The sequence below is a fragment of the Chenopodium album genome, chromosome 6 (genome assembly GCF_948465745.1).
Source record: "Chenopodium album chromosome 6, dcCheAlbu1.1, whole genome shotgun sequence".
Lineage (NCBI taxonomy): Eukaryota > Viridiplantae > Streptophyta > Magnoliopsida > Caryophyllales > Amaranthaceae > Chenopodium > Chenopodium album.
This window is the reverse complement of record NC_137839.1, coordinates 27,160,051-27,232,139: the sequence shown is the minus strand read 5'-3', so window position 1 is coordinate 27,232,139 and position 72,089 is coordinate 27,160,051. Positions and strand designations below refer to the sequence as shown.

Below are 72,089 nucleotides of genomic sequence, written 5' to 3'. Positions count from 1 at the left end.
ATTTACTAGTTTTTGAATAAAAATTACTAGAACTATAGTATTATACTTACATTGATACATTTTCCATGGTTGATTTCTCAATTATGTTCTTAAAATACAATTGCAATAAAAAAAAATTAGTAAAACCTAGGATTTATACTCTTTTCCGTTCCAACCTTGATTAAATTAACTTACTCTTTTCGAATTTCGTCTTTATTTTGATGAATTTTGAAGTGATTGAACAAATTCTTGAAATAATTTGTGATAATTTTGTAACAATTTTGCCATTAAAGCTTTTGATGAAAGAGAAAATGGCTGGAAAATGGGTGAGGAGGGAGAAAATGGCTAAGAAATAGTTGAGGAGAAAGTAAATCGCTTAGAAATGGGTGAGGAGAGAGAAAATGTAAATGGAGCTTTTGAGTTTTTTTATTTTATTATTTATTTGTTAAGTTAGTATGTAATGGTCAGTGAATATGAAGGTAGGGGATGGGGGTGTAGGTAGAGCTCCCTACTCTAGGGTGTAGGGATAGATAACTTGTTTTCAAATTCAAAACATTAGTTTTTACATATTCATTGCCCACACTAGTTCCAACTTTGTCTCATCAGCCCAAAATCTTAGACCCGATACAAACTAGTTCCTCCAATAGTTAATACCTCAGCCAGCACTAGTTGAGGTCGACGCCAGAATTAAACATATAGTCTAATAAAAATGAATATTTTCATACTGAACATATTTTACAATAATTTTGTATTTCTCAATAATCAAATGTTCATTTTCATGCAATATGATATTCATTCTTATAAAATAAATGTTCATTTTCATATTTTATGATGTTCATTCTTATAAAAATTAATGTTCATTTTATTTTTTAATTAATACAATTTTTTGTGTTTGTTCAATTATATAAAATGTTCATTATTATAATAAAGGATGGTCAATGAACATTAGCATTTAAAAACCTTTACGTTAGTCTCGCAACAACAATATCATAATATAATTAAATCAATTACACATCATAAACTTATGGAAGCTAGCATGATTCGTTCTTCACTCATGCCCATCATGAATATGTTTCATCATCTGAAAAGCTCCTCTCTACATGTTTCTACTACTCTCCATTAAAAACAGGTCATCATAGGGCCAAGGTAAAGAAAATGCCAACAAACACACAATCAGCAAAGCTGAGTACATAAGCGTAGTTAAACACTAACATGCTTTCACCTATCAACACGCAACTTACCTCGTTGCACTTGTTTACAAGCACAAAACATACAACAAAACTTCTCAACTAAGTAACTAAATAATTTATTTAGTATTGATTACGCACTATTCAAAAAAAAAAAAAGTATTGGTTAAGCATCGAATGGGTTCCCCCCCCCCCCCCAACCTACCTCAATAAAGGGGTACTAACACGGAAGCTAACCATGCCAGTATAAAATAACCACTCGTAAGTGGCGAAATCTCTACGCATAATAATAAATGGAAAATACAACGTCCTGTACTCCTAGTAGAAATTATGGTTAAATATAAAACCCCATAAGTACCCCCATATGTTCATACTCAAGGTATATACGTTCCAAGAGTTTTGGTGCGTAATCTCTTTCCCTTTACGTTATTTACTTATAATTAGATTGGTGATGACTCTCAAACCAAAATTATTCAATCATAATAATTATTCAAACAATTAAACATTCCAATTTAATTATTGAATAATTAGTGACCACATAACATTTAAATGTTGAACCCTTTTTAAAACTACCTCAGTGTCAAAGATACCTTAAACACGTAATGCACCACAATTCCTATCCCTCGGTGTTAAAAAAACCTTAAGTGCACTAAGGCATCAAAATATAATATATTCGTCGTGTACACTTATATAGCTCCTTTCTCATGCTTATAGCATCAATATAATAAAAATTATATGAACCATAATAAAATTCCCTTTTAATAATCCAAACCAAATTAAACATGTAGTTTAATTAAACATGTTTTCTATCATGCCAAAATAAAAATGTGGTTCATATACAACATGCCCAACGATTATTTTCCAATTATTAATCCATCACAATAAATCATGCTTCATAATTCAATCACCAATACCAACTAATTCACAATTTCCAATCATAATCTAGCATGATACTACTTGGGATTAACTAATCAAGCCTAGCATGTTACTATATCATCAATAATATGCTAAGTACGCGAATGCACCTTTAATACGATCTTTAAAACACCACGACTAATAGAAATCACTCACTTCAAAGTCTCCTACAATCCAAAATCATAACATAGAATTAGAATCTACTCCAAACAAATTTCCGGTAATATATACCCTTATTAAACCACTCATAATTTAATTAAAACAAGCTGAAAATTAATTTAAAACCTCATACTTTAATATCCCAATTAATGGTAGTCGAAATTCTTTCAAGAAACTTAATTTTTAGCATACTAACAAAAATTCTAGCAATATTAATTCATGAAAACTTGCTGTAAATATACTTAAAAACCCTTAAATTTAAGGTTTAAACCACCCTAAATCATATTCCTTCAATAATCAATTATTTATAAATCTAGGGTTTTAAAATTGGAGCTTTTTAATTAAAATTAAAATTTGAAAAATTAATTTGCACCATACTGTAGACACCTAAAAATGTCTCCCCAAAACCAAACCCGATGATAAACAACCTTTCACTGCCATTATTGGTCAGGTTGAGTATTTAATCTTGGAGTGCTTATATCCATATTTCCATTTCATAAACCAAACCTACTCCTAGCCCATTTCCCCAAACCATAACTTATTTTCCTCTTTTCGTGCCTTTAAACCCAAAATCATTCATTTCGTGTCCTTTAAAACCATTCATTTCATGTCCTTTTTATAAAAACGTATAATCCAGTTTATTTTAGTCCATAATCTGGGTCCAATGATTTAATAATTGGATGGAGTTTGAAAAGATCTTCCAACGATATATTATAAGCCCAAATCCGAGTTATAACGAATAAGTTATGACCAAAATATTAAACTGAGTCCAAACCGAACCTAAGCCCACCTTACCTACGACCCAATGATCATGTGGAGGGTCCAAATCATTTAATCCCATTCCTAAACCAATTAGGATTAATTGAAATATTCTATAAGTTTCTAGAAGATATTAATTATCCTTTTTGAAAAGATAAGATTAAAGAGTTTGAAATTGAATAAAATTTTTTTTTTAAAAGTCCTAATTCTATCCGAATTGAAAGATGTTCAAAGATAGAAAGATATTATTTTCGCGCCTCATAGTTTTTATCCAAATCTTAAATGGTTGTATAGATCTTGAAATTATCTTTCCAATGATATATTTATAATATCAATTCCGAGCTATAACGGAAAAGATATGAATAAAATATCAAACTCTATCCAAAACTGACACAGTCTCACTATTTCGGCCATATCTTTTATTCTACAAATGATTTTAATCTGATTTTAATTGATTTAGAAAGTAAACGTCAACATATTTCTAACGACATATTATTTATCTTATTCCAATTTCTGGATCAAAAGATATGATAAAAACAAAAACCGCAAAAAACTGTTGTCTATCGCAAGAGTTTTATCCGATTCGAATTCTTATCTTATTTTGATTCTTCAACCCTTCTTTTTCCTTATAAATAGAGGTCATATCTCCCCTTTTTCAATCATCAACAAGCTTGATCCTCAAATCCTTCTCTCTTTCTCTCTTTTACACCAAAAATCGTTCTCTTCTCTTTCTCTCATATTCTAAGCCTCAAACCTATATTCCTAATTACATCATTTTTCCCCAAAGCACTCCAAGGAGTCTATACTTAACCCGAGGTTCTGTCCTTAAACCAAGGCGTGAAAGGTACAAATAACTGAGGGTTTGGACCAAATCAAATCTACATTTATTTAATTTAATTTTTATTTGATTTATATTTTTTATTGAAGTTACTAACAGTTTAATCATGATTTAGCAATTTAAAGGAACGCGCGGAATGTGAGTAATTAATTAATTTAATTACTCTTATTTTATTTTAATATTGCTAGCCTCATGATTAGGTTATTTTATTATTTGATTTGACTAACAATTTATTGTTAAATTGCTTCCAATATTAATGTTTATTCTATTATTTTTTATGATCACCATATTGCATGTTAAAGGGAATATGTAATTGAAAATCACGCCTAATAAGATAATTTGGACAACCGGTTTAGGTTCCTTTTTAATCTTGTTGTTAATTAAAGTGATAACAATATTTTAGAATTATATGTTGCATTAATATTTAACCAATTTAGCAGAATAATAGTTTGGAGCAAATTGAATCTTTGTTTGCATGTCTTTGAGATCGCAGGAATCACTTTTCACTATAAGAATCGAGTAGAGGCCAATACGGGCGAATGTGACTCCATGACTCACTTCGTACCATCATCCCCGATCCTCCTTTCGTGGTTCCGAACCATATGGAGCTAGTAATCTCATGGATTATGAACGGGGTGTAACCTTCACGGGTCAATTGTTGTTGCCTATCGTTGTCCCTTTATTGTGGTTGTCTTTTTATGATCCGTGAACGGTTTACAAGTTCCTTAAAAACTTGTTGGCGGCTCCCTACTTTCCTTGTCCCTAATCGTATATGTCAATTCCCACTTTCTATGAGTGCCAAGCATATTCACACATGCTTAATGTAGGCGCACTTCAAATGACGCCTACAATTTGGCGACTCCACTGTGGAGGATTCTTGGTTACTTATCGATTTGAGTGATCGGTATTTAATTAAGATGAATGGATGAGACTTGAAAGATTCTTGAATTGTATTCCTGCGATTTAATTGGCATTGTCACATATGCATATGCTTTTTAGGTTACCTTTTTTTGCCACAATAGTACGTGTTTTACTATGTGGCTAGCCCGGGGGATTTAAGCTCTATCAACCCAAAAACGCTCATGGCAATAAGGGTTCATCCGAGTTTTTAAATCCACCCAAACCATGGAGTCGAGTTCGATTTCATCACGAAATCGAGGAGCCGCTCGTTGGCATACACCCTCAAGGGAGGTTGCCTTGCTAACGCGTCCAAACTCTTAACCATAGTACCCTTTGACACCCTTTTAAGCTTGACCATAGTCGAACATAGAACTTGACTTTAGGTTGCGAACTTCATTGCAACATTCGTGACAATGTGCTTATATGTGCATTTTTTGACTTTTTATTTATTTATTCTTTTTTTCTCTTATCAACCCTTTTTTTATTATTAGAGTCGTGTATATATATATATATATATATATATATATATATATATATATATATATATATATATATATATATATATATATATATATATATATATATATATATTTTTAATTTTTGAGTCACCCGGATTTTTTATTCCCGTATACTGCACAAGAGTCAACTTGTTTTGGTCATATCCGGAGTTCTAGAAAGAGTTACGTGTCATAAAACCTATGGATCTGTAGCCCTGAGTTTTATCTTTCATTTGGAATTGATTTCGTCCCAATAAGAGTCATAGATCAAAAGTTATAACCGATATACTACAGCCTGTCCAGTTTAGGTGTCTTTTTAGCGTCAACTTTCTTTCTTTTTATTTTTATTTTTTATATCTTTTCGTGTCAAGCTAGTCTTAGCCAAGTCCTTCAATCTGTGTCAGCTCATATAATATAGGATTATAGATCTAGAATTCTAGTCCTTTTCCTAGTTTCTTGTGATATTTTGAGCTAACCTTAACATGTGTTCTTTGTCTTTGATTGTGGTTGATCTTATTTATGACTAATGATTGCCAATGGACCGTTTTCACCTAGTAAATAGCATAAACATTAAAATTGGACAAAATTAATCAAGTTAGTTTGTCGTTTAGTCTTCCGTGATATTTGGTTATTGGGTCCTTTGTTTTTCACAATGTCCTCATGTCTAGCCATGAGATCATACCACAAGTCTTAATAAACTCACCTAATCACACATTTTTAGTGATTGAACACACTTTGTCTTCGAGTCATGCACTATATTGTTTATAATCATATACTAGGACCATGCATGCATCGTTTTTTGTCGTAGTAAAAATGAGTGGAGTTTTTTCTCACCTGTTTTCAAATGTCTATTTTTTCCCTTCCTTTCCTATCTTGAGCAATGAGTCAAACAATTAAGTGAATTATTTTATTTCACGGTACTTGGTCAAGGAGCAGGGATAGATTAATACGGTCAAGTCATTATCGCAACAATCTCTCAGACCTAATAGGCGTTCAAAGAGAACTTTGCCATCTCCACATTACTTATCACCTTTCAATGGCCACTAAAGAAGATATTGAGAACATCAACAAATCCATCAAGGCACTATCTGCCATGATGCAAACCCTTACCACTAGGGTCACTACCATGGAACAAAACAAGGTCACTGTTTCCACCCTTGACAAATTGAAGGAACAAATGAGTAAGATTTCTGAGTATTGATGTGTCTATTTTATATAGTATTTTACCCCCGTCCCTTGGTCATAATTAGTAGTGTTTTTGGCTCTTTAGAGCCACTTTTATTACTAATTGGTGTTTTCTAGTGTTTTCGTAGATTGGGTTGACTTTTGCAGGGATTTATACTTTTGGAGTATTTTCCCGAGATATTTTGGAGCAATCACGAGCATTGGAGAAGCACGACCAGATTCTATAGCCCAAGGCCGGTTAGAGCCATCGAACCGGTGATTAAGGGCTCGGTATAGGTGATACCGGGGCATTTGGACCGAGTATTCAAGACCGGAAGAGGAAATCCAGATTGGCCCGAAGAATTGGAGCCCAATCGTAGTCCAAATAGTGGCCCAAATGAGCCGCCCGACCAAAGAGGCTGGTGCCCGGAGGCGCGCCCGGCCGGGCGGGAGAAGCTTAGGCTGGCGCCCGGTGACGCGCCTGGCCGGGCGCGAGATTAGTATTAGGGAGCAAAAAGGCGCGCCCGATCGGGCGGTGCCTCGCCCGATCGGGCACGTGTATTTATTAGTGGATGTTTAACGTCGATTTAATTTGTTTTAGTTTAGGTTTTTGTACGGAGTATAAATACTCTTCCGTAATACGATTTTAGGATCTCTTCTTCTCCTTTATACTCTTTCTTTTACTCTCTTAATTATTCTCTTAGAATCCTTTCTCTCAACTTTTGTTCTTAATTCTTCCATTAATTCCAGATTACTTTTTGGTAACAATTTCTTCCCCTTTAATTTCAGTTATTTTATTTGCTTCCTTGATTATGCTTTTATTTATTTATTTGATTAGTTTAGTCATGATGATTTGTGAGTAGTTTAATTTCTAGGGTTTACGGGGATCTAATAAATAATATGAAGGGGTAATTTATTGTTGTTAATTATCAATGCTAGATTAATTTCCTATTGATTGATTTAATGTTATGTAATTAGATTAGGCCTGTCTTTTATGCATGAGTTTGACAACATTGATTCGAGATTCGACAGATGAGAATTAATGTTTAGGTCTAGTTTCAATAGTCTGATTGATTTATAAATGGTTAGGTCGAGATTCGAGAGATGGGATTTAATACCGGTAAATTAATTGTGTGATTGTAATACGTAGCGAAAGCCCTTTACAATATGGTTAATTGATGCATTGATGATTGACTATTATTGATTATTGGTATTGCATGATAATTTCTTATTGAATTGTTTTAACGCTTTACAATTGCAGCTTGTAAAAGTATAGCAATATTAAATTGATGAATCGAGCAGATGTTAATTTGATATTAAAGGCTATTTTCAATAAGAACTTAGATCTAGTAAATTGCGAAAGCCTGTTAGATCTATGATGATTAATAAATTGCGAAAGCCTGTTAATTGTGTTATTTATGCAATGTCAATGATTGATTACTATGTTTTACCCTGGAGTATTATTTATTGGTGAACCTATACCCTAGATCCTTTCATATATTATTTTCTCTCTATTCTCAATCTGAGTAGTTTAGTTACTTATTCGAATATAAATATTGGTTACTTAGATAACTTAGATTATAATAATTAATTAGGAGTAAAAAGACTTGTTTCCCTGTGGAGATCGACCCTACTTCCCTATCTACTTTAGTTAGAGGATTTAGGAATTATTATTGATTAGGGGATACGACTTTACCCTGTCAAAATTTGGCGCCGTTGCCGGGGAACGGTTTTATTTTTATTTCTGATTGTTTTTGTAGTTTAGATTATTTCCCCTTTTGTCTCAGAGAGCGTTAGTTCTCTGAGACAAATCTCATATTTGCTTCTAGTTTTTGTTTATGCCCAGGTGTTCCAGATCAGGTTACATCCCATTCGATCCTGAGATCGAACGTTCCTTCCATAGACAGAAAAATTTCTACAAGCAAATCCTGGCGGATTCTGGTGATAATAACAATAATCATCGCGATCCTCCAATTGATTCCAGCGCTTTAGAGTCATCATCAGACGCGGAATCAGAGATGACGGCTCCTAAGAAGCTTAGTGATTATTCACAACCAAAGCTTACGGATTTTCCACATCTCACCCCTACTCCGGCTCTTGATGGGGTTCAATTTGAAATTAAACCTCAATTTATAACGATGATAGATAGGAAGAAATTCAGTGGAGCCAAGGGTGAAGACCCGAATCTTCACATTGCCGACTATTGTCAATATTGCAACACCATCAGGCAAGCCGGGGTCACTCAAGACCAAATCAGGGAGATTCTCTTTCCCTTATCTTTAACTGGAAAAGCTAAATTGTGGTTTAATGGCTTAAATAGAACTACACTTGGTATAACTGACTGGGAGACTCTTGTTTTGAATTTCTATAACAAGTATTACCCTGCAGAGAGAACGGCCGTACTACGGAGTGCAATCCAGAACTTTGCCCAAGAATCCGATGAATCTTTGTATGAGGCTTGGGAGAGGTTCAAGGATTTACAAAGAGATTGCCCCAACCATAATTTAACGCAATGGCAGTTAATCCAAGCCTTTTATAATGGCCTTGGAAATTCTTCTCGAATAATTTTAGACTCTGCAGCTAGTGGGAGATTTATGAATCTTGATGTTGATGATGCAGGTCAGGTTATTGAAGACATGGCGATACACAATTCCCAATATGGGAACCCTAGAGGATTTGCTAACAAGGGGAAGCATAGTGTCGACTCTGTATCCTTTTTGCAAGCCCAACTAACCTCTATTTGCCAAAAATTAGATAATCTGAGCACTACTAATGTAGCTAATGTTTCTGCGATTAATAATAATTCTAATGAGGTTTTCTGTGAAAATTGTGGTATTGTAGGTCATTGGGAGCAGGATTGCAGGAGGTTTGTGGAGCAAGTTAATACCTTCCAAGCTTATAGGCAGAATAACCCATACTCCAACACTTACAATCCTGGTTATCGGAATCATCCATACCTTTCCTACCGGAGCACCAATGTTCAAAATCCACCACCACAAGAACCACCGGTGCCGCAGCAACAGCAGCAGAAATATTATCATCCCAATGCTAGCCAGAAGAACCAACCACAACAACCCTCCTCATCTGCTGACCCTTCTCTGGTGGAAATTAGAGCAATGTTGGCTAATATGCAAAAGCACATGGAGAGCAGAGATGCGACAATTGATCAAATTCTAGCGCATAATAAAATTGTAGATAATCAAATTGTGCAACTCTCCGCTACCCTACAAGCCCGCCAACAGGGAGCTCTGCCAGCACAGCCGACTAGGCCTACGGATCAAGCATTTGCAATTACTCTAAGGAGCGGTTCAAACTATGAAGGGCCCTCTATGCCCATAGTTGATGAACCTGATTTATTAAATAATGCTAATCTTAATTCCGTTAAACCAAACAATGTAGTTGATAGCCCTGCAGAGCTAAAGGATAATACTAACATATCTAATCTACATTGCAGGGTACAACTCCAGAGAGGGTGGCTACTCCAGACAAGAATAATAATGCTCCAAAGCCAATTATCAAACTTCCTTTCCCCAATCGTCAATTGAAGACAAACTTGGATAAGTAGTTTGGTAAGTTCCTGGAGGTGGTAAAAGATTTGAAGGTAACAGTTCCCTTTACTGAATTGATCACACAAATCCCCTCGTATGCAAAATTTATGAAAGAAATATTGACGAGAAAAAGGTCTATTAGTGAGGTAGAGACAGTAGCTTTCACTGCAGAGTGTAGTGTCGTACTTCAAAATAAGTCTCCACCTAAATTAAAAGATCCGGGTAGTTTTTCTATCCCTTGTCATATTGGCAATCTCTTGATTGATAATGCATTATGTGATTTGGGTGCTAGTGTTAGCGTCATGCCATTATCTGTGTGTTCTAAGTTGAATATGGGTAAATTAAAAGCTACCAATATAACTCTACAAATGGCCGACCGTTCTTTCAAATACCCCTTAGGTGTTTTAGAGGATTTCCCCGTTAGAGTAGGTAAATTTTATATACCTGTAGATTTTGTTGTTCTTGATATGGCTGAGGATATGAAAACCCTAATTATTTTGGGTAGACCATTCCTTAACACTGCAGGAGCAGTCATAGATGTAAGAAGTGGTAAGTTAACATTATCAGTAGGGGATGATAAAGTTGTTTTTAATCTGAATAATGCCCTTAAAAGCTCCATGACTGAGGAGAAATGTTTCAGTGTTAATGTGGTTGTAACTTATTCTAACAAGCCCCAAGCTCTTGAAAAAGATCCCTTGGAGGCGGTATCTTGTGTTGCATCCTTTTCAGATGAGATAGACAAATGGTAGAAGGAAGTCAATGCAATAGAAAGAGCACTCTACAATGTTGGTCTTGGTTTCGAGGATGAACAAGTGGAACCGATCGAGCAAGTTGTGCGAATCGAGCCTACGGTAAGTGTTCCGCCAGATCGAGTTGCAAGTGTTGAACGCAATGACAATTTGAAGCAACCTTCGATCGAAGGAGGATTTTTAGTGCGTAGCATTGAAGATCCCCCAGTCCAAGTCAAGGAGGATCCGCCAGATAAGGAGATTTGGCGTCCCACAGGGTATGTCAGGAAGCCGTATCGCAGCCTAAACATCGCTAGACCGGGTTAGAAACCACCCGATCAAGCGTTAGGCCAAGGGTACTAGACATTGTACTTGGTAAGAAGGTCGTGCGGGACCTAGATAAACCAGCGCTTTGCGGGAGGCAACCCGTATTTTTAATGCTTTTTAGTCTAGTTTTTCTTTTCTTTTTCTTATGAGAGGGGAGATGAGGGAATTTAATGAGTTTTATGAGTGTTTGTACAGGTTTGAAGGAAAAGAGTTAGCCAAATTTTGGAGAAAAGAGGAAAAACAATATTTCGCCGATTTAGTCTCGGGCCCGACCGGGCGAAGCCCGCCCGATCGGGTGCGAGAGCAAGGGTCAACTTGTCGTTTATGGACTTAATTGTCCGCCCGATCGGGCAAGCCTCGCCCGATCGGGCGTGAGAAGGGCGTAATTTTAGAGTTACAGATCGCCCGATCGGGCGAAGGGCGCCCGATCGGGCGCGAGAGTTGGAAGAAATCGAATCATTAGATCGCCCGACCGGGCGCGAAAGTATACGATTTTTGGGTAAATTAGATCGCCCGACCGGGCGAAATCCGCCCGACCGGGCGCGAGAATCAGCATGCAACATACCCCAGATCGCCCGACCGGGCGCGAGTGGCGTTTGCGTCATTTTCTTCCTCTCTTCCTTCTTTCTTCCTTCATTTCTTCATACTTCCATAACTTTCTCTCTCTAAAACTCAAATTCTCTCTACCTTCTCTATAAGATTTCTCCTCCATTTCTTACCCAAATTCAAAACTCTTTACATATTTGTGATCCTCTCTTCATCCTCTTCACTTTCATATAAAAATTTTTTAGTTTTAATTCAATAATTTTCAAACCCATTTCTTGAACATGGCTTCAAAGAGGGCTAGGTCCATTTTTGGTAGGAGCTCTAGTTCGAGGGAGGAATACGACCCGGACTTGCAACTCCCGTACTGGCCGACGATCCGAATTGTGAGCCGGGAACAAAAGGAACGGCTAGAGCATTTGGTCGGTCGTGAGGTAATTCCTTCTCGGTGGTTACACCGCCCTACCCTAGAATCATTTGGTTTGTATGATTTTGTTAAACGATTTTTGAATGACATTGGCATGAGAAAATTTGTTGACATGCACTATCCTACATACCGAGAACTTACTTGTGAATTCATGTCCACTTTTCATGTTGTTAGTAGTAGAAATGGGCCAAATTTATTTTTCAAGTTAAATAATAGAAATATTAGTTTAACTTTCGTAGAATTTTGTAAAATTTTGAATTAAATTCTGAATTATCTCACCAGTGGCATGCGGACTATAAAATGGGTGACTTATATTATTCTTTGACTGGTTTACCTACCCCCGACCCCCAACATGCTAGTACCAAACCTATTCACCACCCTGTCCCAAAAATCTGGCAAAGATTTGCGGGTTTGTGTTTTTTAGGTAGGGTCGAGCCTCATAACGCTCAATCTAACGAACTAGCTGTCATAGGACACTATGTGTACGGGTACGGGAAATTGAACATAGGTAGGTTTATAGTTCACCATTTGAATAGGCATGCCACGGCCAGTACCACTTCCAAGTCCCCTATCCGTTTAGGTGGCCTTATCACTCGAATAGCGGTGAAAAAGGTCGGTTTTGTAGTAGACGGACCCCACCAGCTGACCAACTGTGGACCAAATACCTACATGACTTCTAGGTATTTTGAGGATGTGGGGTGGGTTAGACCGGATAGCGAGAAGACACCATTTTGGTGTATTCGGACTGGGAACGAGCAACCTTTGCCCATTTTTCCCCTACCCAGTCCAGACTTGACTGCCTTTCCCCCAGGGCAACCTTCTTACACTTATGATGTTTTAGTTGCCAACGCTAGGGGGCAGGCACCACCACCACCAGTTCCACCGCCCCAGCCTCAGCCCGAGGTGGCTTTCTCTCCACCTCGTATGTCCCACTCCATCCCTCATGTTGACTCTGACCCAGTTTGGGATCTTCAGAGTATAGGTCAGGCCCTAGGACGTATCGAGCATTCACATACTGACCTTATGAGGATGGTAGGCTCCATAGACCAGAGGTTAGGGTACCTAGAGAGGAACCAGGGTAGAGCTCTCTACCCTATGTACGATGATTATGCTCGTCAGGGCAACATTCCCGACGACGCTATTCACCCTGACTGGTTTCAGCCTCCACCCCAGGGATACGATAGGGATCCCACAGCCCGTGGTATTTACACTGACTATTCTTCTTTTTTCGGGTACGGGCAGGACATTCCTTTCGGGGGACCGGCGGGGGGGGGAGTTTTCACGCTGATTATTTTGGTGGTAGCTCTTCTGGTGCAGGTGGTGCCGGTGGCAGTGGAGGTGCGGGTTTCGGCTCGATGGATGAGGATGATGAGGACTAGCTATGTTAGGCTAGTTTCCGAGCCAATGAGGACATTGTCTGATTTTGGCTTGGGGGAGATTTTGGTTTGGTATTTTTCTTTTTCTCTTTTCTTTTATTTTTGGTGTGTTTTCTTAGGTTAGATTTCTCGCTTTCTAGGTTAGTTTTAATGCTTTCTTATATATATAAAAATACAAAAAAATTGAAAAATAAAAAATCCAAAAATACGTTCCAATGAAATGTAAATTATGCTTCCCTGTGCCCCTTACTTGAGAAAATTGTTTTGATTCTTGGTTATTGATGATAGGCATTGTGGATTAGTTGATCATGATTTGATGTTTGATTGCCTTGAAACCTTAACATGCGTCAATTTTGTCCAACTGCTTGTGAATATAGTGCTTGACTAGTTGATTTGGTAAGGAATGTGTGATAGTTCCATAGTTCCTGGTATGTCAATGAATTTGAGTATTGGTTTGCAACTATTAGTAATATTTATATGATTCATTAGTATGCACATTGAGGAGGACGAAGGCATTTGTTCTTTTAGGTAGCCTCTAGATATTGTAGATACATTTGTTCCCTTCTTGCTACCCATGTTGTTGCCTTGACCTTTTGTTGTTTATTAGCCGCATTACAAGCCTATTTTTCCCCATTGGTTACTAGTCCCAAGCTTGGCTTGGGGGAGCTATTAGTGAGTGAGGTGAGGGAGTTTGTGGTGTGCTTATTATTAGCACAATTTGGGTGGGATTTGAGAAGTTATTTTGTTGTTATTCATGTTTATTTTTGATGAGTTTAAGAGTTATATTTTTTTGAAAAATAAAGCATGATATTATCAAAAAAAAAATAAAGAGAAGTTCAAAGAAAAAAAAAAGTGAAAAAAATAAGTGAACTTCAATAGAAAAAAAAATGTTCAAATGTTCTAGTTGGAGGTTGATCAAAAGAAAAAAATAAGAGCCTCAATGAAAAAAATTCAAGTTTGGAAAATAAATTTTGTTTATTCACTCTACTTCTTCATTATTATATCTTATGAGTGAAATTGTAAGAGTTGGGTTTATTTACTATGATTGGAGTTTATTTGGTTGATGTTAGAGTTGGTTATGTAGGAGATGTATGATCACTATTTATTTTGATCATGGGTTTTATTAGGATATGGCTCCTTTAAGCATAGCTTTTCTCTCACTTATTCCCAAATTTATCCTACCCTTTACCCTAGCCTTACATTACAAGCTTTAAAGACCTTTTGACCTTTGTGCATAGAATTGTATGAATGTGAAAGTGTTGTTTATCAATGCAAGTTATGATTTGGCATATTTCGAGTCGACTAGTAGGATTGAGCGTTCATTGTTTTACACACACGATAGTGTGAGTTGGGAGGGCATTGTTCACATAAAGGGGTTGGATGGAGAGCGATCGAGTACATATTTTACTCGCCACATAAATGAGAGTTGAGTGTGTAAGCACTAGTTTTGAATTCTATATGCTCTTGTGGTTTGCTCTATTTGACAATTGTTAGGGAATAAAGGTAATTGGATGGACTTGATTGGTTGACTCTGAAGCATGTTTATTTTATTTACCCTGGATCGTTTGTGCTTGATTTTTACTTTTTGGGGTGAAGCATATTTATTGATTCATTGATGAGATCTTTGCTTAGGGACAAGCAAAGGTTTGGCTTGGGGGAGTTTGATGTGTCTATTTTATATAGTATTTTACCCCCGTCCCTTGGTCATAATTAGTAGTGTTTTTGGCTCTTTAGAGCCACTTTTATTACTAATTGGTGTTTTCTAGTGTTTTCGTAGATTTGGTTGACTTTTGCAGGGATTTATACTTTTGGAGTATTTTCCCGAGATATTTTGGAGCAATCACGAGCATTGGAGAAGCAAGACCAGATTCTATATCCCAGGGCCGGTTAGAGCCATCGAACCGGTGATTAAGGGCTCGGTATAGGTGATACCAGGGCATTTGGACCGAGTATTCAAGACCGGAAGAGGAAATCCAGATTGGCCCGAAGAATTGGAGCCCAATCGTAGTCCAAATAGTGGCCCAAATGAGCCGCCCGGCCAAAGAGGCTGGCGCCCGGAGGCGCGCCTGGCTGGGCGGGAGAAGCTTAGGCTGGCGCCCGGTGACGCGCCCGGCCGGGCGCGAGATTAGTATTAGGGAGCAAAAAGGTGCGCCCGATCGGGCAGTGCCTCGCCCGATCGGGCGCGTGTATTTATTAGTGGACGCTTAACGTCGATTTAATTTGTTTTAGTTTAGGTTTTTGTACGGAGTATAAATACTCCTCCGTAATACGATTTTAGGATCTCTTCTTCTCCTTTTTACTCTTTCTTTTACTCTCTTAATTATTCTCTTAGAATCCTTTCTCTCAACTTTTGTTCTTAATTCTTCCATTAATTCCAGATTACTTTTTGGTAACAATTTCTTCCCCTTTAATTTCAGTTATTTTATTTGCTTCCTGGATTATGCTTTTATTTATTTATTTGATTAGTTTAGTCATGATGATTTGTGAGTAGTTTAATTTCTAGGGTTTATGGGGATCTAATAAATAATATGAAGGGGTAATTTATTGTTGTTAATTATCAATGCTAGATTAATTTCCTATTGATTGATTTAATGCTCTGTGACTAGATTAGGCCTGTCTTTTATGCATGAGTTTGACAACATTGATTCGAGATTCGACAGATGAGAATTAATGTTTAGGTCTAGTTTCAATAGGCAGATTGATTTATAAATGGTTAGGTCGAGATTCGAGAGATGAGATTTAATACCGGTAAATTAATTGTGTGATTGTAATACGTAGCGAAAGCCCTTTACAATCTGGTTAATTGATGCATTGATGATTGACTATTATTGATTATTGGTATTGCATGATAATTTCTTATTGAATTGTTTTAACGCTTTACAATTGCGGCTTGTAAAAGTATAGCAATATTAATTTGATATTAAAGGCTATTTTCAATAAGAACTTAGATCTAGTAAATTGTGAAAGCCTGTTAGATCTATGATGATTAATAAATTGCGAAAGCCTGTTAATTGTGTTATTTATGCATTGTCAATGATTGATTACTATGTTTTACCCTGGAGTATTATTTATTGGTGAACCTATACCCTAGATCCTTTCATATATTATTTTCTCTCTATTCTCAATCTTAGTAGTTTAGTTACTTATTCGAATATAAATATTGGTTACTTAGATAATTTAGATTATAATAATTAATTAGGAGTAAAAAGACTTGTTTCCCTGTGGAGATCGACCCTACTTCCCTATCTACTTTAGCTTGAGGATTTAGGAATTATTTTTTATTAGGGGATACGACTTTACCCTGTCAAATATTTCACTTATGTGGAACAGCCTCCCACTCCTTTGGATGTGAAAGACAGGCTCCCTGAAAAGTTCTCCACTGCTAATATTCCAAAGTTCAAGCCTACTGACAATCCAATATTCCATTTGAAGGCGTTCTCTGCAACCATGGCTCCTAAGGGATTGGACGTAACACTCTTCCCTACGGTGTTCCCTCTCTCCTTAGAGAATGCTTGCCAACAATGGTTTTATTCCCTAGATGTCAAGCATATTGCAACTTGGCAAGATGTCACCGATAGTTTCATGAATCGTTACAAGTGTAACATTCAAACTAAAACTTCTGAACGTGAACTCTCCATTCTCAAACAGAAAGAGAATGAAGGCTTCACCGCTTATCTGAACAGGTGGAGGTAAACGGCTTCACTCTTGGTAGATCCTCCCAAAGAAAGAGAGATGGTTCGCCTCTTTATTCAAAATCTGACTCACAAGTATAGGGGAAAACTCAAATTTCTTCCACTGAACACTTTCGAAGCTATATACGACACCGACATCAATATCGAGGATGAGCTTATAAAGACCGCTGGTAGTAACAATAATAACACTTGGAAAAACAAGAAGAACGACCATCCTTCTTCTTCATCTTCTAAGCACGAAAATACTACCAACAATATAAGCCAAGTTGATCTCAATGAAGTGTTAGCTCTTGATGCTCCATTGCCCAAGAAGAAAAGAACTTACACTCCTTTAGGAATGACTTATGATGTGGCCTTTGATCGCCTCTACAGTCAAGGCTTGATCACACCTATTAGGCCATTTTCAGAGCCAAAACCTGAAGAAAGGAGCGCCAAATGGAATCCCGATGCCCATTGCAAGTACCATCAAGGAATGGGCCACACTACCGAGCAATATTGGAATTTAAAGGACGTCATTCAAGACTTGGTGTATGCAAACAAACTTCCTATCCCCCCAGGCAACAAGAAGTAATGAACACAAGGCGCACAGTAGATCCTTCATTCATGTATTCCCATTCCCCATTCATGTCTTGCATAGGTTTTCCATTTCGAATTTCTATATGTTTCATGTGTTTCGTTCACCTTTTCCATTAATAAAATGAGCATATTTCCTTTACATCTCGATCATAGCATTTTTCATTCACTCATTCAAAAAAAAAACAAAAATCAATTACCGAACTAAACGCAAGGTACACCGATGACTTGAGGCACCTTTGCAACCCTGTCATTCCCCTTAAACCATTTTCAATCACATATCCATTTCTTCATCAACCACTTTGAGCCTCGTCTAACGGTTGGCCTCATTTATTCAACCCACATTCACCAAACCCTGGGATGGGAAGGTGTGCAAATTGTGTAATATTCAGAAAGCAAGTTCAAATAAAAAAGAAAAGAATAAGTAAAAAAAACATGTCTAAAGGCAAGTGTTCCAATGTCTTCGATATGAACATGTCTCAAATTGCGTCTCTCATCGAGTGCTTGGTACCTTGCCTGAGAAACATGAATGTTAAGTGAGTGATGGACCGCATGATCTGAGATCGCCAACATTGATTCAAAAAAAAAAAGAAAATAAATTCAAATAAAAAATATATGAAAAATAAACTTGCAGAGTTCAAATTTTCAAATACACAATTGCATATCTTGGGGGCTTAGCTCGGGTCTTGAGCCTTTTACCCCTTTCTTCCTTAAACCATCAGCTTAACCACATTACAACCCTTGAAAGACCTCTTTGAGGTGTAAATACACTTGTGCAAAGTTCGGTTAGAGCTACGTTCGGCTTGATTCCTAACGGATACGTAGGCAACCTCACATTGAGGTGCGGCCACATTCATATGTATGATCGAGTCAAAGAATATCCAATGCTTATCCCTATGACCTTATTCATCTAGACCTAGACTTGGGGGCTTGAACCCACATCATTTAGCCTACATAGCCTAAAGAGTCATCATCTTTGACTCTTCTCACATATATTTCCATCACCATAACCCTTGCAGCCAGCCTTAGAATCACATTCACACACTTCACTCACACATCCATATCATCTTTCCCTTAGGAACCCTTTTTCATGAAATCTTGTTTCAACACTGTGCATGTTTCATCATCTTTCAAGACAACATTCATTAGAAGAAACATTGTACTTGCTTAGCTTCCTGACCTGAGCAATGTACATTGTTTCACGCATCGCATAATGTGCTGAGCAACATTTATATATTTTTTAATACAACGCATATCATGCTTAGCTCCTTGACCTAAGAAACATTCTTTAATATGCAATACTCATCAATTATTTCATCTATATACGTGCTTAGCTTCCAGACCTAAGTGACATTCAAGATCGCTTCTTTACACCATACATGATGCTTAGCTCCATGACCTAAGTTCATTCATCTATCGTGTCACATGATGTAATTGTCCTTAGCCTCCTGGCCTAAGAACATTCATCATGCATACGTTATTTTCAAGACAAGAAATTCAATCCATACGATTCATTTCTTCTTGCTTAAGGAGGAAGTTCAAAACTTCTTCCATTTTTCATTATTTTCTTTTGGGCAAGTTCAAAAACTTTTTCAAAATTTTTATCAAGGGAAGTTCGAAAACAAAACTTCATTTTTCACGTCTTTTTTTCGGGAGAAAGTCAGTACCTTCTACTCGTCTCATGACAAAAATGACGGAAAATTTTTCTTTTGCATTTTCTGTTGCTTGTGTTTGCACACACACACCATATACACACACAACCACTAGTTATACACATGTCATGTCAGGCTTGGTCAATTCAGTTGTTCAAGTCAATCATAGTCTATACGAGTCCCTTAGCAAATTTTATTTTGCAGGTCTCAATTACAGCCCACGTCCGGGGACAAGCGGACCATCTACAGCCCACGTTCGGGGATAAGCGAACCATTTACAGCTCACGTTCGAGGATAAGCGGACCATTTACAGCCCACGTTCGGGGATAAGCGAACCATTTACAGCCCACGTTTGAGGATAAGCGGACCATTTACAGCCCACGTTTGGGGATAAGCGAACCATTTACAGCCCACGTTCGGGGACAAGCGAACCATCTACAGCCCACGTCCGGGGACAAGCGGACCATCTACAGCCCACGTTCGGGGACAAGTGAACCCTTTACAGCCCACGTTCGGGGACAATCGAACCACCATCGTTTCATGGCGCAAGGTTTTCGATACACAGATACTTGCAATCTCATCGTCAGACAAGTCTTTCCTCAAGCATGGAAAGCATTATCGGTGGATTTTTTTCTTCAAGTATAGAAAAACGCCAAGTCGGCATTCCTCAAGCATGGAAAGTATTATCGGTGGATTTCTTCAAGTATAGAAAAATCGCCAAATTATTCTGTCTTCTTTCCTCAAGCATGGAAAGTGTTATTCGGTGAATTTCTTCAAGCATAGAAAAGCACCAAATTCATATGTCAACTTTCCTCAAGCATGGAAAGTATTATCCGGTAGGATTCTTCAGGCTTAGAAAGCTACCAAACTCATCAGTCGACTTTCCTCAGAACGTCATTCGGTGGATTCTTTCAAGCATAGGAAGCTACCAAGATCATTTGTCACCGATACACTGGTGTCAGATAAGCATTCTATTCCTTTACTCTTTTATCTGTGGAACTAACATTTTTCTGTAGGTATCGGCGTATAAAGAGTGATTTGGGATCGCAGAACGTCTCAAATCATTCTCCGTCCCTATCGACTACTTTGACTATCGTTTTCGAAACTGACATTTCTACAAACTCAACCAAAGTGGGGGCTTCTGTAGACACCTAAAAATGTCTCCCCAAAACCAAACCCGATGATGAACAACCTTTCACTGCCATTATTGGTCAGGTTGAGTATTTAATCTTGGAGTGCTTATATCCATATTTCCATTTCATAAACCAAACCAAATCCTAGCCCATTTCCCAAAACCATAACTTATTTTCCTCTTTTCGTGCCTTTAAACCCAAAATAATTCATTTCGTGTCCTTTAAAACCATTCATTTCGTGTGCTTTTTATAAAAACGTTTAATCCAGTTTACTTTGGTCCATAATATGGGTCCAATGATTTAATAATTGGATTGGGATTCAAAAGATCTTTCCAACTATATATTATAAGCCCAAATCCGAGTTATAACAAATAAGTTATGACCAAAATATTAAACTGAGTCCAAACCAAACCTAAGCCCACCTTACCTACGACCCAATGATCATGTGGAGGGTCCAAATTATTTAATCTCATTCCTAAACCAATTAGTATTAATTAGAAGCTTCTATAAGTTTCTAAAAAAATCTTAATTATCCTATTTGAAAAGATAAGATTAAAGAGTTTGAAATTCAATAAAACTTTTCTTTTTAAAAGTCCTAATTCTATCCGAATTGAAAGATGTTCAAAGATAGACAGATATTATTTTCTTGCATCATATTTTTTATCCAAATCTTAGATGGTTGGATATATCTTGAAATTATCTTTCCAATGATATATTATAATATCAATTCCGAGCTATAACGGAAAAGATATGAATAAAATATCAAACTCTATCCAAAATTGACACCGTCTTACTATTTAGGCCATATTTTTTATTCTGAAAATTATTTTAATCTTATTTTAATTGGGTTAGAAAGTAGACTTCAATAGCTTTCTAATGACATATTATTTACCTTATTCCAATTTCTGGATCAAAAGATATGATAAAAACAAAAACCGCAAAAACTGTTGTCTATCGCAAGAGTTTTATCCGATTCGAATTCTTATCTTATTTTGATTCTTCAACCCTTCTTTTTCCTTATAAATAGAGGTCATATCTCCCCTTTTTCAATCATCAACAAGCTTGATCATCAAATCCTTCTCTCTTTCTCTCTTTTACACCAAAAATCGTTCTCTTCTCTTTCTCTCATATTCTAAGCCTCAAACCTATATTCCTAATTACATCATTCTTCCCCTAAGCACTCCAAGGAGTCTATACTTAACCCGAGGTTCCGTCCTTAAACCAAGGCGTGAAATGTACAAATAACTAAGGGTTTGGACCAAATCAAATCTACATTTATTTAATTTAATTTTCATTTGATTTATATTTTTTATTGAAGTTACTAACAGTTTATTCATGATGTAGCAATTTAAAGGAACGCGCGGAATGTGAGTAATTAATTAATTTAATTACTCTTATTTTATTTTAATATTGCTAGCATCATGATTAGGTTATTTTATTATTTGATTTGACTGACAATTTATTGTGAAATTGCTTCCAATATTAATGTTTATACTATTATATTTTATGATCACCATATTGCATGTTAAAGGGAATATGTAATTGAAAATCACGCCTAATAAGATAATTTGGACAACCGGTTTAGGTTCCTTTTTAATCTTGTTGTTAATTAAAGTGATAACAATATTTTAGAATTATATGTTGCATTAATATTAAACCAATTTAGCATAATAATAGTTTGAAGCAAATTGAATCTTTGTTTGCATGCCTTTGAGATCGCAGGAATCACTTTTCACTATAAGAATCGAGTAGAGGCCAATATAGGCGAATGTGACTCCATGACTCACTTCGTACCATCATCCCCAATCCTCCTTTAGTGGTTCCGAACCATATGGAGTTAGTAATCTCATGGATTATGAATGGATTGTAACCTTCGCGAGTCAATCGTTGTTGCCAATCGTTGTCCCTTTATCGTGGTTGCCTTTTTATGATCCGTGAACGGTTTTTAAGTTCCTTAAAAACTTATTGGCGGCTCCCTACTTTCCTTGTCCCGAATCGTATATGTCAATTCTCACTTCCTATGAGTGCCAAGCATATTCACACATGCTTAATGTAGGCGCACTTCAAACGACGCCTACAATCAATCAATCAATCAATCAAAGCCTTAATCCCAAAAGTGGGGTCGGCTAACATGAACCAAATTTGATTATTCCGTGTAGTCATCAACATAAATCTTTCTCCTCCATCCCTTACGATCCAAAACTTCATCCTCACGTAAATCCATGCACTTCATATCCTTCCTCACTCCTTCCAACCAAGTCATCTTTGGTCTCCCTCTTCCTCGTTTAATCCCTCCATGGTCCCACTCTTCCACTCTTCGCACCGGTGCACCCTCGGGTCTCCGTCTTACATGTCCAAACCAACGCAGACGATTTTCCCTTAATTTATCTACAATGCCCGCCACACCTACTTTCTTGCGAATAACCTCATTTCTGATTCTATCTCTTAAAGTGTTTCCACACATCCACCTTAACATGCGCATTTCCGTAACCTCCATCTTTTTAATATGCTCTTTCTTAGAAGCCCAACATTCTGTACCATAGAGCAACACTGGTCTTATGGCAGTCCTGTAGAATTTTCCCTTCAACTTTAAGGGAATGCTGCGGTCGCATAACACTCCCGTGGCCGCTCTCCATTTAAGCCACCCTGACTTAATCCTGTGGGTCACGTCTTGATCAATGTCACCATTCTTCTGGATGATCGACCCTAGGTACTTAAAACATTCACTCATGGTCAAATCCTTTCCATCCAAACTCACCACTTCATTGCTTGTCCCCCTCTGAGTGCCAAAACGACATACCAAATATTCAGTCTTACTCCGACTTAGCTTAAACCCTCTAGATTCCAACCTTTGCCTCCATTGCTCCAACTTGACATTAACCCCATCCTTAGTCTCATCCACCAAAACGATATCATCTGCGAACAGCATACACCATGGAACCTCATCTTGAATTGGTCTAGTTAATTCATCTAGAACCGTTGCAAAAAGAAAAGGGCTTAATGCAGACCCTTGATGCAATCCGATTGTAATAGGGAAATCTTTTGTCAACCCTCCGCATGTCCTCACATTTGTTGACACATCCCGATACATATCCTTAACTAGGTCTACATACCTTCGTGGGATACCTTTCTTCAACATTGCCCACCAAAGTATCTCTCTTGGCACCTTGTCATATGCCTTCTCTAAATCAATAAAGACCATATGAAGATCTTTCTTCTTTACCCTATAAAACTCCATCATTTGTCTTATCAAATGGATTGCCTCCATAGTAGATCTCCCAGGCATAAAACCAAATTGGTTATCTGAAATGCTTGTGCATGCCCTCAACCTTTGTTCAATCACCCTTTCCCACAACTTCATAGTATGGCTCATAAGCTTAATTCCTCGATAGTTAGAACAATCTTGAGCGTCTCCTTTGTTTTTATAAACCGGGACCAAGGTGCTCTTCCTCCAATCTTGTGGGATCCTTGTAGCCGTCCATATCTTGTTGAAAAGGTTTGTTAACCAATCAATACCAATCTTACCCAAACACCTCCACACCTCTATCGGTACCCCATCAGGGCCAACCGCCTTCTTAGGTTTCATCTTCCTCAGTGCAATCTCCACCTCTACTCTCCTAATCCTTCGCACATACTCCATGTTGATTTCTTCATCACTCATAGAGGTATCTCCTATCCCAACTCCATTACTTCCATTAAATAATTCATCGAAGTACCCCTTCCACCTGTCCTTGATGCCCTCCTCTTGCACTAGGACCATTTGGTTCTTATCTTTGACACACTTCACCATGCCAATATCCTTCCTTGCCTCTTGTCTTCTCTTTGCCATCTTATAAATGATCCTTTCTCCCTCCTTGGAATCAAGCTTTTCATAATTTATAATTAGATCTAGGATTAAACAAAAGAAAAATAAAAAAGAATATTTTTTTTTTCGAAAAGGGAGGTCGGACAGCAACCACGGCATCGCAGCTGGCTGCGGCAAGCGGCCCACCTGTGGTGGTGGTGGCCGGCGGTGGTGAGTGCCAAAAAAGGGGAATTTATACCCCTTTCTCTAGAAACCCTTCTTACCTAAACTTTCCCTTTTTAATCTTTCCTTATCCCTTTCCTAATAAAACTTTACTAAAATAAAACTTTCCTAAATTAAATCCTAACTTAATAAATAATTAATTAAATAAAGCTTTCCTTTATAAAATATTTCCAAACTTATTTAAAAAAAATAATTAAAATGCCATATAGAATTAATTTCAAATTATTTAAATACCTCACAAAAAACTTATTTAAAATTTATAAAAATACGAATTATTATATTATCCATGGCAACGCTGCTGCAAACTGATGATGATGATGCTCATTGTTATTAAAATCCCGATTAATATCTTAAAATCTTACGATTTTACGATTCATGTATATCTTACGATTCGATTTACGATTCTATTCGATTTTACATATTTTTTCAGAACTAGCGAAATCCTTACAAGTAAAAAACATATTTATATAGGTTTTTATAAATATATATTGTCAAGTATTGATTGCTTAATGGTTAAATAATTATTATCTATCAATAATTAGGTTTCAAACTCATAATTTCAATATATTTAATTAAATTTATATTTGACGTCTTGATTATTCATGTCGGTAGAATCTTACAATTCTACGATTCGATTATGATAGCCCCTTTCATTTAAAGAATCCCGATTTTAATAACTTTGATGATGCTACTCTTCATGGGTCTCACCTAGGCCCCCTCTTTAAGCACTAGTTTTATTTAACTCCAGTTGCTTTAGTTTGGTTCCTTTAGGTGGTCTTCATGTTTGCTAATTTTACTTAACTAGCGACATGGCAGACTTTTTTGGGTCACTATTTGAACTCCATAACGTAATATAATATTTCAGTTATTTTGTTAAAAAGAAATGTTTGGTTATAAATGTATAATTTGTTTTTTTTTTTTTTATAGTTTCATAGTCTTTTTATATAATGCAATTTTTTTTTTCTAGTAAATGTTCTTTTTTTTCTAGTAAATGTTCATTTATTGGGCACGACCTTAGCCATCGAGACAAAAATTTAGTTTTGAACCAAGTACCTAGTTGTGCTCACCCCTGGCCCTACAACTAACTGCAGTATGGGCGCTCAGACTCCTCAATTTTTACTATGTCGCGGAACATGTTTTTTTTTTTTTTTACTTTAGGTTTATCCATTGGATTGTTAGATTGATCCCACACCCCTTTACTACTTGCGTAAGTGGCTGTAAAAAAATGATAATTCTTATATAAATTCCTAAAATGAAAATGTCATATCACTTGACCTATACTATATTTGACAAACTTTTAGTAGACAACTTACAAAAGTGAAATTACTAGAATCATAAAGTACAAAAACAATTCATGCAGTCATACCAGAATTTTAAAGCTAGGCAACACCCAAATAGTGGTGTTTTAATAGAAAAGAGTTGCAAAAAGTTCCTGGGAGGAGGGTTGATTAAAAGGTACTTTGCAGGGACTCTGTTGCCCCTACCACAGGCAACTTGAATGCAATTGAGAGATCAAACTAGGGAAAAGTACAATTTCCAGTCAATAGAAGTTCCTCAGTTCATATCGTTTGACAGTATTGTAAGCACAAAAGCAATATCGACAGCGGAAAAACACTTTGCCAATACTTCCGCCTAATGTGCTCAAATCAACAGCTCAGTTCGTGAACTTCTGCACCAAACTCAGGGCACAATAACAAGGTACAATGCCACATGAACCACATCACACTTGAACAGAGAAATTATGATGTGTACTCAAAAGGCTGTGGGGGTTGAGGTTCCTCATCAACAGCCATGGCAGCCACAGTTCCCTGTTGCACTGGTGCAGTGGACCCAGCAGCAGCATTTGTTGCTGCAGAAGCAGGTGCATCTGTAAGAGACAATACCTCCGGCTCCTCAGGACGCAAATCTTTCAGCAGGACAAAACCAGAGGCAGCCAACTTCACAGGCATATATCTGCTTCCCTCTAAAAACTTGATGAATTTCTCTTGAGCAGGAACCACCCTAGCAGGATTAGTTAAGGTTTCAAAAGAAGGTTCAGGCTCAACCTTTTTTTCTGGTACATTATCAACCTGCCAATTGCAAAGAAACAAACCACGTCAGATGATCCAGTAACCTGGAAATATAAACAATAATGAAGTGTGGAACTTGGCATACCAGCATAGAGTCTCCCTCCTCTGTAGACGACTTTCCTTTTCCAGCGGCAGATGTAGAAGCTGAGGGCTCTGACCCCACAGCCTTCTCTTTCAACTCTGTCTCCTTTTTTGCTCTAGCTTTGGCCTTTGCTGACGTTGATAATACAGCAGTGGGGAGTTTCACTGCCGATGTAGTGGTGGGCACAGATGTTGGCTTTGGATACTCAAACAACGAGGGTTTTGCATGAGACAAAAACTCAAACTTTGGAACTTTCAAATCATAGTTCAGCCCAACAAAAGCTGTAGGGGAGAATGACAAGCTTATGAAATATATGAGAGGATACCAGTACCAAAACTGGCTAAAAACAGCCAGACCAACCACCGCAGTAATTTTATCATGTTTTGACTTAGAGAGCAGCCTAATTGTCACATTCCTTCCACCTGCATCAAGAATCCCAGACGCCAAAATAGCTCCCATTTTGCTCATGGTATCTTCATGCTTGTCAAGAATTATCTTCTCCAATTGCCGCCTAAAAAAGAATACTATATGATAATGGAAATGAAACTAAGAGAAAAGGACAATAAAAAGAGCTGAATAGCTGATGGATACAATTATTACCTAAATGTTCCAACCCGAGAATCCATAGCTTCAGTAATCTGAACCATAACCATGGCCATAGCAATCAGGGCACCTTGCCGGACAAAATCAACGACATCCGATGTCAAGGGCTCTAACAAAGATATGGCCTCGCTCAGACCAGTGCCGGCACAAGAAATGCCAACTGCCAAGGCTGCACCGTATCGAACATGTGGATTGTAGGACTCGGAGAGCAGGGACACAATACGAGGTGTCTGTAGAGATAAAACCACTCAAGTGTAAATTTTAACAGAAAACAACAGCTACCAGATAGACCAAAACACCATAAATCATCTAAGTACTTAATTCTGCATGATTATAATATACTACACTTCAATCCCCAAGATATTCAAGACTACCTATTCATTAATATGAACCATCGAAAAAATTGATGCAAAATTTTATTTATACACTAGGTCAAGTATGTATAGCATTTGAATATTAAGGATCTAGAATACGTAAAAAAAATAAAAAATAAAAAAAAGTAGAATTTTAGATTTTAAAAAGAATTAAAACAGACTGGTATAAGCTTAAGGTGTGGAATAAGGAACGGAGAAATAATAAATACTAAATATCCTGGACTTTGTAGCTTTGCAAATTGATGATCTTATTCTTGGGATTAGTAGGAAAGGAAGGACCTTTATAGGGGCCAACTTGCTAAGTTATTCTTTATATTTTGCATGTAGAACATTTAGACAGAAGAGTACAAAGGGCTAGAATATGAATAAAAGTGGTCCACTTTACTGCTCTTTGGAGCTAATCCTATAAATGTTACCCAACATCAACATGACTGACTTGATACATGTCTTTACAATGCTCCTCTCAGTAGTATTAATCCTCTATCGTTATACCTTTTTATAGCAGTTTCTTTCTCATCTAAAACAAAGAATCAAGACAAAAGGTAAAACCAACCTGTTCTGGTTCAGAATACAAGACAAAACCAAGAGCCAAGACTGCAGTTCGCCTAACATCATCACTCACATCTGACACTGCAAAGTGTAGCAGCTGTCGGATGGCCTTGTTATTTGATGTTCCACTGTAAGCCAAAGCCAATGCATACATACCACCATAACGTATTATGGGATCTTGGTCGCGAGTCATTTGCTCAATAAGTGTGTCTGCTTCCTCCTCTCTTCCATAAACCGTAAGAGCTATACCTAACGCCAATCCCCTGATAATGCCAAGTAATCATATGAGAAAACAGGGATGATAACAAAATAATACAACAGATGATACATCTAGCTTTACCTAATTATCTTCTCATGCTGAGTTTCATGTGCATAAGCAAGCATCTCACCAGCCTTCTCACTAGCTGTACCAACCATAAGCAATCCCATGCTGATGCCAGCAGCTTCACCAGCAACAGCGCTATCTGTATAGAGCACATTTTTTATGTCCTCAAATATATCTTCATTGGCTGTTCCAAGAGCTGCTAATCCTAACCCTAAGCAGGCACCATGCTGTATGACCTGCAATAACAAGATTTATACACAAATTTAGTGTATTTAATCAAAATATACTAAGCGGAAAGATAATTACACTTTCATCGAACAAAACACCACACCTCAACATTAGTACTGCGTAGGCTATCAAGAAGGAATTGTTTGATACCCTCCCCATGGTTAGCATGAATCAAACCAAGAGCATACAGTGCTCCACCTTCAGAGTATGGACTACCACCACCTCCAGCCCCACCCTGTGGCAAGTAAGGCGCCATTAGTGACCGGCCCTGTTGCAAGTGGCCTCTGTGAATAACACCTAATCCAGCAGTTGCACTGAACTTGGCCCAGTTAGTGGCCCTGCTTAGCCAGTCCTGACAAATAAAGTAAAAAACAGTTAAGAGTACAACACTTTCCAATTTTTGCAACCAACTGCCATTGCCTATTGGGTAAAGATTGAGGGAATATGCTTTGGTCAATATTACAGGCGAACTGTTTTGTAAATAAGGATTGCTAAATTAACTTGACATAGCCAAGAAATGAATGGAGTGGGGAGGGGGGAAGGATTGAACTTGTTCAGGTCAAGTTAGAGCTAAGAGCAGAAAAAATTACCAAATTCTCCCTTAGAAAGGTATCCACTGTAGTACCAGCATGCATAATTGCATTCGCATATATGGTTGCACTGTGACAAACACTATTTCTCATCTCAACAGACTGCTTTATGGTCTTGAGAATCAGGAGGTCTGACCTAAATCCCAAGAAATAAAAAAAATAAAGAGGGATATTAAAAGTAGAACAAAAGATAATACATTAATGTGTTGAACAGTATAGAAAATGCAATGTTTTACTTGTTGTGACTATATAGAAACTGCAGAGTCAGCTGGATGGAAGTCTCCCCAGACAATATCCCTTTAATTTTGGTCAATCTTTCAGCATACCTAGCTTCAACAGGATCCATTTCACTCACAACTGATTCTGAGACTCGTGTCCCTTCATCCATTTGCACATCCTCAGAAGCAGTAGTATTTTCAGTCTGAGAGGGCTCTGGTTCCCTGGATATGGGCACCTCTGGAGAAGATAATTTTGGCTTTGAAAGACGATCCCTCACGTTTAACAGAAAAGCCTGATGCTCATTTTCAACAAGATCAAAAGCTATTTGGAAAGAAAGCAAAGTATCTTCCAAATTCTCTGCACGGAGAAGCTTTTCCAGAATGCCGGCAACAACTTCTGGTTGATCCAAAAACATAAGACACTGACAAATGCTCAAATAATCTGGGGACGGCAACTTCTGATACACTCTAACAAGCAGACGAAGCACCTGAAAAGGCAAAAGAGGTTAATATATACAAGCATAAGATAGATGTGGTCCCCTTCCCCCCAACTCTTTGTTTCCCCAACATGCGGTATTTCCTGATATCAATATCAGCAAGCAATATTTTCTAGTGTCTGGAAGAGGATGCTAACCACATGGACAGTTTCTATACCAGGAACCAACCATGAGGTTTAAACAAGACAAAAGGGGTATCCAATCATATGCCAACTTTGAAAATAATGCAAGTAAATTTACATTTTATAATAGGTATCCAATCGTATGCTAACCATAAAACTATTACTAAAGATGCAGGATGTCACAGAAAAATTTAGCACACAATACCCATTAGACTAACTTTAATATAGAAGAGAGCATGCAAAAACAGGTAACCTAAGGAAATGAGATACCAATCAACATGGTATACCACTACAGATTTTCAAATTCTATTTAAAAAACAACCCATGTCATAGCAAAGGAAGCCATATCTGAAGAATGTAATTCCACAATTAACATTGTAATTCTGTTGTAATGCAAAACCACGCAGGCTCAGAAATCCATAATATAATAGTAAAAGGAAAAAATGCATAATATATCTAATAATCATGAAGCATGACAGTTCTGATTAGAAAGATTGTGGTTCATTACTACTCCGCTATGTTGCACAGACTCCAGTTTGGGTTTCGTATCCAAGTCTGGATCAGAGGATTCAATCCTCCGATTCAAAAATTAACCAATACAGGATACAGTTAAAAGGGTGTCTTGACTAATTTTTTGGACATGGCTGGTATACAGTGTTGGGAAATTTTTTAGATAATAAAAATAGATAGTAATAATAATTAATTAATATAAAAGGATATATAACAAAAAATGGTACTCCGTAATAATTATCATTGGTACTGTTGTCAAAAAAAATATATAATTGGTACCAAAAAAAAATAGAAGGCCCAAAGCCAAAATCATATACATGACACATTGACACGTGATATTAAGTCTATTCACGTGCTTTATACATCTTTATAAAGAAAATACTCAAAAGTAAAAGTAAAATGAACAGCTCCCTCCACGAAATATCTTCCTTTAAACTTTGGCATGCATATTAAGGAACTTAATAAGGTGAGAGTGTGAGAAGAAGAGGAAGAGAGTGGAGGGTCCACTTCACATGGGTTGAATAGGATATTTTTTTATTTTAAGTAACATGATCATTTTTGACAATTAATGAATGCTTTTAATAATCCTACTTATTCTCTAATATCAGTTTTCCTAATGTATGCCCATTGACACATGTTAAGTTGCAAAAAAAAAAAAAAAAAAAAAAAAAAAAAAAAAAAACTTTCTGCAACTTTACACGAAAAACCCTATTAAATAAGGGACTGGAATACAGATTAAAAGGAATCTAACAAGATCCCTCGTGCCCATGTTTGTCTTATCTATAAATCACATAAGCTAGTCAAAGTAGAGTATTTGAATAGTGTCAAAAGTTAAAATGTGTCAACTACTAATATTTTGTTTTTACTGATTACGAAAAAAGTAACTCTATGCATTTATTTTATTTATTTTTTAATCATGCAAACCTGCTGGATAGCATTTAGACAGATATGCTAAAACAAGAAACAGGCTTGTCACATTAGTTATGCATGCAATGGTAACAAGTCTGCTTTTTATGTGGATTTTTAAGCAAAGAAAAGAGTAGAGATTTCTTGTTCCCTAGTTTTCTGTCTTAAAAGATCTAAAATATGGTAAAATTTAATGACAGTGCAAGAGAAGGTGATTCAAAGGTGACATCTTCTTTGGTAGTGTTTTGTACTGAAAACTAGGAAAGCTCTTATATTGGAATAATCAATATATTCCTATTAAAGTGAGGGGGGAAGAGGGAGTTGAGATGGACAGCAAAATGGGAGGGGAAGGAACTAGGGAGGCTGAAAACTTCAAAGTGAAAACAAAAGTATGACCACAACCTTAAGAACAAGAGCATGGGCTGAGTTATAAATTGACATGCTACATAAAAATTGATCATGTACAATTATCTATTTTCTACAAGAAATATTTATAATAAAAGAAGTGTTTACTTTCCCACCCCACCTCACCCGCAAAAGGAACAGGAGCAGTGGTGATCAAGAATGTGTTTTTATGTAGCAGTGTAACATTGTATCACACAAAAATACATGCAGATTCAAACTTTGTCAAATCAATCCTATAAAAGTATAAGACATACTAATACCTATAAAGAAAAAATGTGATTAAAAAAGAAAAACAGTGCTACATGTCATTTATCTAAAGCTATTTCCAAAAATAACAATTACGACCCATGGCAACAATTCTAATTATTCATAATCCAGACAAAGTAAGATTTAAGAACCCTATACATATGGTAATCACCATAGTTTGCAGCTTTAACACCTTTCCTTGTTTCTGCACAAGAGGCAGGGGCGCTATGATTCTGTAAAATTAGTTGTTTCTCTAGTCTTCTCAATAGCCAGAATTTTCAAACCATTATACAGGATGGCACGGTACAACAGACAATGGAGCAAGAAAGATGTATTAACTGGCCCCATTATGACAATCCTAGTCACCATTCCATGCAGAGCATAAAATGAAAAACAGTAACAAGTTCATAAAGCACTATCTAATATGCTAAATTCCCAGTTTGTATGACAAGCATGAAAAAATTATCACCTCCTGCCGATATTCTCTGCGACTAACATAGGAATGAGAAACATTAATGCAGTATGACAGACTTCCAGGAGCATTATCACTCCTCATTATAGCCTCCTCAAGTTTATCTAATCGTCGGCACTCAATTGCCATTCCCATAGCTTGCTGATACCTTCCATCTAAAATGCACCTAATTAAAAAAAAGTACATTCAATAAGAAACAGTAAACCACAGAAGCATAGAGTATAATATGCACAAAAAGGAAAATTCATACTTCTCCAACATTCTCTCCACAATTGCCTCTAGCCTGGGGTCAATGTTGACAGCTTCTTCCTTCGACTCTGCTGCTTTATTTCTAAGACTAGCATACTCATCAATGGCTTTGTCTGAAAGAATGAAAAAGAAAATAGCGTTAATCAAGGGCTAGTCAAGTTCCAGCAATCTCCAACAACATTTTTTGATTTACTGAAAGCTATTTGTCACCAAGAATCATTACTACATATAAGAGAAGCATAATTACCGAGAAGGGTCCTAACATAATCAGAATCCTCAGAAACATCAAATAATGTCCCAGCTCCCAGTGCATATGCCAAAGAATCATTCAGTTCACCCAAATAATAGAAAACCTGCAAAGAGAGCAAACATTAGCGAGTTATCACATTGTTTAGTAAAGAAAAACTCCAGCTAAAGGCTCAATTTGATGGACACTTACTAGAAATGCTCCGAATACTTTAATAAATGTAGCAACCACATATATCTCCAAACTCTAGCTAAAGGCTCAATTCGATTTACGATTACTAGAAATGTTCCAAATTAATTTAATAAAAGCAGCAACAAGATATATCTCCAAATTCCCGCTAAAGGCTCAATTCGATTTACACTTACTAGAAATGATCCTAATAATTTAATAAAAGCAGCAACCAGATATATCTCCAACTCCAGCTAAAAGCTCAATTCGATTTGCACTTACCGAGAAATGTTCCTAATAATTTATAAAAGCAGCAACCAGATATATCTCCAAACTCCAGCTAAAGGCTCAATTCGATTTGCACTTACAAGAAATGTTCCTAATAATTTGATAAAAGCAGCAACCAGATATATCTCCAAACTCCAGCAAAAGGCTCGATTCGATTTACACTTACTAGAAATGTTCCTAAAAAATTTATTTATTTTTGTAATTCTTCATCAATACATGCATAGTAAACTACTACCTCCATTTCAAATTATCTTTTGGTCAAATTGTTGCAAATATATTGAAATCGAGGTGTAGTTAAGATTGAAGATTTACCTTAGAGACAACTAATCCGGCCAATGGTCGCTGAGAGAATTCTTCATCTTCATACAAACTTTCTCTGAAATAATAATAACAAAAATCATAAAGAAAAATTACAATTTCAAGTTATACACTAGAATATAAAGCGATGAACCCTAATTAACAAGGAATTAAAATCAAATTAGAAAAAATCAAAACCTATTAGATCTAAAGCAATGAACCCTAATTATCAAGGAATTAAAATTAAAGAAAAAGAGTAAGAGAAATACATGAGAGGAATGCTAGTAGAGATCTCAGGCCATAGAAATTGAGCGTAAAGGTTGAGATTAGAGAGAGCATGAAGCTTCAGAGCAACTGAATTCTCGCTAAGCATAGCCAGCATTGCTCCTGCCGAACTCACCAAGGTCGCCATTGGAATTCAATTCAAAAATCTCGAGGAAACCCTAACCCCCAAATTCAACGAACAACCAAAGAAACAGCAGAAAATCAAGAAACCAACTTTACTCTACAAAGACGACTATATATTCCAAACTTCAACTAAAGTTTTGGATCTTAAACATTTATACGAAGTAGTTTCTTTTCCAACAAGCCAAAATGCACTTGAGAAATGATACGACTATATGAGTAGTGCTTATAAGAATATCAACATTCGTAATATAATTTTATACTACGGTTAAAACTCATCAAAAACTTGCAATTTTTCACTACATTATGGTATAAAAGTATATCATTTGATAGTAACTATCTCATGGTAAACATTTGCTTTGATCTCTGTGAAATATGAACCAACCAGGTCACACCATGTGGCCTGGTTATCATGTATCTTTTATTTTTATTTTTTTTTTCAATTGCATTTTAAGAAAAAATTATAAAGTTAAAAATTATGAAAAAATTACCATTGTTCATAATTTTTCAAGATTTACACATAGACACCCATATTGATATAGTTTTATATATTTTTTCGAATTCGCTTTTACTACGTAAATTGCTTATTTTATTTAATCAACTTTACAAACATTAATTAGTTATTTCCAATAATAAAATGAAATATAATAATAATTAAATTAAGTGTATTATTAATAAAAATAGGAGAGAAAAAGTGTGGTGGTAAAAATTTTTTTATACCTTGGGTGGGATGATTTTTGGAGAAAGTATATTGTATTGTGGTATAGATGATGTGGAGGAGTGAGAAAGTAGTAGAGAGACAGGGATGGTATAAATTTTTATACCAGGAGTGATGTTGGTCTAACTGAGACATGATATCTGTGGGGCACTGAGGTAATCTCATTAAATTTTATTTTTTTTTACTCCGTATTCCGTACTAGTATGCTCCCATGCTAATCCACGAGATAAATTAAAATATAATACTAGACTAGTATAGCACCCGTGTAATTGCACGGACGCACGGTTTTAAAGTATAAACTAGTGTTAGGCCCGGGCGAAGCCCCGAGTTACTGCATTATTTCCATGACAAAAATCTTTATTAATATTTTATTTTTATTTAATGACATGTAATATGGTAATAACTTAGTGGCTAACACGTTGAAATTTAAACTTGAGGTTGTGGGTTCAAATCTTGTAAGAACCATATTTTTAGACATGGAGTGAAAATCGGATTAGATGAGGAGAACGCCACGTGGCACCTAAACTTCATTAGGAACACGCTTTGAGGAGAGCGTCACGTGGCATCTTAACTTCTTTAGGAACGCCTTTTAATATATAGTATAGATCTTAACTTCTTTAGGAACGCCTTTTAATATATGGTATAGATACCAAACCCCACAAAATCAACTAAGGTTCAATTCGATTTATGGCCTGTTCATATATACTTATTTTCAGTTCAGTTCAGTTCAGCTCCAATCAGTTCAATTCAGTTCAGTTCAGTTCAGTTCAGCTCTTAATTTCCCTCTCTCATAAAGTATTCATTTCAGCTTAGTTCAGTTTAGTTCAGTTCCAATCAGTTCAGTTCAGTTCAGTTCAGTAAATATGAACAGGCCCTTACATTTACAGTCTATGATGCATGAGTTCTTCTAATGTTCATCGTACCCGTATCGGATATGCAATACGCACCCGTATTCTTATGGATATCGAGTACTTTAATATATAGTTTTATTATATTTTAAAAATATTTTTTAATAATAAATTTGCTTGCAATTTATTGAATTTGATGAAATATTGAATGATTTTTTCATCTTCTTAAAATCTACAAGTATAAAGTAAAATTTATCATATACTATTGAAGATTATATAAAATATATTTTTTAACAATATATTATACCATACTTTTGTCGTACCTGTATCCTCTATTTTCTAAACAACTGTATTGTGTACTCATATCATGTATGTACTCGATCTCGTACCCGTGTGCAACTTTGTATTTCAATTCATTTCCCATTTACATGCGTGATTGAAATTTCTCTGAAAGATGTAATTCTAAGTAAACATTTTGTAAAATTGTCTACTATAAGGAAAATAAAAAAATGCCCGTGCAATAGAAAGTTAGAAATATTTTGTAAAATTTTAAATCAAGTATAAACCAACGTTGGACGATGGTTCCTAAAAATAGTATAGTCTGCTTAACAATATCGTGCTCAATAAAATAAATATTTTATTTGACAAAAAAATATTTTATTTTTTTGAGAAAAAAAAAACAAAATAAAGTATTATACTTTGTATAAGTATTGAAAGATATAGGACTTTTTGTTAAAAACTACCTTTTCGAAGAAATTTTTTTGTGAGAAACTACCTAATAAAAAAATATTGTAAGAAACTACCTATTAAAATAAATTGTTGTAAGAAACTACCTATTAAAGCAAATAATGTTGTAAAAAAGCTATTATTCGTCGAATTTTCGTCTTGACTAATTTCTTCGGCGTTGACCATGCTCGGCCGGTCACATGATAGGTGGCATTGTTAGTGGGCCGTGATAAAATAAAGGTTTTAAAACTTCACGTGATTGGCAAGTAGGTGGTCAACGCCGGAAAAATTAGACAACGGTGAAAACTCGGTGAAAGGATAGCCTTTTACAACATTTTCATTTTAATAGGTAGTTTCTTACAACTTTTTTTTTTTTAATTAGGTAGTTTTTCACAAAAAAAATGACTTTTAATAGGTAGTTTCTAACAAAAAGCCCTAATTAATTGAGTTTTATATTTTATTTGACAAAATATATTCTATAAAGGAGTATTGCAGTTTCAAAATACTATATTAGTATTGAAAGATATAATAAATTGAGTATAAAACTTTTTTTTATTTGCAAAAAATATTTTATAAATGAGTATTTCAGTTTCATGGGTTCTTAAAGTTCTATATAGGATCAATAAATTTTCCATATATTATTTGATAAAAAATATTATGTAAGATCAATTAATGATTTTGTAGTATATACTTTCCAAAATTATGCATAACATTTATAAGATCAAAATATTATATACAGACTTTGATATTTTTTGATATTATGCGTAATATTTCCATCAAAAAAAATAAAAAAATATATTATGCGTAATATGTATAAGAAAGAGAAGGTTTTAATAGATTTAGTGAATAAAGAAATATATTATGCGTAATATGTATAAAAAATATACTTATAGAATAGCGGAAAAGAGCGGGATAACTTTTAATGTCAAGGTGATACGTGTAGTTTCTGTGTTAAGCGCCTCTGTTTTAGTATAGTTATAGATAGATAGATTAGCTTTCGTGCAATGCACGGATATAATAAATTTATGTGAAATTTCTATAATTGTTTAAATTTTCTATAAGTATTAAAATTTTCTATAAGTATTAAAATTTTCTAAGACATTATAAAACTCAAACATACTACCAACAAAAAAAAAAAGACAATAAGTCAAATATATTAACCCACAAAATTGAAAATTTGAGGAGCATTTGTCTTAATAAAAAATAAAACATAAAGTGGACTATTCAAAAAGTTCAAAGTTGAAGGAATAGAAATTCGTTAGTATGAGGAATTAGCTCAATTTAGGCAATAAGATTTAATCTCCATTATTAGATTTTATTTTTAAACTTCAAAAAAAAAATTATATTATAAACCAAAATTCACCCAAATAAAATCTTGCCGATTTGAGATCCAAATTCATCTAATACCTAGAAACGTCGCTTCAGTTAGAACTCAAACTACTAACCCTAATATAGGTTAAAACAAATATATATTAGTAGTTTAGGGAACAACATACAAACTTTTTGATCACCAAGTTTAAGGATCACAATTCAATTCAAACACACCAACCATAAAATTCCTCATCAAAAATCAAAACCCTATAAATTAAGTATAAAAATATTTTTAAAATGACATCATCAATGTAGTTTGGCGGAAAAATTTTCATGAGAAAGCAACACGTGTATAATTTGGAGAGAGTGATGATGTCAGTGATTGCTTCTTTAGTATTAGTTTTAGATTTTAAAAGCTAGCCAAATATTTAAAAAAATTTAAGTAAAAACAAACAAAAAAAAGTATACTGAAGTAATTATTATCGGGCAAATTTATGAACATCAATTGGAGTGTAATATTTTTAATATACCTTATTCTATTCTTCTCTACTTTCAACACTAGTACATAATTGACTTTATGTATCACGTCTTGGTAACACTTTTTGATAGAGAAGATTACTAGATTTATAAGTAACACTTTGGTAACACTTTTGTAGGATGTAAAACTCAATGTAACACTTTTAACATAAGTAACATCATAAAGTGACACTTTCATACTAAGTAACATTTTGTGGTAACATTAACAAAAAACTTTTGTATACACTCGGTTTACACTAATATTAATGTACATCGAGCAGTATAAGGGTAACTTTTAACTAATTTTAGGGTAATATTTTGCCTTTTTTTGGGTAACTTGAAACATAATACAATTTTTATGTAAATAGACAATAAGAAAAGTTTTATAATGGTAATTTAATTACATTCAATCACTAATAATTGATTTTTAGTCATTTAAAATGTGATTCTTTACTAATAATTTTTATTTGTATTGGATTACTTTTATGCATATTAGGGTAACTTTTATTTATTTAAGGGGTAACTTTTGATCAATTTAGTCTACCTTTATAGTGGATGTACAATAATTATTGTACACCCGATTTTTTTTAAAAGTTTGTGAACATTAACAGGTGTTACCTTGTGTTTTTGGGAAAAAAATAATTTAGATTAAAATTTCAATTAAAAAAAGGTAGTGTTAATTCCTAAGTTTAACATTTTTTTTTTTTTGAAACATAAGTTTAACAATTTCATTCATCCTTTTTTTTTTTTTTTTTTTTTTTTTTTTTTTTTTTTGAGGGAAACAATTTCATTCATCTAGCTAGCTTAGGTTAATACTATCTTTCCAAATTAAAAAAAAAAAAGAAGCTAGGTTAATACTATTAGCGCCAAAGGAAATTAAAAAAAAAATTGGGGGCAAAATTGATTCTGAAACCGCCAAACAAAATTAAAAGCTGTATTTCATCCTCTTCACAGGAGGAACGAAATTCTCTAACCTAGTTTGTTGATTAGCGCAATTTCATCAGAAAAATCAATTGAATCCTTGATCGTGTAGCGCAATTTCATCAGGGAAATCATTCGTTTCCTTGAAGCTGTGGGTATCATCAAAATCGTGCTCCAATTTAAGGTATTATCTGATTTACGAGAGTGGTTTTTAATTTTTTTTTTTGTTTATTTATTCATCATATTTCAAGAATCTATAAAATGCTTATTCATTAATTTCAAGAATCTAAGAAATCAAGCGTTTATTTTTTTAAAAAAAATTGAACTCTGAAATAATTTAATCGGGTAGGAATCAATTAAGCGTTTACTCTGTATTAGTATAATTGTAGGAATTAAGCATTTATTCATTAACAAAGGTTCAGAGAGATTACATGCAAATTGTGCAGAGCTTGTTAAATAGTGTATTTGATTGAAGACACTTTGAACTGATATACTGAATTCTGAAGATGTGATTATTTGAGTGTTATTCTGTGTTTGGGTTCTACTTATTGAGGTATTCGTGAATTCCATTGCAATTTTAGAGGCTTGGATAATCCTTTTATTTTTTCCTCTAACAATTAATCTTCAATTCAGATGATTTGTTTAAATTATTTTTTGATGATTTGCTTAAGTATCCAATAAAATAACGAGGATTAGAACATAGTTTCAATGATACAATATGTACCCTTAGCTGGTTTGAATTAAAAAAAGTTACTAACTTCTTCAATTTTTAGACCATGTTACATTGTGAAATGCACTGTCAGATAATCTAGAATTTGATAAGTTTCAGGACATCATAGTTTATGGATCTGACCACATCCTTTTAGAATTAAGGCTCTGATTTATTGTTCTTAGCTGTTAGATTTTAGCATTCTATATGCTTTTTGTAGATGAGACTTTGATCTTTCACAAATCTTGAAGTAAATTTGGCATGTTTTGCATTGCATTAGAGAAATTAGTTGTAAAGTGTCTGGGCAATTTCCCTGATTTGCAAGCTTTTCACTTGTGGTTTTTCACTTTCATTTTTCTATTGTCCTCTAGACTCTACTTTTATGGTCAATTTGTTTGGCTTCAGTTGTTATTAGTTAAATATGTTAATAGAAAAGGTTTTCACTTGATGAACAGGGAGAATTTTTCAGCCAAAAAGGTTTGGAGTCTAGGGGATGGGGGTCTTAGAATAAGGTGTTAACATTTGTAAATTAAATATCCTTTAGGATTGTGTCATTGTGTTTGGAGGTTTGCTAATGGTCAGTGCTTTTATATAGGGATCAACGTAAATTGAAGTGTGAAGTAGCAGTAACTGACTTTGTTTAAATTTAACTTATTTGAATTGAATTTGTCTAAACAAGTCCTAATAAGTTAAACCAAATGGATTGAACATAATTTTTTATTTTTCTTTTACTTGTTTCATTTCTATTATTATTATATGAGGTTGAATATATGGGCGTTTGTTTCTATGAATAATGTCATTCCTTTTGAACATGTTAAATTATATGCCAATATTTTAAATATTTAAATTTAATTATGTATAAATTTTTATAAAGGAGACAAAATGAGTAGTTGGACCAACTTCTTACAATCTAGTCACGAGTATGAGAAAGGTGTAGAGGATTATTTAGATAAAGCGTTTTCAACACAAGCAATTGGAGATTAAATTTCTTGCTCGTGTAAGGTGTGCTATCATCGCTTTTGGCATCATAGAGAGACAATTTTCAATCATTTGATTGCAAACGGGATCGAGCCTGGCACTGAAGGATGACATTGTTATGAAAAGGGCTTGTCATCAACATCAAATAATGAAAGGGATGTTGAAGACATGCATGATGATATTGAACGTCTGATATATGATGTTCATAGAGATGTGGCAGAAAGGTGTGAAGGGGTTGGAGATGAGCCAAATGATGAGGCTAAGAAGTTTTATAAGTTAGTTGAAGATGGAAAATAAGAGCTATATCCTGGGTGCAAAAAGTTTTCAAAGCTGTCATTTCTTATTCGTTTTTACCTTTTGAAGTGTACTCATGGGTTAACTAATATAGCAATTTCAGATTTTTTGGAGCTTTTTCGAGAAGTATTACCGGATGCATCCAATTTGCCTAACTCTTTTAATGAGGCAAGGAAATTGATAAAAGATCCAGGTCTTCATTATGACAAGATTGATGCATGTCGTATTGATTGTATGCTATATTGGAAGGAGCACGAAGCTGCCACGTCTTGTCATGTTTGTCATGCTCCAAGACTGAAAACCAAGAAGATATTACTAATCAGCCATCTAAGAAAGTGCATCAAATCCCCGCAAAAGTTCTTTGGCATTTTCCTCTTAAACCAAGGCTTCAAAGGTTGTACATGTGTTCAGAAACAGCAAGGCTAATGAGGTGGCATGATGAAGAAAGAAAGAAAGATGAGTTATTGAGGCATTCTGCTGACGGTGAGGTGTGGAAAGAATTTGACCAAAAGTACCCAGATTTTGCTAATGAAACACGAAATGTTCGTTTGGGGCTTGCAAGTGACGGATAATCCATTTCGAACTATGAGCACACAACATAGTACATGGCCTGTTGTTATAATTAATTACAACTTACCACCATGGTTGTGTATGAAACCAGAATTCTTAATGTTATCTCTCCTTATTCCTAAGCCCACCTCTCCTGGAAATGACATTGATGTCTACCTTCAACCATTGGTTCAAGAACTTAAAGATTTGTGGGAGTATGGGTTGGACACATATGATGCGCAGAAGCGTCAAACATTTAAGATGCGTTCAGCTCTACAATCAACGACCAGCGACTTTCTAGGTTATGCTATGCTATCTGGATGGAGCACCAAAGGGAAGTTTGCATGCCCCTATTGTCACTACGAGACTGATCATCTTCACTTGAATAATAGCAACAAATCCTGCTATTGGGCTCATCGTCGATGGTTAGATGAAAATCATCCTTGGCGGTATGATATGGAGTCTTTTAACGGGGAAAAGGAAGAGAGGACATCTCCAGATCCTTTAACAGGGGATCAAATTTTAAGCTTGTTGGAAAATTGGGAAAACAAGTTTGGAAAGTTACAACCAAAGAAGAAATATGTAGATTGTCCATGGAGAAAGTCCTCCGTCTTCCACACTTTGCCTTATTGGAAAGATTGTGGGTGTCGTCATCATTTGGATGTCATGCACATTGAAAAAAACGTATGTGACAATGTGCTAGAAACTTTGTTAGACATACATGGAAAATCAAAAGATCATCATAAGGCTCGATTAGATCTGCAAGAAATGGGTATAAGGGAACAACTACACCCTATAGATGCAGGTGACGGGCAGTATGTTTTGCTGCCCAAAGCATCATTCTCAATGACAAAGGAAGAGAAAAGCATATTTTGTAGTGTTTTGAAGAAGACAAAGCTGCCCCAGGGTTGTGCATCAAATATTGCAAGGTGTGTGCAAGTGAAGGAGGGGAAAATATCGGAGTACAAGAGTCATGATGCTCATATAATAATGCAACACTTGCTTCCATCAGCTATTAGAAAAACTTTACCAAAGCATGTTGCAATACCTCTTATGAGATTGAGTGGCTTTTTTAGAGAAATATGCAAGAGAGTCATCAATCCAAAAGATTTGGATCGCCTTCAAGCACAAATTGTTGAGACTCTTTGTGAACTAGAAAGAATATTTCCACCATCTTTTTTTGACATAATGGTCCACTTACCGATTCATTTAATTGATGAAATAAAGCGTGGTGGACCAGTTTGTGATTGGTGGATGTACACTATAGAAAGGTACCTTGGAAAGTTAAAATCATATGTTAAAAATCGATGTCGCCTGGAGGCTTCTATAGCTGAAGGTTATTTGGCTGTAGAGTGCTTGATATTCTGCTCTAGGTATTTAAATGCAAGTGTAAAGAAGCGATCTAAGTGGTTTAACAAAAGTCAAGAGAAAAGTAATGAAATTGATGAAGAATCACCTTTGTTCCCTAAGGCAGGTTATCCTCTTGGGAGGAAAAAGAAAGGGAAGAAGAAAGGGAAGTCATACACTCTTGATTCAAACACAATGACTCTAACACATCGTTATGTGTTGTTTAATTGTGAAAATGACCTAGTTGAGAATTACATCAAGTGAGTAATTTTTCGATTATCTTTTTCCGTTGTGTTTGAATTTCTTTTGTTTTATTATCTTACTTATATGGTTGTTTAATACTATGAATGGAACATGAAGAGTTTGTAAAGAAGAAGTCTAGAGATAGACGAAAAAGAAGGTGGAAAGAGGCACAAGAGCATAGCAATGAATTCAAGGTTTGGTTTAGAGGAAAGGTCGAGGTGAATAATGTCCCAGATCATATCAAGTGGCTATCCAAAGGTCCTTCTAGTGTTGCACGAAGCTACATCGGATATTTTTGTAATGGATATAAGTTCTACACAAGAGATCATGATGAAAAGTGTAAAACGCAAAATAGTGGAGTCTCTTTGACAGCTTTGACTCCAAGCTTCGCGAGTAGCAAGGATCACAATCCCGTTCTTGGTGATGTCACATACTATGGGATTATAAGGTCTATAATAGAGATAGATTATTGGAGTGCTTTCAGTGTTGTGTTATTCAAGTGTGATTGGTTCCATATGGAAGTAGACGATTATGGACTCACTCGTGTTAACTTCAAGAAACTGTGCTCTAAAGATGATCCTTTTGTCTTGGCATCACAAGTGCATCAAGTGTTCTATACTCAAGATGGCCTTGAAGAAGATTGGTACTATGTGAACCGAAATTTGCCAAGAGACTTTTTTTATGTCGAGGGGCAATCTGAACAAACGTTTATGAGTGAAGTTCGTGAACCCGCGGAGGATGTAATTTCTGCTATGGGTCATGTTGAACATCATAATTGGTGCAGAGAAGCTGCTTATGACAGAGTTGAGGTTCCTGTGAACAATGAAATTATGGATGATAATCGAGAAGAAAGTTCCGATATAGATGACACAGATTGGGATTGGATGGAACCATCAAAGTGACATGTCTGGAGAATTTAATTAGAATTATTATTATAATAGATTTAAACCTATTTTTTTGATTTCACAAACTATCATTGTAGTGTTTTATTTTTCTATCTTAACTTCTTGTGTTATTTTTTTGTTTTTAAGTCAGTGGTTAAATAAAGTGTTATGCAACAGAGCACCTCTATGTTGCTAGTTGATTTGATTCGAGGTTTGATATTATAGTGGCAGTTGAATATTCAAAGGGTCATTCTTATTTTCACCAGGACCCAAATTACATTTAGCCAACTGTTGAAATATTCTTTCTACTCAGAATATGTAAATTAATCCAGACTTTGTTTTATGTGCAGTCAGGTGTGCTGAGGTGCTCATTCTTTGCTGAGGTACTCAAACTTCCAGTCAGGTGCTCTTTCTTTGTTCCTGTCTCTCTCATTTTTTCTTTTTTGGCTTATATTGAAATTAATGTGGAAAATAAATTGGAGCCTTAGATTATTAGGGTGGTTGGCTTGTGTGTCCTTCTGTTGAATCCTATTTAATTTACACCTTTTACAGAATAAACTTTCTTGCTGACAGCTTGCAATGTGATACTTATCTAAAATGGAAAAACCATTCTTAGACATATAAGAACTAACTTGCTTGTCATTTCTTGGCTGCTAAATTTATGCCAGAAATCAGGGTACCATGCTTGCATTTTTATCCATTTTGGGTGCTTCTTGCTCATTTATGATTTTTTGTATAGAAAGCATGAAATCAATCAGTATGTTGTGCAGACTTCCTTGCCTTGTCTTCTTTCATTTCTAATGTTAGGAAGGCTCATCCCAAAGTTTTGCGTGGCCTTTATTTCTGACTATGAACCTCTTTCCAGTTTTTCAATTTTTTTCCCCTCGTGAATATGAACCCCTTTCTGTGATTGGATATATATATTTCCCATCTTGGATTCCCTTTTAAGTGGTCAGCCAAGTTAAATCACCTAAATGATATAAACTTCTGTGATTGAATTCACAGTTTTCCTGGGGGTAGTTATTTAAGTTGGACTGTAGTTGCTTGGGCAATGTCACCATACTGGTTAACCATTTATTTACTGCACATAGTGTGTTAGTCTGGTCTGTCTGATGTGCTGGTTTACTTATATTCTGAATTCAGTATTTAATGTCAAATCTGAATCACCACTGCATTATTTACTACTCCAGAGTAACTCTTAATACACCGTAAAATGGTCAACGTGCCTTGTTAAAAGAAACGAGGGTATTAAACAACTTTAGATCTGTTCTCAACTTCTGATATTTGTATTAATCCTATGCATCTTTTGTCATCAGGGTACTATGCTTGCAGTTGCTTACAGAATCCTATTAGGCTAATACATGTGATACTTAACTAAAATGGAAAAACCATTCTTAGACATATAAGAACTAACTTGCTTGTCATTTCTTGGCTGTTAAATTTATGCCAGAAATGGCACCTTGGTTTTTATACTGTAAAACTTTATGCCTCCTTTTCTTACATGTCATTTCTGTATTTCTTTTGTATCCTAGTTGGGTTTTAATCTTGGTTTTTATACAAACGATGCAGTAATCTAACTTATATAATAATTATTCCCTAGAAGCAACCTGTTCCCTCACCACTCTCACTTTTGACAAAATGAAATCAGACTTGAATTTCAGAACTGAAATCAGATCTCAATTTCATAACTGAAATCAGACCTAAATTTTAGAACTGAAATCAGATCTGAAATTCAAAACTGAAATCAGTTTTGAATTTCAGAACTTAATTCAGACCTGAATTCATATCAGAATTTCAGATTTGAAGCTCAGAATTGAAGATCAGATATGAAGTCAGAGCTTAAATTTAGAATGCTTGTGTCTTTGTGTGCGTGTGTAAAATTCAAAGTGGCTTAGTGTCATAAAAGCCTGAATCCATATCTGTATTGTTATTGTCAATATTGAAATGAATAGAGAAACTATAAAACTAATCTGGAATGGCAGAGTTTTGAATGCTATTTGTATCAAACTGAATGCCAGCAATACATACATATTTCCATGACTTATCACTACAAGTACACTGTTCCATTCCCTCGTCTTTATGTTTCCAGGACTAATCACTGCAAGACTAATCTGATTTTTTGGAATGAGTTTTTCTGTAGGAAGCAATGGCAGATTATGAGAAAGCTAGACAAGCAAGGATAGAACAAAACAAAAGCAGAATGAAGGATTTGGGGGTTATGTCCATGGCTTATCATCTGAAACAATCTGTGAAGGGATCGAAACAAACGAAAAAAAGCAAGAAGGTGACTAAAGATACTGACGAGTACACACCTGATGAAGAGGGTGAATTGAACCACTCAAGTGAAGAGGATGAAAATCAGATAAGGAAAAACAGTGTAAACTTGAGGTCTCGTTCGAAAAAGGTGTTTCTTTTTTTTTTCCTGACAACTTCATTATGTGAATCAGAATTGATAAAAAGTCATGTAATACTTTTAATGTTTTTCTCGAATACTTTATTGCAGGTTGTGGCATCGAGAGGGAAGATTCCCACAAACATTAAAGACACGACAAGTGTCTCTTCACCCATGGCTAGTCTTGTTAAGATGCGTCATCAAAACATCGAAAAACAACAAGTAGGGCAAGGGTTGCAAGGGACAGATTCAACGCAAAGAAAAATCCAATTAGGCAAGTCTAATGCACAGAAAAATCTATCGTCCCATAGTCAGCAAGAGAAAGAGGTTGAGCTTGGGAAGGGTGTCCAAGCTAAGATAGGGCAGAGTAAGGCAATGGTTGCTCCTGGTTCACTCAGTGCTTTCAGGCAAATGAAAACACAATTGATAGAAAAAGAGAAAAGAGCAAAACAAACTGATTTATTACAACGACAACTATAACATGTTAACAGGGCTAGTTCACAGGTGCTTTTAAGGGGTTCGCAAGCACACATTTTTTCACAACCACAAAGAATTAAACCTGACTTACAGGAAGATTACGAGAATCATATGGGTTTAAATGAACGTAATTTGGAACAATATGCAGATGAAGAAGATGAGTATAGTGAGGATTTTAGTACTCTTACCCCCGAGGAGCTAGGAATGCAAGCTGAACCATTAATGAATCATGAGCATGAAAGTGAACAAATAGGTAATGATCACTATCATTCCGCTCTAAATATTTTAAGATAGATATGTTAAGAGCAATACATGATTTTAATTTTAATGACTTTGTTCAGTTAATTTTGATGTAGTACTTCCAAAAAAGAAGCGTACTAGAGGACCTACTATGTGTAAGGATGTTCATGAATGGACATTAGAAGAGCGTAAGCTTATTGTTCTTAATGAAATGGGAAAGCCTATTGGTCCTGACGATAAGTCCGTAGATACATTTACAAGATTCTTAGGGACATTAGCTCGTAATGCTTCTCTAGCGCCGTTGAACAAGATTAATTGGCATCATGTTAAAGACAAGGATAAAATTTGGAATTATGTGAAGGTATGTACCTTTTATTATGAATTAAAATGCTAGTATTTTGTGTCTTTTATAAAGAGTATGAGTTACATAGCTACTGTAATTTTCAAAGTGCTCAATGTTTTTTATTGTGAGAAGATACAACATACACTTGACTTTATCTAGCTGCCACATATTTAACCTACTTGCAAATTAAAAGACCTGATCTTCACAAAAACAAACAAGTAGGCCTCTTCCAAGTAGCTATCTTAACTAGATCCCCCTTGTAATTTTTTATCACACATCCAGCACCCTGCATAGCAAAAAATTTCTGATATAAAAATATTTTACCACACATTTCTGATACATTCTGATACAAGTACAATTCGAAATAGATTATGATAAAAAGCATAATGTAGTGTTCTTAGTTAAGATGCGCTTCTTTTGGCACTCCCTAATTTTCTTGTTTAATATTTTGCATAATACAGAAGAAATTCATTATCCCTGAAGAAGGTAAGGGCAGTGTATTGTCATCCGTGGGAAGGCTCTGGCGTAAATATAAATGTAGTGTAAAGGCAAGACACTTTACTCCATATGACAATGATGGTGATAGGTTGGCAGATCCACTTATTACAATTCCAGTAGCGCATTTCAAAGAGTTGCTAGAATTTTGGAATTTGGAACAAGTTCAGGTAAAATTTATTGTTTGTTTCCGTTATATGTAATACAATTGCTTACTACCCTCTAAAAATAAAAGATTTTAAGCTATGAACTGTGTGCTATGCATGCATGTAGGAAGAAAGCAAAAAGAAAAGTGAAATAAGTAAAGATCAAATAGATAGGCACACTATGGGTCCTATGACTTTCGCGAGGAAACAACATAAATTGGTATATTTGTATTAAGTTATTTCTTTCTTATCGTTCTCACTATGATCATTTAACAATCTTTATTGAATTCTTATTTTGATGTATTTTATATTCTAGCAACAACTAGATCTTGAAAAGAAGCCACCATCCTTAGCACACGTGTACAAAGAAAGTCGTAAAAGGAAAGCAGACAAACAATACAAAACTTCTTACGAGCCCACCCAAAGTAACATTGTAAGTCTCCTTGTCTCCACTTTTTTTTGGAATATGATTATTTGTGTGAAATTAGCTAGTTATTTATTTGTTATATTTCCAATTATAGGACAAGATGGAGGAAGTCCAAATGCAAAGTGAAATTGATGGAGATGTTGCATACTTTGAAGTAATGAATAAGCCAAATAACTTTGGCCTTAAAAAAAAGCAACCAGGGATATGTTCACTAAGGGGAAAGAGCAACAAACCAATAATTCCTGATGAGTTCCTAAAGCCCTATAAAGACGAAATTGTGAAAGAAACAGTAGCAGAATTAATGAAGACGCTCAAGCAAATTGATCCTAAAGTGGTGGATACTTTGACTCGAACACTTGAAAATGTGTCATCCAATCTAGAGCATAGAGATCAAGTTCCAAATTTAGACTCTGAACGACAACAAAATGAGGTAATGGTTAATATATTCACTTTTAGAAAGCATTAAATGTGATTATTATTTTTTGTTCTGGTTATCTGATATATGTTGCTTTTACAAATACATAGGATGAAATGGTTGAAGATGAAGGCTTAGACTAGCAAGTCAAGATGCATGCTGCTGATTGCATAAATGTTTTCGCTCTCTGTTGTTTTTGCTCTATGCCTGTTACCGCTTTATGCTGTCAAGATGCCTATTTTTTGCTAGCTGTTACTCCTTTTTGCTGCTATTTTCTGCTCGTTGTTGCTGATGCATGCTGCTGTTTTCTGGCCGTTGTCTGCTACTACTATCACTGTCTGCTGCTACCGCTATTTGCAGCTTTGGTGCTGCTGTAATTCCTTCTAGCTGCTGCTTATGATATCTGCTGCTGTGCTCCTGCTAATGTTACTATTGCTGTTTTTTTTTTTTTTTTTGAAACAAAAAAGTGGGTAGAATTTGGTGGTCTAATTTCAAGGTCGAAGCTGACTTATTAATTTTTTTTATTACATTACTTAGCCAAACAAAAAATTGGTGTTTATAGATTTTTGTGAAGAAACTATGAAATTATATAAATTCAAATAATTGTTTATCGTATATGTTAATTTCACTATCGTTGATGTTGAACATGTAATAATAATAATAATAATAATAATAATAATAATAACAATAATAATAATAATAATAATAATAATAATAATAATAATAATAATAATAATAATAATAATAATAATAATAATAATAATAATAATAATAATAATAAATGTTACCTATTAATTATTAAGGTGTTACAGTAGTTTGCAAAAAGTGATACATAATGTCGAATAAAGTGCTACAATATGTCACAAGATGATTGAAAAATGTTACCTAATAACCAATTAGGTGATACGTTAGTTCGAAAAAATGATACGTAATGTTGGATAAAGTGTTCCTATATGATCGAAAAATGTTACTGAAGATGAGAAAGTGTTACTTGAGAAATAAAAGGTAACACTTTAAAAATGATACTAATAATATAAAAAAGTGTTACATAAGAAGGTTTAAAGTAACACTTTTAAAAGTGTTACCATACGTTACCCAAAGTGTTACATAAGACCTTAGGGAACATGGGCAGAAGTATCACCCATTAAAGTGTTACCTATTGTCTATATAATAACACTTTTACCACATTATGTAACATTTTTTGGGTCCAATATATTTTGGTCCATGATAAGGGTCCAATAATAGTGTAGTTGGATAGGGCTTGAAAAGACCTTTCCAACGATATATTATAAGCCCAATTCCGATGAATAATGAGGAAGTTATGGCCAAATTACTAAACTGTGCCCAGTTTGATATTTATGTGCGGCCCAATGATCTAGAGGAGGGCCTATTATTGATTTATCATTACTAATGCAATAAGATTGATTATAGTCTTCTAGAAGGTTCTTTTGAATTCTAATTTAATTAGCATTGATAAATTGACTTTAGTTGACTTTTAAGAGTTTTAATCGGAATAAAAGAAGTGTTTTTAAGGAAAATACAATTTTGCCCTCTCGTACGGCTAAATTTTATCAAAATAAGAAAATGCGTGGAAATTTATTTCCAGCGTCTGGCGCCAGACCTAACGTCTGGCGCTGCACTCCAGCATTTGGCGACAACCGCGTGTTTGGCGCTGCAATCGTGTTTTATTCTTTTTGAAACTCTGATTCGTTTTTTATCATATCCGGCTAATTTTCTTTATAAATAGCCTCCTAAAACCTCTGTTTTCAATCATCAATTTCCATCATCAATTCTCTCTATCTACTCTAACCAACTCTCATCCAAAATTTCTTGATTCTCTCTCCCTCTTTCTAAGCCAACCCTTTTACAAACAAAATTCCTCATACATTAGCACTAGACACACCTAGCCAAGTTCGAAGTTGCCTTCGCCCTTAACGTGAAAGGTTTTAATTTCTAAGGGTTTGGTCCTAAATCTCTCTTTCAATTGTTTAATTAATTGTTTTGTTTTATATTTTCCTTGAAGTTACTAATGTGTGAACTTTCTGTGTTCTTAGAATTTTCCAGTTTTCACAATATTATTTTGATTCTAGTTGTGAAAAATATTTCTCAAATTTCCTACTTGTAAAAATCCTATGTTTTTGACTCATTACAGATGGTCTTTCCAATGATGCCCTTTTTTATGCATATGAAAATAATGTAATTCAAAATTACGCACATGAAATACTTAGAACTTTTCGAGTCTCATCCGTTCATTCTAAATCATTGACAAATAAATTTTAGGAATTAAAATAGAAATCCTCCCCAGTGGAGTCACCAAAAAACTGTAGGGAATATTTCAAGCATTATCCCAAACTTGAACCCCACTTTGATCATACACTTAAGCATGCATGGTGGCGTCCAAAGGGAAGGAAGCTAGAGAAAAAGAGTCGCCAACAAGTTTTAGGAACTTGTAAACCGTTCACAGGGTGAAAGTTACACCCCTTAACAATCCAGGAGATCGTTAACTCCAATAGGTCTGGAACCATGACTGGAAGTTCGGGGATGAAGGTACAAATCCAATCTAAAAGAGAAAGAACTCGCCCTAATAATAAGCCTCTACTTTATTCTCCTCGTATTCATGTGCGCTTTCTGACTAACATACAATCAATAGGTTTACCCTAAACCTTTTTAATATATGTTGGTTGAATATTATTGCACAAATAAGACTATTATTGGTGATCACTTGAATTATAATCATATTATCCCAAAACAAAATTATTAATTATCTTATTAAGCGTGATTACAAGTACCAATTCCCTTTAAACATACATAAAAGGCGTGATCAAGCAATAACAATAATACATATCAAGCAACATAATAATCATCACAATAAATCATAATAATAACAATCATAATTAAAATAATCATAATATTCATGTTAAAGCATAATATCAATAGCAAGATCCTAGGCACGATACTAACAAGATTAATAACAAACCCTAGCATGTCACTAAACAATAAAGATCAAAGCTTTAACCCTAACATGATACTAACATGATATTAGGAAAGAAATAGAAAGCATCATAGAAATCATAATTGATATTAGAAACTTAATTATTACCCTAAACATGATACTAGGAAACAATAAAACATCCTAACATGACACTATGAATCAAAATAACAATCTAAACATGATTTCTATATCATAATATCAATAAAACAATTAAATTACTTACTTCAATGCCTCGTACCTCTTTCTAATAACAAAATACACACGTTAGTAACTTCAAGGAAAATAATAATCAAACAATTAAATTAAATAATTGAAATAGAGATTTGGGACCAAAAACCCTCAGAAATATCAAACCTTTCACGTCTAGGGCGAAAGCAACTTCGAACTTGTCTAGGTGTGTCTAGTGCTAATGAGTGTGGAATTGTGTTTGTAAAAGGTTAGGCTAGAAAGAGGGAGAGAGAGAATAAGCTTTAGCTTAGAGAGAGGGAAGAATTAGAGAATTCTGGTTATTGAAAAACGGAGGTCCAAGGACCCTATTTAAAGAAAATAGTCTAGAAACCGATAAAAAGAGATCGAATTGTAAAGGAATAAAACTCATCCTGTTGCCAGACGACAAGCGCGTCGCCAGGCGACGAACTTGTCGTCAGGTGGTGCTAAGACAGTTTTTTGCAGATTTTGTTTTTATCATATCTTTTGATCCAGAAGTCCAATAAGTCATATAATATGTCGTTGGAAAGCTCCTGAAGTCTACTTTCCAACCCAATTGAAATAAGATTAAAATCTTTTTTAGATAAAATGATATGGCCGAAATAGTGGAAGGATTTTAGTTTTTGATAGAGTTACGTATTCCATTCATATCTTTTTTGTTATAGCTCGGAATTAATATTATAATATATCATTGGAAAGATAATTTCAAGATCTATTCAACCATATAAGATTTGAATAAAGATTATAAGGTACAAAAATAATATCTGACTGTCTTTTTTTTTTTTTTTTTTTTTTTTTTTTTTTTTTTTTTTTTTTGAGGCAAAAATAGAATTAGGATTTAAAAAAAGGAAAGTTTCAATTTCAAACTCTTTGATTTTATCTTTTCAAAAAGGATAATTAAGATCTTTTAGAAACTTATGGAAGTTTATAATAAATCCTAATTATTTTAGGTATAGGATTAAACCTTTGGACCCTCCACATGATCATTGGGTCGTAGGTAAAATCCGGTTTGGGCCCAGTTTAGTATTATGGCCATAACTTCCTCATTCTTCATCGGAATTAGGCTTATAATATATCGTTGGAAAGGTCTTTTCAAGACCCATCCAACTACACTATTATTGGACCCATATCATGGACCAAACTAAAATGGAATGCACTTTTTCATAAATAGGGTAAGAAAAGAAATATTTTCAAAAACAGAAAGAATAGATATTTTAATAAAAACATCCTCGTCACTAGAATTTTCACACTTTCACCTCGTTCGATAATCAAATGACATGAAAGGTATTCATCACTGGGTTTGGTTTAGGGGAGACACATTTGGGTGTCTACAGTGTGAAACCGTCTACTAGAAGGAACAAGGCCAAGAAGATGAGAATGAGAATGAAGTTGAAGCATGAGAAGTTTGTTGTTGAATCTCAAGCAAATGAAGTTTCATCAAGCAACAATGTGAAGTTCTTAAGAATTAAAGAGGAATTTGTACCTTCCGCCACTTTGAATAAGGTGGTGTTCTTTGACCCTCCATGATTTAGAGGAAATGTCGAGCTAAGGACCTAAAGCAAGCGCTTCTCTAGAGGCAACCTTGTTTTCTAACCCTTTTCTTTTGATTTCTATTTTTCTTAACTTTCTATCTTTTATCTTCTTTTCTTTCACTTGTTTTTCTTTTGGACTTATAGGGTGAATTCATGGGAATTGGATTAATACAAGCGAGAATGAGCAATGGAAAGGTGTTTTGCGGTTTTTAATGTGATTATGTTTGATTTTATTAAATCTTGAGGTACAAGGGTAAGGAACTTTAGTGAGGTAAGTTAGGGAAAATTATGCTAAAATTTGAAGAAAGTTTGAACTTGGTGGGTTCATTGTGGTGCTATCATTATTTTGGGATGTTGAACCCGCTGTCAAGATGTTTTGAAACTGCCATATTAGGTGGGTTCAATAGCCCCAGGATGATATTGAACGAAGAGCCCACAAGTGCACGCACCAAGAAAATCAAGAAAAGAGGGAAGCTTAAGGGTGCGGACACGCCAGACTAGGGCGCGGGCGCACCAGACTAGGGAACAGCCGCGCGCGACATTGATGCAGGCGCACTGCGCGACCGTGCACCACTGGTGTCGTGCTCCTTTTCTTTTTTCTTTCTCCTTTCTTTTCCTCATTTCCCCTTCTTCACTATCATACTCGACCGCACCTTTCACTCTCTAGTTAAACACCGAAACCCTAACATCTTTCCTCATCAAATCTTCCAAATTCCATAAAAAATCATCAAAATATTTTTACAAATTCATCATTTTCAACAAAAATCATATTACTTTCCTCCATTTTTAACCTCCAATCTCTTTCCTCCATTGTTGATGCAATTTAGGGCTTTTCGTTCTTAAGGGATTTGGTGGCCAAAACTTGTTCAATATTGCTTCTTGTATGGTATAATCATCTTCTTTACTCTTAATTGCATTATTATATCATATTGTTGCAAGAATGAGATTGTTTATGATTGTGAATAGTAGTAGTATGTGTTCTGATGATTTTGTTGATTGATATTGATTTTTAGTTCATTATTTGTGTTGTTTGATGATTGTTATTGCCTCACATTGTGTTGTTTGATGTTTTTATAGTAAATTTGTGCCAAATTGTTGTGAATCGTGGAATGTGATTTTTGGTAGTGTTGATTGTGAATTGAGCCAAGTGGTTCTTATGTAGTGTTGGTAGTTGAAGTGTTTTGTTAAGTTGTTTTGTGATTATGGCTGTGATAAATTGGTGAAGCGAACATGTCAAGAATTGTGAAAGCTATCACTTCCAAAACCAAAAAGAGAAAAACAAATGAGCCATCACCTTCAAACACTTGTTCTCCTCAAACACAAAGCCTTGAGCCCTTTCCTCTCCCTAAACCTCATTTCTCTAATCAAGCGACCAAACCTCTATAATCAACTTTCAAAATGAGAACCTAAAAGCCCTCACGACATTACCATCAACATAGCATGATTAAACTAAGGATCGATGAGGATTTGTGGTCTCTCTTTGATTATCTTGGGTTGAGTACCTTTGTCACCCGGAGTTATAGAACCTATCTTGAGCCTACTTGGGAATTTTAGGCTTCCTTAAGTACTACTCTGGTGGGTGACAAAGACTATGAGGTCTCCTTCCAGCTCTTCAACAAAGTTCATATTATGTCTTTGGCCGAGTTCAATTTGGCCATGGATTTCAACCCTCAGCGGATTTATTCTTTTCGGACCGAGAGCATGAGCATTTGGAGGGTTTCTCTCAAAATGCCTTCTGGAAAGCTATCTTTGGTTTGTATTAGTTTGGCGCTCGATTCTCTCTTGTAAGCGATATATATCAGCCTTGTTTGAGAGTGCTCCATAGAATTTTGGGGTACTCGGTGTTCCCTAAGCAAGACTTGGGAAAGATGTCGCTCCTAGAGTTGCGGGCTTTGTGGATAGCAACCCGGGAAGAGTATCGAGGTCGGTTAAACTTGGGCCGTATATTTTGGAGGAGTTGCATGGACATGAGGGGAAACAGTCGGGTAATATACCTTGTGGTAGTATGGTAACAAGGTTAGCTACGAAGCTTAGGTATGAGAGGTACCTTCTTTCTTGCACACCGGTAAGAGATCTTGACACCCTATACCTTGACACCGCTCAACTTAAGCAAGTGCAATTCTTGGCTCGTAATGATGATGATGAGGTGTTTGATTGGCTTCGTAGGAACTCTCATTGGTGTTATCTTCCGAACCCCTCTATTAAATATATTCATCGGGTAGCCCCAAATGTTTGGTTTGTGCCTTCTAATAACCGCATCCCCGGGGAAGATGAAGACATGGAAGATATTTTGAATGAAGAGCGGCAAATTCATGAAAATTAACAACTACATAAAAAACAAAATCCGCATCAACAACAACAACAACATCATCAACAACAACAACAACATCAAGAAAATCAAGACTACGAGTTTGCTAATCCCGATATGGATGCCCTTAGTAGGAAAATGAAGGGGATGCAAATTCATTTGGAAGGCAAGTATAATCAAGATTTTGCGGCAATGTATAATAAAATGAGAGGCATTTCGGAGATGCAACAAGGTATATTTCTAAAACAACAACAAATGTATGATGCTAGTGTTAACCGTGGAGAAGTCTCCCCCGCGGTTAACTATCCTTATTTTCCACCCCAACTTGGTCCTATTCCATCAAGTGGGTATCCTTATTGGCAAGGACCCCCGGGGTCTAACACCGAGACTCTCTCATTCTTTGATGATGAGCACGGTGACTACGATTACCGTGTTCCCAATAGGAGCAATTATAAGGGTGATCCTAACTACCCCTATGTGCACCCCGATCATCCGCTATCGCTTGCCTTGCCCGAGAAATATTCTCCCCTTGTCCCTTGATAACAAGAAAACTTCAAGGGGCCTTATGGTTGGCCACCAGGTTACACAAGGGGATGGGATCCTTATGGTCCCCCATCCGGGTTCTCCTATGATGAGGATGACAATAATAATGCCGGGCCGAGTGGTAGATAGTTCCCCTACATTATGCATTTTTCCTCCATCCCCTACTTTATGTGTTGTTTGCTTTGCATTGATGGGATGTTGAGATGTATTCATGTTTAGCTTGGGGGAACTTTATCTTTTTAGGGGTTTATCTCGGTGGCCAATATTGTTGTTGGATATTGCCTTGTCTCTTTCTTGCCTCGATGATTGATTGTTGCATGCCTTAGCCTCTTCTTGATGGTGTTTGTTTGTTGAATGAACTTTTTATCTCTATTATTTCTCTCTTGATGATGTTGTTGTATTGTTTCCTTTGATAATGATGCATGTTTTTTGCTTCGTAAATCCAAATCCCTTCAATCCAAATCCCTTCAATCCAAATCTTGTAGTTTAGATGATTAGTTGCTAGATTAGTGTATAGTTTCTTTAGATTTCTTTGCTTATTTTTACTTTCTTTTTGGTAGTGTCATTTGTTTTTGCTTTGTAGTTTCGTTTTGTTTAGTTTGATTTCTTTTACTTTGTTTTGAAGTTACTAACCATTTTCTTTGTTTATAGCTATATTTTTCTATTTTTCTTCTCACTGGGCTTTGATGATGATGCTATTGATTCTTGGAGATTTATTAAGGTGGTTGATCTTTCACCTTATTTTTATCAGCATTGCTTGGAAGCCCGGTGAGATCCTTCTTACTTTTCTTTCTTTTATTTCTTTTCTTGGATGCATAGATTAGGAAGAACCACCCATGTGATTTCACAACAAAATCGATTAAGTATTTGTTTGAACACCACCCATACAAGGAAGAATATCCAAAGGGTTGGTAATGTTGGCCAAATTCGAACTAAAATATTTTCCTGAAAAATCTATAAAAAGGAAAAGTAATATCCGATTTTCTAGATCAGCATCCTTAAACAAGTCATGCACAAACTACTCATCTTTCGGATGAAGAGATTCTCATGACAGAAGATGACAAGTTGGTAATATACTTCGACAGTGCGTCCAAACAAAAATGATGTAGTGTGGGAGTGTTACTCATAAGTCTAGAGGGAGCGCATACTCCAATCTCTGCCAAACTAGACTTTGAGGCTACTAATAAGGCCGCGGAATGTTAAGCGTGCATTATTTGATTAGAAGCAACATCTAGCATAAGTGTGCAAAAATTAGAGTTATACAGAGATTCTAGCTTTATAATAAATCATATACTTAGAAATGGAAAATTAAGAACTCCATAATGATATTATACCAAGCACACCTGGAGCAACTCTTCTTGGAGCATTTTGATTATATTGACTTCAAATATCTCCCAAGGGATGAGAATCAATGTGCTGATGCGCTAGCAAAATTAGCCTCAACGATCAACATTCCAGATCACTTAAATATGATGCCATTATGCGTTGATAGAAGAAATGAATCAGCTTATTGCAACGTAATATAGGAAATAAATGACACCAAAAGAGAAAGTCCGTGGTATGATTATATCCTCCAATACATTACTCATGGCACTACATATCCAACAAATACTTCATCAAAAGACCAACGAGCTTTAAGAACACTCACAACCTAATATTGTTTAGTAAATGGTCAATAATTCAAAAGGGGACCCAATGGTCAAAGCTTATTGTGTATTTTCACCCTGCCACGTGGTCCAATCAGAGGGTGACACGTGTCAGCCCCAAATTGGTCCAAAATGGACCAATCCCTGCTCGACACGTGTCATTCCAGAAATCAAGGGAAAAGGCGGCCTTCAGGCCCAAATCCCGAGAATGCCGCAAAACGGCGCAACCCACCAATGATTAGGGTTCAGTGACCTAATCAGGGGCACAATTCCCAATTACCCTATAAATAGGGAGATGTCCCTCATTTTGAGGGCACGTTTTACCATTTTATTACACCTGCTTTCTCTTACATCAGAGAAAGACATGAGCTTGGAATCCAAGCAGATCCCCACCTAAATTTCCGTACTCTTTATTCCGTTTCAAGTTACTAACTTGACCGTCGGAGGCGGAGCTCCAACCACCCGGAGTCTCCGTTATTTTACAGGTACAGACCGGCCAGACCAGACTTCGTGACGTAACTCTCCCGAGGGACAAAAACACCCAAAACATTTGGCGCCGTCTGTGGGGAGAGTACCTCGAAGATGGTTCAAGAGTCTGTACAATCTCCTAACCGTCTGGGTGAAGACCCAGAAGTCTTTACAGACCATGAGGAGGATGAGGATCCTCAGGTCGAAACCTCTACAGCCGAAGACGGCTCTCTCAGAGTCAAGCACATCCGGTCCAGGGAAACTCTGGAGCGGGGAGCCTCCCAGGCGGGTCCGAGCAGGCCCACTGGGCAGCCAGATGGGGCAACCCAAACGGCAGCAGGATCAGCCCCTGTCACCCGAGACGAACTCATGAGGTTCATGACGAGTTTCAAGGGTGAAATCACAGAGCTGATCACCAAGAGCCGGGCTGGTCCAAGTAAAGGCCAATCGGCGAAGAAGACTCCTCCAGAGAAGGGGAAGTCAGTCCGAAACCGGCAGCCCACTCCTCACCCAAAGGAGAAGGCAGCCGGGACCATTGATTGGTCGAAGATTCTCCTTCCTGGTGGGAACACAAATAACCCTCGCCGGCCTCACCAGCCGGTGAGAAGTAAAAAATCAACCCTCGATGCCCGGGAAATCATCAACCGGAAGAGAAATCCATCGCTGTCTGAGTCGGCTTCAACGTCGAATTTCCCAGACAGCTTCAACAACATTTCTGCAGGAAGTGCACCTTCCTTGCATGAGAGTCAGACGGGCGGTAATACCGTTCATACTGGCCCTCATATGATTGGAGCTGTCCCGTATGTGCCTACTCAGGCCTACGGGCAGTATCCTCCTCACTTCATGCAGCCGACCTTCTTTGGGGGTCAGGCGGCATACCCAAACGTCCAACCATTGGATTGGCAGCTTCGCCTGCTGCGCCTGGGTGAACAATCTTCAGCGTTCACTCGGGAGATAACCGAGGCGGCTCAGCCAGCCAAGGTTAAGAATGTGTTGGTTGGTACCTATGACGGTACCTCCAACCCGGAAGACCACCTCATGGCGTACACCAACCTCATGTATCTGCAGGGGTTGGATGATGCCACGTGGTGTCGGTGTTTCCCGGCTACATTGAAGGGCATTGCCCAACAATGGTTTGGCAACCTGCCAGCTAGATCCATCGATAGCTTCAGGAAGCTCGCCTTCCTGTTTGCTTCCAACTTCTCAATGAACATCCCTGCTAAGAAAACGAGCCTTGATTTGAGCACTGTTAAGCAGGGAGAGAGAGAAGGGTTGCGCTCATATGTCAGGCGGTTCAATCTGATAAGAATCCAGATTCAAGGACTGTCTGACGAGGTAGCTTTTACAGACTTTTTTAAGGGTCTGAGAGACGGGTCGACCTTTAAGTTCGACCTCGTCAGAAAAGGGGATTTCACCTTACAGGCGGCCCTCAGGGAGGCGGAGAGCTACATCCAAGCTACCGACCTCTGCTCGCCTGGTAGCCAGTCGGACTCCAAAAAGTCCGATAAGCAGAAAGACAGCCGGTCAGCTTAGCCGGCCAAAAACAAAGAAGAGAGCAAGAAAAGAAAAGAAGTCCGGGCGGTTACTGACTCTGACCAGCCGTCCCAGAAGAAAAAGAAAGAGTTTAAACCGTACGTCCCCAAGTACGAGTTTAACAAAGACTCCAACTCCATCCTCATGGAGGTAAAGGACCGGCTGTCCATTGAGAAGCCGAATCCTATGAAGAGTTCTGTCCAGTCACGGAACAAGAATAAATTCTGTCAGTTCCATGAGGAAGTTGGCCATGACACCAACGACTGCTTCAGTCTTCAGCGTGCGTTGGACCGTTTGGCTGACAAAGGGCTGTTGAAGTCCTACATTTCTAAGTCCCCAGCCGGGGCAAAAAAGAAAAACAAGGGTCAGTCCTCCAAGACTACCCCCAGCCTGCTAGTAGTTCGGATACCGACAAGGAGCCGGTCTACACTATAGCAGGCGGGTTCTCATGTGGTGGCCCTACCATCCGGGGCACCAAGAGCCATTTTCGAAAGATGGACAAAGATGATGATGAGCAGGCGGAAGCCAGCTCCTCCTTCCCATACGTCCTGCTCACTAAGAAGGACAGGGGCAGCGTCCGCCGCCCGCATGATGACCCGGTGGTCATTGAATGTAAGGTTGCCAACCAGCTGGTTGGACGGATCCTTATAGACACCGGCAGCTCATCAGACATCATCAGCCTCCGGTGCCTGCAAAAGCTGAAATACAATGTTAGCAGCATGAATCCGGTCACCCACCCCTAGGTTGGTTTTGGGGGTGGGATGGTCTACCCAGCCGGGAGAATTGACTTACCCATCCGGCTGGGGGAGAAAGGCCAGGGACGACACATTGTCAACAGATTCTTGGTCGTTGAGGAGTTGACCGCCTATAACATCATTCTTGGCAGGCCAACCCTCAACGTAGCCAAGGCGGTAATCATCCCGTCCCTCATGCTCATCAAGTATGAGAGGGATGACGGCTCTGTTGGTTCCTTGAATGGGGATCAGAAGACGGCCCGAGAGTGCTATCTCTCAGCCGTTCGAGATACCGTGGCCCCAGGCGGTCAGGAACCAATAGACCTTGACAATGTCAAGGATGCTGACCCAGCTCCCACCCTACCAACAGCCGGGAAAAAAAGAAAGGCACCTCTGCTGGTGGAGGTGAAGAAAGAGAAAAAATAGCAATCACTGACCGGTGAACGGTCAGATGAGCTCCGTCCCCAACCGGCTGGTGAAAGCATTGATCTCGTTCTGGACGACAGCCGTCCAGAACGTACTGTTAAGGTTGGGACGGTAGCTCATGCTCCCTTGGGTGCAAGTTTGCACCTTCTGCTGAAAGAATTCAAAGACATTTTTGCCTTTGAAGTGGAAGAGATGCCAAGCGTCAGCCCGGATCTTGCTGTCCACAAGCTCGCCGTGGACCCCAAAAAGAAGCCCATCCGGCAAAAGAAAAGAAACCACGGTGAGGAAAGAAGTCAGGCGGCAGCTGCCGAAGTCAAAAAGCTGCTAGACGCCAGGTTCATCCGGCCTTGTAATTTTCCCGACTGGGTGGCCAATGTGGTCCTTGTTAAGAAACCGAATGGGACCTGGCGCATGTGTGTTGACTACACAGACCTCAACAAGGCGTGTCCAAAGGACAGTTACCCGCTTCCAAAGATCGACAGTCTGGTCGATTCAACAGCCGGTCACGCCTTGATGAGCTTTATGGATGCCTACTCCGGCTTCCATCAGATACCCCTGTGGAAGAAAGATCAAGAGAAGACGGCCTTCGTCACTAATCAGGGGCTATTTTGTTATACTGTGATGCCGTTTGGCTTGAAAAATGCGCCTGCCACTTTCCAACGGATGATTAATACGGTCTTTGTTAATCAGATTGGGAGGAATGTGGAGGCGTACATTGATGACATGATAATCAAATCCAAGCAGCAGGCGGATCACCTTGCTGATCTCCGAGAAACCTTCACCACACTCAGGCGGCATAAGGTTATGTCAAATCCTAAGAAATGCGTCTTTTGTGTTGAGTCTGGGAAGTTTCTCGGGTTCCTGATTGATCAAAGGGGGATAGAGGCTAACCCTGAGAAGATACAGGCGGTGATTGACATGAAGTCACCCCGTTCTGTCAAGGAAGTCCAGAGACTCACCGGTTGCCTGGCCGCCTTGGGAAGATTCCTCAGTCGGTCAGGTGACAAATGCCTCTACTTCTTCCAAGCAATCAGGAAGAAGACCAGATTTGAATGGGGGGATGATGCTGAGACGGCGTTCCAGAGGCTGAAAGAGCATTTACACTCTCTGCCTAGGTTGGTCAGTCCTTTGCCCAGGGAGACGTTGTACATGTACTTAGCCGTCTCAGACCATGCCCTCAGTGCCGTTCTCCTTGCTGAGCGAGACGGCGTGCAGCTCCCGGTTTACTTCATTAGCCATGTTCTTAAAAATGCTGAACTCCGGTACCCCATGGTTGAAAAATTTGGTCTTGCTTTGTATATGGCATTTAAAAAATTAAAGCCTTACTTTTTGGCACATCTGGTGGTGATCTACACGGACCAGCCACTCAAGCGGCCAATGTCTACCTTGGACTCATCCGGGAGAATGTTGAAATGGGCTATTGAAATGCAAAGTCTTGAAATCACTTACGAACCAAGAAAGGCAGTGAAAGGTCAGGCGTTTGCCGACTTCATTGTAGAAATGACTTGTCCGGTGGCTCCGGATAATCTTGATCAGGTTTGAAAAGTGTATGTAGACGGGAGCTCTACAAAGAACGGCTGTGGTGCAGGCGTAATTTATGAGTCTCCTGAAGGAGACAGATTTGAATATGCACTACGCTTCAAGTTTCAGGCCTCTAACAATGAGGCGGAATATGAAGCCCTGCTAGCCGGCATACGCATGTGTAAGGCGGCAGGTGCCATGAAAATTGACGCCTACTCTGATTCTCAATTGGTCGTTAGCCAGTATGAGGGAAGTTATGAGCCTACCCATCCGGCTATGATCAAATATCTTCAAGCAGTCAAAGAAGAGGCCGGGGCACTTGAGGAATTCCGACTGAATCAGGTGCCTAGGTCTGAAAACAACCAGGCGGATGCATTGTCAAAGCTGGCATCTTCCGCCTGCCATGATACGCCTCGGTCAGTCTTCTGGGAAGTTCTTGAAAAGAGAAGCATCTATGAGGATCCCGTTGGAATTCTGGACCGAAGCTCTACCTGGATGGATGGCATCCGGGCCTATCTTTCAGACGACACACTTCCTGATTCGCCACAGGAAGCAGCCGTCCTGAAGAAGCGAGCTGCAAGCTTCGAGTTGAAAAATGGAGAACTCTTCAAGGCGGGGTTTCTGAAGCCTTTGTTGAAGTGTGTCACCCCAGAAAAAGGGAAAGAAGTTCTCGAAGACTTGCACTCGGGATTCTGCGCCTCCCACATAGGCGGCAGGTCCCTAGCCGTCAGAGCCAGACGACATTACTTTTGGCCCACTCTTGAGGCAGACGCCAAGGAATTGGTGAAAAAATGTGACAAGTGCCAAAAGTTTGGAAAACTTATTCATCGTCCGGCTACTGATCTGACGGCCATCCACAGTCCAATCCCGTTTGCAAAGTGGGGTATGGACATTCTAGGTCCCTACACGCCTGATCCAGGCGGAAAGCGCTATATCTTAGTGGCTGTGGATTATTTCACCAAGTGGGTTGAGGCTGAGGCGGTTAAAAACATCAAGACCTCAGACGTCATTTCCTTCATCTGGAAGAATGTTATCACCCGGTACGAGGTACCCATGTCTATGGTGTTTGATAATGGTCCTCAGTTTGAGACGCCTCAGCTAAAAACTTGGTTGGGAGATCAGGGGATCTCATGTTGTTTTGCATCTGTTGGCCGGCCCCAAGCAAACGGCCAAGTTGAAGCTTTTAACAAACTCATCTCAGACGGCATTAAAAAGAAAATAGAAAGAGCCGGTGGCTTATGGGCAGAAGAATTAATCCATGTCCTATGGGCCATCCGGACAACAGCGAAAGGGGCAACCGGTGAAACCCCATTTCTCATGGTTTACGGTGCTGAAGCCGTCTTGCCCATCGAACACTACGAGCCGACTCTCAGAGTCATGCTGTAAGATGAAGAGGCAAATTGGGAAGCAATGCGCCTGGCATTGGATTCACTCCCAGAGCGCCGGGGCAATGCCGCATTGCGTCATGAGATTTACCGTCTGAGAATGACTAGAGCCTACAACAAAAAAGTACACAAGCGTCCTTTGAAAGTTGACGACTTAGTGTTACGAAAAATGGAGGCAACCGGTAGGGCCAATGAGTTAGGAAAGCTAACACCAAATTGGGAAGGTCCCTACCGGATCTATGAAGAAGTAAGGGACGACACCTACCGCCTGGAAACCCCAGACGGCAGGCGCCTGCCTAGAACTTGGAATGTAGACAATCTAAAAAAGTACTACTTCTGAGAATGTGACTTTTTGTAAACAATGAGTCAATTATTGAAGATTTAGTCTTTGTTTGCAAAATTGAGTTATTGTGTGATTATCCATCCGGGTAATATCCAGGCGGATTCCCCATCTACCTAACTAAGTTCGATACTTAGTGAAGGTTACATTTGTTTATCCGCCTGGGTAATGCTCGGATCCCTTGTTTATTTAAGTTGGATACTTTGTCTATTCAACTGCTTGACTATCCGCCTGGGTAATACTCAAACGGATTCTCCAATTTAAGTTGGATACTTTGTTTATTCAACTGCTTGACTATCCGCCTGGGTAATACCCAGACAGACTCGTTTGCTTAAAAATCCAAGTTCGATACTTGGTTTAAATTCAACACTAATTAAGAAACTAAGCACAAAAACGTTTAGTGGCTACACAACCGGTCTCAAACAAGACCAGAGGCTAAAATGGCCGGATGGTTGCTCTTTTTATAAAATCGCCTGTCCCAACATGGACAAAGGCGTCCGGCGACACCCCTCCGGGTGCAATCGTCGCAGAGAACAGATTATCTGTCGGTTCTACGTATCCATGCAGACGACAAAAATTGAACGACCAAATTGGTCAACTCATAGCCGTCTGACCGAAATAACTTACGAAGAACGAACAAGTTCCTAAATACCGGATGCCCATAGGCATCAGTCGGTCACCGACTGAAGTTCTCACTTTGGTTATTTATTCCAAAAATTGCACCTCACCCCAATTGGGGCAAGAGTTCAATGGCTATGAAATCTCTACCAAGACGGGCATAAGCCGTCTGGGTAGTGACCGAAACGCTTGTTGGTGTACGGCTGTGCACTTAGTTTGGGGCAATCACTACTGTGATTGATTGACTTACAAACATATCATGCTCTTTGCAGCATCAGACGTTTTCAAGTCAATCAACCAGCTCCAATTGAAACCAATCACACAGCCGTCCAGGGGCAAGGACAGCCAGACTATTGACTAGTTAGGCAAGAAGTCGCCGCACGCTTTTCATAAGATAGGCAAAAATTAAAAATTCAAATGCAAAATGATCAAAACCGACTTAGTCGGTGCATTTCATAAAAGTCCTTTCAACCAAACGGTCGCAATGGATCAAATGTTAACCGGACCCCGTCCGGGAGAAAGTAATTGTTAATTAACCCGGCTCCACAGCCGGTAAATACAAGGACACTCGGCACGCAGGCCGGAAAAAGTAAGTTTTGGCATACAGCCGCTGAATAAAAAGAAAATTAAAGGAAAGAAAAGATTGGCATACTGCCGCTGAAGGGTCACTTCTAGCCTGCAGACGGAGCCTCCTGGTCCTCTCCCTTCTCCTCATTGTCTGAGGGAATTTCTTGCGCTTCACCAGGACCAGGAAGCTCAGGCGCGGACGACTCATTGTTGCTGAGCCAGGCTTCGAAGGAGGCAGGCTCTTGCTCGCCTTGCTCTCTCAAGTACACCACGTACTCGGCATAGCTGTGCGCCATTGCCCAGATGCTATAATCAGCGTCTGGATACAAGGCAGCCCAAGCAATCTTCATACGGGCGTCGTTGTCAGCATCACTCTCAGCAACAAGGCGGTTTTGCTCCGCCTCTAGGGTTGCTGCAAAGTTCTTCTGAGCTTGAGCAGCATCCTTCTCCAACCTCTCAACCTTGGATTTCAGTTTGCCAAGGTCCGCCTGGGTCTTCTTGAGCGCCTCTTCAGCCTATTTGGCGCTCTCGTCTGCTTTCTTCTGGGCCTCCTCCGCCCCCTTCTTGGCCGTCTCAGCATCCGTTACCCGCTGGTCGGCCGCCTTCAGATCTAGCTCCAGCTGCTGGATTTTAGACGCCTGTGTCATAATTATTGCTTTAGTTCCAAGTTCATTTACGATAGTTGAGTGGAAAGCAACATTATCAGCGTCTATGGCGGACTTCTTGGCCCTTTTTACCTCTTCTCGTTTGCGGGAATAAGGACGTTTGAGCCCGTCCACCCGCAGCATGGCCTGCAAAAAAGCAGGCGGTATAAGAATTGTAGGCGGGGTAAAACACTTGGAAAAAATAACATTGAATTGACAAGTTTCTTACCTCAGCCAGAAGAGATAGAATGCGTTCAAGATTGAACGTCTCTATCCCATGGATATTGTCCTTATCCCTCTTCCGGACGGCATCCAGCATGGCCTTGGCGTGCTTCTGGACGTCTGGCCAGCGGGGAGATTGATCTGCACCACAATCAATACGTGATGAGTGCGAAACTAAGGCAGCACCTATCTGTTGCCGACCGTCTGAGGATGCGTCTGTTGGGAGTGGGATTTCACCCGTAAAGGCCACCCCAGCTCAAGCGGGGATTCAAAAGGGTTCTTACCTTCAGAGCCGGCCAAGCGGGAAACGCTTGCAGGCGTGGTGAACCCCGCGGCTGCTGAGGGGTTGACAAGATCAAGGCACAGGCTGCCGCCTACCTTCTCGAGTCGCCCCGTTATCCGCATCGTCTTAGCCCCGGCCGAGGCGCCAGGAGTTGACGCAGAGGCGGACTTTTTTTTATCTTGTTAAGAACGGCTGGGACCTCCTCTCTAGCCCGTTTGAGGTTCTTCTCAAACGATTTCCCAACTTCTCCCCCCTGTGAAAATAAACAAGTCAAGGTTAGTATCCAGGCAAGACAGTTTATAGAATAAACTTAAGAAAGGGTCAGGCGCTCAATACCTTGGCCCTGAGCTCGGCCGCAGCTTTCTCCGCAAGCTCTTTGCGGATGGCCGCAGAAGACCGCTTGGGGGTTTTCTCCGTCTGCAGCATGTTCAACGCTTCTTCTGCAAAAAGAAAGAAATTGGTCAACATCATAAATCAATACCGATAGAAAAATACTACAGACGGTATGAACTCAGGTGCATACGTTTATTAAACATGTGCCCTAGCCCGCAGGCGGCTAAGAAGCATTCATCCCTAAACCAGGGGCTCTTGGGAATCCAGTTCTTAGGGACTTTTATTGTTTCCCCGGTTGACAGAGTTGCGTCTGTGAGGCCGAAAAAGTCTGCCTCAATTATTTTGTCAAAGTCGTCCTCTGGGATCCGGGGAAGAGCGCACTTCCTGCCCAACAAGTCAGGCTTCTTATTGTATAGACGGAATTCATAGTTTTCCCGTCTGAATGGGGCTGACATCAGGTAGAACCTGTGTTTCCAGCCATCGAACTTGGAGACCTTGTCCAAGGTCATCATATATTGCGGCTGCGTGGTTAGAGTGTACCACGCCCTCCAGCCGCCTGGGCTCCTACTGAGGTAGTGCATGCTGGCGAAAGCCTCCCAGCCGGGGTTAAGCCCTTGGAACTCGCAGGCGGCAACATACCCCAGAATGTTTGTCCAGGAGTTGGGGGTAAGTTGCCAGAGCCCGAGGCCGTAGCCTCTCAAAATTGCCTTCACCGCCTGGTGAAGGGGGAAGCGAAGGCCGGCTTTGAACGCCGCCTCATAACAGCCAAAATAGCTGTTGGCGTTCTCTTGATCATCCCCCCAAGAGATGGTGCCCAGCTCAGGCGGCACCCGGATCTTATACCCGTCTCCAAGCGGGTGCATTTTCTTAAAGTTCTCTAAGTTCTCCCCCATTTGGAGGAGACGTGGATGCTGAAGGGATCGTCCTTCTCACTCCACTTTTTCCTTTCTTCCTTCTCGCTATCCGGAAGAGGGGGCAAGTCATCGCTGCTCTCAGAGGTAGAGGCGGAGCTGTCACTATCCGTCTCCCCCTCACTTTGGTCCATGGGGGCAGAGGCGGCCTCGTCGCCGCCTTGATCACACTCTTCCAAGAAAGAGTCAGCAAGGGTTGAAGGGGCGCGCGGAGGGGATCTCTCCAGAGCCGTCTGGTCTCCCTGACCAGACGTTTCTCCCTCAGGCGTTTGGCCGCCTGAGCCTTCGCTTCTGTAATTTGGATCAGTGGCCGTCTGCATTGTCCGAGCCATAGTGTCCTGCACAGACACATAACTGGTCGGAATCCATGGCAAAGGGTGGTCCCAACACCCCGAGCCGGCACTCCCAGTCCTAGACTCAGCCGTCCCTGGTGACCGGCTGGACTCTAACCTAGGCTGTTCCGTGTGTGTTGGTGATGCATCCATTTATTGCAAGAAATATGTACAAGCGGTGAAAAAAGAAAACAACTGAGAGAGACAGAGACGGTACCTTTGGATTTGATATCTGAAGGAAGGCGGGTCTGGCTGGGTTGCGGAAGAACAAAGTTTCTTGCTCGCGCCTGACTCAAACGGATGACTTCTGCTCTCTCAAAGTTTCTCTCTAGAAAATTTTTGTAAACGTACAAAATTATGAGGGTAAAACGGCTATATATAGAGGATAAATATGGGGGCATTTCCGTAATTTACCCGGAAGGTGAACGGTTACTCTGTAACGGTAAAATTACCACCAACCGAAGCGTGACATGTGTCACAGATGCCACGTGGCGTGCCACGTCACATCTGTGAGGGGCAAATGTTTAGGGTAATTTCACCCTGCCACGTGGTCCAATCAGAGGGTGACACGTGTCAGCCCCAAATTGGTCCAAAATGGACCAATCCCTGCTCGACACGTGTCATTCCAGAAATCAAGGGAAAAGGCGGCCTTCAGGCCCAAATCCCGAGAATGCCGCAAAACAGCGCAGCCCACCAATGATTAGGGTTCAGTGACCTAATCAGGGGCACAATTCCCAATTACCCTATAAATAGGGAGATGTCCCTCATTTTGATGGAACGTTTTACCATTTTATTACACCTGCTTTCTCTTACATCAGAGAAAGACCTGAGCTTGGAATCCAAGCAGATCCCCACCTAAATTTCCGTACTCTTTATTCCATTTCAAGTTACTAACTTGACCGTCGGAGGCGGAGCTCCAACCACCCGGAGTCTCCGTTATTTTGCAGGTACAGACCGGCCAGACCAGACTTCGTGATGTAACTCTTCCGAGGGACAAAAACACCCAAAACAGGATGAGAATCAATGTGCTGATGCGCTAGCAAAATTAGCCTCAACGATCAACATTCCAGATCACTTAAATATGATGCCATTATGCGTTGATAGAAGAAATGAATCAGCTTATTGCAACATAATAGAGGAAATAAATGACATCAAAGGAGAAAGTCCGTGGTATGATTATATCCTCCAATACATTACTCATGGCACTACATATCCAACAAATACTTCATCAAAAGACCAACGAGCTTTAAGAACACTCACAACCCAATATTGTTTAGTAAATGGTCAATAATTCAAAAAGGGACCCAATGGTCAAAGCTTATTGTGTATAGACGAACCTGATCTACATGCCTTATGGAGGATACTCACAAAGGTGTTTGTGGATCCCACATGAATGGAAAAATGCTTGCTAAAATAATCTCGCGACAAGGGTACTTTTGGTCCACAATGGAACATGATTGCATACAATATCTCAAAAAATGTCTAGAGTGCCAAATGTTTACTAATTTACAAACCTCCCACCATCCAAACTATATAACCTCACTTTCCCACTACTAAAATTTGGTCAAATTGCGACAGTTTTTTTACGATCGCCACAAAACGGTCGCAAAATATAAAATATGCGACCGGTTATTAGACAATCGCAATATTGCGACCATTTTTAAAGCGGTCGCAGATTTGTGACCGTTTTTTGGCTATAAAATGGTCGCAAAAGTATTTAAACAATTTTTAAATAAATACATATGAAAAATAACTCAAAATTAAAATTATTACGACTGTTTGAGAAACGGTCACAATTTGCGACTAATTGGGAACAGTAAAAGCGGTCGCAAAAGTGTTATTATTTTTATTAAAAAACAATAAAAGTATATAAGTGTGCACTCTAACCCTAGCTAAAATAAGGAACATCCGCTATTCAACTCTCCTCTTCTCCTCTTTTTCTCTCTCTTCTCACGCTTATCTTATTCTCCTCTCTTCTCTTTTCTTTCTCTTTCCTCTTCTCACGCTCTGTACTTTCACCTCTCACGCTCCGAATTTTCACCTCTTCTCCTTCTCTTTCCTCTTCTCCTTCTCTTTCCTCTAGTGGTGGCAAGTCAACTTCTCCCTCGGGGTCCAATGCTCTTGCTTGGTTCGATTCGTCGGTGGTGGTGTAACAAGTTAATGGTTTTTAAGGTGGAATCCGACTATGAAAAATCTTGATTTAGAGTTTTCATGGTCGATTTTGGCCTTATTAAACCAAATTCGAGGTCAATTTTAAAGTCAAATTGGGGTTTGAGGTACGTTTGCTTGTTTATAAGTTATTTGTTCGAATTTGATTTGATTTTTTGGTCGAATTTTGTTTTTTTTTTGTTCGAATTTTCTTGTTCAAGCATGATTTTCATATGTTTGATTTTTGTTCAATTAGGTTTGATTTTCGTTATTTTTTTCTTTTTTTAATTATTTGTTAATTTTGTTCTGGGTTTGATTTTTTGTTACATTTTTTTCCAGTGTTTTTGTTTTTTTTATTTTTGTTAATTTCTTTTTTCTGGTTTCTTTTTCTTTTTTATATTTTTTTCTAGATTTGATTTTCTGTTCATTTTTTTTTCTAGTTACTTTTTGTTTTTCTATTGATGCTTTTTTAATTGGTTAAATATTTGGTTGACATATTGTTTGATTTTGTGCGTTTTTGCTTTTTTATTTTTGTTCAATGTGGGTTTTGTTTGATTTTTGTTGTTTGGTTTTGGATTTTTGTTGTCAGATTTGTGGGTTAGTTTAGGGTGGTGGTGGGGGGTAAAGTTTGTTAAGGGTGAGAGGTCGGTGGTGGTAAAAGTTTCTGGTGGGATGTATAGCAATGGGATAGGCTGGGCTGGGTAGTACAGTCAGTTTATTTATTTTTTTATTTTTTAAAATAATTTTAGCGAACGCCAAGGCAGTCGCAAATCAGATTTGTTTGCGATCGGTCAGAAAAACAATCGCAATGAATAAAAATTGCAATCGTTTTTCAACCAGTCATTGAAAATAAGGAAAACGATCGCTAAAAAATATACGGCCGTTAACCGGTCGTAATTTTGTATTTTTGTAACCATGAAAATTACGACACCTTGTTGCGACCATTGACGGTCGCAAATAGTTTGAGCAACCATTTTCCCTATTTTTTGCAACCGTCGCAGGCGGTCGCAAAAACCTTCATTTTTAGTAGTGTCCCTTGGCCCTTTTCAACTTGGGGAATTGACATAATTGGGAAAGTTTCTCCAACAAGAGCATACATTTGCAAAGGATCAATCTAGATTCTTTAGCGCGTTAAGGCTAGAA

General features: G+C 37.7%; 2 protein-coding genes and 1 long non-coding RNA gene across 3 annotated transcripts; 2 read left to right on the top strand and 1 right to left on the bottom strand.

Annotated features, from left to right (window-relative positions):
• Window positions 1-25,644: 25,644 nt before the first annotated feature.
• On the bottom strand, window positions 25,645-34,469 carry LOC145635983 (26S proteasome non-ATPase regulatory subunit 1 homolog A-like). The gene is made up of 13 exons (XM_081687407.1): window positions 34,139-34,469; window positions 33,885-33,948; window positions 33,117-33,222; window positions 32,871-32,982; window positions 32,618-32,786; window positions 29,481-29,950; window positions 29,245-29,380; window positions 28,758-29,006; window positions 28,442-28,662; window positions 28,106-28,364; window positions 27,176-27,408; window positions 26,579-27,086; window positions 25,645-26,493 (listed from the first exon to the last, which is right to left on the bottom strand). Exons 1-13 carry the CDS (start codon window positions 34,279-34,281, stop codon window positions 26,164-26,166), a joined length of 3,000 nt encoding a protein of 999 aa, XP_081543533.1. The 5' UTR covers window positions 34,282-34,469; the 3' UTR covers window positions 25,645-26,163.
• A 12,423-nt stretch (window positions 34,470-46,892) lies between these two features.
• Window positions 46,893-48,646, top strand: LOC145636837 (uncharacterized). The gene is made up of 3 exons (XM_081688379.1): window positions 46,893-47,788; window positions 48,232-48,435; window positions 48,539-48,646. The coding sequence occupies exons 1-3, from the start codon at window positions 47,579-47,581 to the stop codon at window positions 48,644-48,646; spliced, it is 522 nt and encodes a 173-aa protein (XP_081544505.1). The 5' UTR covers window positions 46,893-47,578.
• Window positions 48,647-48,726: 80 nt separating this feature from the next.
• On the top strand, window positions 48,727-49,865 carry LOC145634777 (uncharacterized). Its single transcript, XR_014113545.1, has 2 exons — window positions 48,727-48,844; window positions 48,933-49,865. It is a non-coding gene; the product is annotated as an uncharacterized LOC145634777 (long non-coding RNA).
• Window positions 49,866-72,089: the final 22,224 nt, after the last annotated feature.

Coding starts and splice junctions, on each gene's coding strand:
- LOC145636837 (XM_081688379.1), top strand. CDS start 47,579: ATGTGTAAGGATGTTCATGAATGGACATTAGAAGAGCGTAAGCTTATT. Junction 47,789..48,231: donor AAATTTGGAATTATGTGAAG/GTATGTACCTTT, acceptor TGCATAATACAG/AAGAAATTCATTATCCCTGA. Junction 48,436..48,538: donor GGAATTTGGAACAAGTTCAG/GTAAAATTTATT, acceptor GCATGCATGTAG/GAAGAAAGCAAAAAGAAAAG.
- LOC145635983 (XM_081687407.1), bottom strand. CDS start 34,281: ATGGCGACCTTGGTGAGTTCGGCAGGAGCAATGCTGGCTATGCTTAGC. Junction 29,381..29,480: donor TTTCTATATAGTCACAACAA/GTAAAACATTGC, acceptor CTTGGGATTTAG/GTCAGACCTCCTGATTCTCA. Junction 29,007..29,244: donor CCTTTCTAAGGGAGAATTTG/GTAATTTTTTCT, acceptor TTTATTTGTCAG/GACTGGCTAAGCAGGGCCAC.